Source organism: Magnolia sinica, chromosome 17 (assembly GCF_029962835.1).
Source record: "Magnolia sinica isolate HGM2019 chromosome 17, MsV1, whole genome shotgun sequence".
Taxonomy (NCBI): Eukaryota; Viridiplantae; Streptophyta; class Magnoliopsida; order Magnoliales; family Magnoliaceae; genus Magnolia; species Magnolia sinica.
This window is the reverse complement of record NC_080589.1, coordinates 18,608,335-18,680,423: the sequence shown is the minus strand read 5'-3', so window position 1 is coordinate 18,680,423 and position 72,089 is coordinate 18,608,335. Positions and strand designations below refer to the sequence as shown.

The 72,089-nt window shown below is 39.3% G+C and overlaps 2 protein-coding genes and 1 long non-coding RNA gene across 3 annotated transcripts in view; all 3 read left to right on the top strand.

Moving 5' to 3' along the window:
* Nucleotides 1-30,648: 30,648 nt before the first annotated feature.
* On the top strand, nucleotides 30,649-40,754 carry LOC131230754 (zinc finger protein CONSTANS-LIKE 13). The gene is made up of 4 exons (XM_058226713.1): nucleotides 30,649-31,373; nucleotides 33,799-34,011; nucleotides 39,648-39,928; nucleotides 40,320-40,754. The coding sequence occupies exons 1-4, from the start codon at nucleotides 30,759-30,761 to the stop codon at nucleotides 40,441-40,443; spliced, it is 1,233 nt and encodes a 410-aa protein (XP_058082696.1). The 5' UTR covers nucleotides 30,649-30,758; the 3' UTR covers nucleotides 40,444-40,754.
* LOC131230755 (uncharacterized) lies at nucleotides 38,685-39,234 on the top strand. The gene is made up of 2 exons (XR_009164091.1): nucleotides 38,685-38,918; nucleotides 39,028-39,234. It is a non-coding gene; the product is annotated as an uncharacterized LOC131230755 (long non-coding RNA).
* Nucleotides 40,755-68,027: 27,273 nt separating the features above from the next.
* The window catches only part of LOC131231582 (CASP-like protein 1D1), a 5,463-nt gene continuing 1,401 nt past the window's right edge, over nucleotides 68,028-72,089 (top strand). The window contains exons 1-2 of the mRNA XM_058227831.1: nucleotides 68,028-68,372; nucleotides 69,232-69,358. Of these exons, the coding sequence (XP_058083814.1) occupies nucleotides 68,122-68,372; nucleotides 69,232-69,358 (378 nt within the window). The 5' untranslated portion in view covers nucleotides 68,028-68,121. The remainder of the gene's footprint in view (nucleotides 68,373-69,231; nucleotides 69,359-72,089) is intronic.

Below are 72,089 nucleotides of genomic sequence, written 5' to 3'. Positions count from 1 at the left end.
TTCATAAAGGGTAGGCCCAAATGCTTCATCCCTTGTTGAACCTAAGCTTTAGTGTTATCATTTATGTGAAAAGCTGTAAGTTTTCAAAAATATTTTATCTTAACATCCTTTCACTCGCAGAATTTTAATTTTTAAACCATATATCCAAATTATCTAAAATTTAAAATTATGTTCATGACTTATCTCTAACATTCTAGAAAAAAATTGGAAGTAAAATTCTACAGTTGTGAAAGGGTACATATTATACGACCAGGTCACACGGAAAATCATCATTAGTCATGACATCAAATTTGACTAGGGATCTTTGTTCCATAAGGATGAGCACGAGAAATCAAAAAAGTTGGTTGTGGATGTTCAAATGGACATAGATGACACACACATATGCAGATACAGATACGCAAATAGAGGTATAGGAGCAAGTGAAGCAACCACCTGTGAGAAGGAATCCATCGTGGGATCGCATGTTATCAGCGAGATACAGGGATGACTCAAATATCGCGTTTGCCCTCATTACAGATGATGCAAATCCGTCTACTTTTCAAGAAGCTCTTGATGAGCCTGATACTGAAAAGTGAAAAGTAGCGATGGATGATGAGATGGACTCATTGTACAAACAAAATGTGAGAGTTAGTGAAGCTTCCAGTCAGCTGAAAAGCGATCGGGTGCAAGTGAATCTTCAAGAATAAACAGGATAGCTAGAAGGCAAGGTTGGTAGTAAAGGGATATACTCAGAGAGAATATGTAGACTTTACTGAGATGTTCACGCCAATTGTGAAGCAAGTATCTATCAGATTCGTGTTGGCGTTAGTTGCCCAATCAATCTCGAGCTGTAATAGATAGAAGTGAAGACTGCCTTCCTATATGGAGAATTGGAAGAGTAAATCTACATGAAGCAACCAGAACGTTATGAAATACAAGGGACAAAGAACAAGGTTTGTAGGTTAAATAGGTCGTTATACTACCTGAAACAATCGCCTATGCAGTAGTATAAAAAGTTTGATTCTTTCATAATGAGTCAGAGGTTTACCAAGAGTGAATATAATCATTGTGTCTATTATAAGACACTGAGTAATAGGAAATTCATTATCATGGTTTTGTACGTCAATGACATACTTATCGCCAATCGTAGCATGTCTGAGATCGACATACTGAAGACTCAGTTATCAGGGACATTCAAGATAAAAGATCTGGGAGCTGCAAGGAAGGTTCTCAGCATTGACATACAAAGAGATAGGAAGAGGAGCAGGCTATTGTTATATCAAGCGAAATTTCTTGAGAAGGTATTAATAAAGTATGAGATGGACAAGGCAAAACTATATTCAGAACAGTATCCTAAAACTGATGAAGAAAAGTAGGTTATGTCTCATGTGCCTTATTCGAGCACGGTTGGTAGCTTGATGTATCTCATGGTCTGTACTAGACCGGATATTTCATATGTGGTTGGTGTTATTAGCAGATATATGTCTAACCCTGGAAAGCAACACTAGGAGGCAGTGAAATTGTTACTTCGATACATTCGAGGTACACAGGACTACATATTATCTTTTAGAAAATCAGGGGACAAGTTAATAGGTTATGTAGATTTTGATTACGGGGGCAGTGTGGACAGTAGAAGGTCGACTTCTGATTACTCGTTTGTACTAGTGGGTGGAGCGATCAGTTGGATATCGAAGCTTCAGTCTGTGGTGGCTCTTTCCATAACTGAAGTTGAGTATATGACAGTGATTGAAGTGTTCCGGGAAGGTATTTAGTTGAGAGGTATGAGAAATCAGTTACCAATTAATTATGATAGCGAAAGCACAATCAATTTCGTTAAAAATTATGTTTATCACTCATGTACTAAACATATTGATGTGTGTCATCATTTTATCCAATAGGTACTTGAGAAATGAGGCGTGACTCTAGAGAAGATTCATACGAGCGTGAATTCGACTAACATGCTCACTGAGATAGTTCTCACAGAGAAGTTCAAGTTCTATGCAACTCTTTTAAGCTTAGCGAATGTATAAAAGGAAGACAGAGTGTGAACGGGAAGCGATGGTGAGAGTTATTATGCAAGGTAAAATTAGAGATGAGAAAAAAAAGTTATGGAGAATGATGATTGAAGACATGGTGGAGATTGTTGTTGATGTCTTAAATTTGTAAATCAACAGGTCTGTCGATGCCATCAGAAAAAATATGAAAATTCCATGTTTTATCACTGGATAGTTTTGGAATTTTCTCAATGTCATCGAAGGTGTTTAATGCCATCGACGATTTGTCCATGCCATCGAGCGTACGTGTAGAACCGCATAAGTATAAGATTTGTTTCCTATGTCAATTGTGATTCTCATAGAGGCTATATACATGGGTGTAATCAGGAATAGGGTGGTTTGTAACATCCCGAATTTTTATGACCAGAGTTTATACTCGTGCCCGAAAAAATCGGGTGTTAATAATTGAATGAATTAGATGCTTTAAAAATCGCACCATTTTTTCATTTATATCATATCCAGTTATATTCATAAAGGTAACCATTCACGAGAGTAAAATCAATCGTATTTATTATTCCATTAGATTAGAAGAATTCGACTAAGTGTCAAACATCCTCTCAATGGGAGTCTGCAGCAGAAACATGAATAAAACTAAATCATAGAGCTATCTTCTTATTCATTCAGTATAATCTTCCATAAAGAGATGGTCCTCTGAGTCTTCAGTCTGTACATCATTTGCATCATCTGTACGGTTGGAGAGAGTCAATGCCCTACTCATAGCGATAGTTATCCTTTAAGATTAACAATAATTCAAGATATTCATAAAGTAATGTAAAGGTTCTAATATGTCCCGTACTCCACCACTACGAGTGGTATCAGTATGCGCAACCAATATATATATGAATGCATGCCTGGCAAAGCATGTGCAGCTCATCGTACGTAGTGATCATCACAATGTGGAATATAATTCATAAAAAAACCCGACTTACCCCGCATCCCATAACTACGGAGATTCGCCGGCGTGTCCAAGTTAATGTGAATTTATGCGAACATCTCAAGGCGACACAACAACGCGATTAGGAGATTTACGTGACACAATATGTTCATGGAGTGACTATTTGCGACATTCAATCCTGAGAAGTGATTAACACATATAGCGATTTACTTACATCGATTGTGCACCAAGCCAACCAACCCACGGAATTACATGCCGACCAAAAGGGTCGCTACCCATAACGCATTGTGTCCACGATAAAATATATAAATCACTAGATGTGATACCTCTAACACGTCACTTGCGCCAAAGGGAAAATAAATTGAACCATTTAAGTTTAGAAATTCCACGACACATGCCCAAGCCGTAAAGGGAGGTAGTACAAGGCTAACATAATAAAAGAGAAGAGTAGCAATGGCTAACTCAATAAAAGAGGAGAGTATCAATGGCTAACTCAATAAAAAAAGAGAGTAGCAAGGGCTAACTCAACAGAAGAGGAGTGTAGCAAAGGCTAACTCAACAAAATTGACAAAGGCATGGGCAAGGCTTATATCCATCACCCCACATAAATTAATAAAGATCACACGTAATTAACATCATACCATAATTTTTAAATGATAAATAATTGTTGGTTCTAAATTAAACAATTCTAGGGAGAAAATCATAATAAAATGAAAGCATGTAAAAGGCAAGATAAATCATATCAACTTAAATTAATGTAAGCTTAAAGGAATCCCTCACATTGGCTTTAGATCTAAACCTTAGGTAAATATTCATATAGGAAATCTTCTACATGAAAAGTTTCTAAATAAATCACGACATCGCTTGAGTAAAAGGGAGACACCCTATATATGGAGAAGGAAGAGGGCTTCTCTCTCTCTCTCTCTCTCTCTCTCTCTCTCTCTCTCTCTCTCTCTCTCCTTAGACGTTTGGGAGGTGGACGTGTGAGTGAAGAGGGGACACACTCTTTTTATAAAGGAGTGGACATGTGAGAGTGGTAGGTTTCTCATCCCATTTGAATTAAGTTTCTTCGATTTGCCATTTTCTGACGATCTTTCTTTAAATCTAATTCATCTATTCTGTCAAGGTCATCGCATAGAGCCGGGGTATATGATTTTCTTGGTGATCTGAAATTTAGATTAACCTATCTTGAAAATTCTCCCTACGGGTGCCAAAACGAAATTGATTTCAATTAACGGTCTACACTTGATAATCAAGGCCCAATTTCGAGAAAAATGTGTAGTCAGGATAGGCAAACAGTTGAACAAAATTTAGTGGTTGATCGATGGTAGAAAAAGCTGTAAGTGCTATAGTTTATATCCCTGTTTGTTGTCAAATTTGTAGTGCCAAAATCACTATTATACTCTGTTATACATAACTTGCATAAGTGAAGCTCTCTCAAGGATCAACATACATGAACAAGCTAAGCTCACATCAAGCAAAGCTCTCAAGTACAAGACTCAAGATCTTGAATGCAAGAGCTGCTCACAAAACAAGACTCAAGCTGAAAAGAAAAAGAAAGTACAAGGCAAGACTCAAGCTGAACTCAAGACTCAAGTTGAAAGTCAAGCTGAACTCAAGACTCAAGCTGAAACTCAAGCCACTTTCATGATTGAGCTACTTCAAGGTTTAGTCTACATCAAGACTTCAAGGCTCATTCTTCATGGTCTCTTGTTTCAATGTCCATACTTCATGATTGAGGTTTGTTTGACCATAGGATGACCTTAGAAGTAGGTCATTTCGGATACATAAGCCGAATGTTATTTTACATGTGATTGGTCTGTTCTTCGACCAGTCTTAGGTCTGCTTCGACTAGTCCTAGACTTGCTTCGACCAGTCTAAGAAAATCCTCGACCAGTCGTAAGTTTGTTACAAATTCCGGATAAAATCATTAGCCTTCGACTAGTCACGGAATGCATTCGACCGATCGTAGGAGCAGTGTTTGCATCTTCGACGATCGTAGAATCTCGACTCGAAGTCGGCGAAGATATTCGGGACCTACGACGGTCGAAGGAAACCTACGACCGATCGTAGGTGACCTACGACGATCGTAGGTGAGCTTCGACCGATCGTAGAGCGGTCAAAGCAAATCCGGGATTTTTCAAATATCTGTTAGAGCTTCGACTAGTCGTAGAGCACTCTAGACCAGAGTCGAAGACAAGATCTTTTCACCTATAAATAGTGCACGAATCTCGAAGAAATCATCGATTTAATTATAGTATTCAAGCCAATCTTCGTCGAACTTCGAGAAATAATTTTGTGCTCCATTTAAGCTAAGTGTGCTTATTTAATATCTTCTTTCCTTAGCTTTATTTTAATTGATTTTGTTTCTGTTATTCCAATCTGATTTGAAAAGAGGAATTGTTATTCCCTTTCTTTGGAATCAAAATCAATTAAGGCAAGCCCTATTTGGTTTAATTTAAAATCAATTAGATCTAGAACCATTGTAATCGAGTACTGGACATTGAACTTGGACATTCAATCATCTACTTTGATTTGGTTCTACCGGGCTGCTAGAAGATATTCAGGTATTTTACATATTGTAAATTCCTTTCTATTATTTTGGTTTCTTTCAAGATTTGCCAGAAAAATCTTGTTATATTGGTTATCTGAGGAAAGCCAAGAAAACTCAGAAGTGGGGGTTTTTTAATTGTGTAAGCCCACATACAAAGACACAATTGTAAGGGTTTTGGGTGAACCTAGGAAAACCTATCTTTAGTGAACGCTAATATCCCCTGTGTGAGGATATTAGGAGTGGAGTAGCTTTTTGTGTGGCTGTTGGATAACAGTTGGTGAACACACAGGCGAACCACTATAAATCCTTTGAGTTGTGGTTGATTGATTTATTCTTTTAATTGTTTTTATTCTTTTTGTGGGATGTATGTATGGTGGTGAATGTTGTAATTATTTCAAGCTTTGTGAGAATGTTGTAATAGCTTAGAATTTACTTTCTGCTATTCCTTTATAAGCTTGTTTTTCAATTTCATTTTGAAAGTTGTTCCAGCAAGGTTGCCCTGCCATTTTTATGGTGTATGGCTGTCCCTAGAACAATACATCTTTAATTATAAGTTATTTCAATTCAGTTCATATTTGTTTTTGTATTCCTCTTCGATTTGAGACTTGATACAAAGACCTTTCTAGAAATAAGGTTGTCCTACCATAAACTCTGTTTTTGGTGTAAGGTTGTCCTTAGAATAACGTTTGTATCAACCTCTCAAGATCTGAATTTTGAGGTTGTTTTTCTTTCTTGCATTATTATTTAATTTGGCTATCATTTTCTTTATTATTCCGCTGTTATAAGTTTTTATTTGGCATTGTCCTATTCACCCCCTCTAGGACATATAGCTTGGCCTTTTCAAGTGGTATCGAGCCTAATAGCTCCTTTTAATTCTTGGATTTAATTCTGAGCTAACGATTTAAGCTATTAAGATGTCAAATTTTGATAGCCTTTCGTCACTAGGCCTCCACCCTTTGATGGCTCCAACTATGCTTATTGGAAAGCCGAATGAGGATCTTCCTCAAATCAATGGATGAAAATGTGTGGTAAGCCACGGTGGTGAATGGAATCCTCCTATCATGGAAGTTCTTGGGGTTGATGGTTCAAAGTCTATGAAAACCACACCATATTACCACTGGACAACCCTTCAGAAAAGTGAGAGTAGTGCAAAAGGTAAAGCACTAAATGCAATTACTTGCGCACTATCACCGGATGAGTTCAAAAGAATCATCTCTTGTGATCCTGCAAAGCAAGCTTGGGATATATTAGAAATGACACACGAGGGTACTACAATTGTCAAAAAATCTAAAGTCCAACTCCTCACAACCAGATTTGAAGAAATTCATATGGAGGAAAATGAGATGTTTATGGACTTTTACACTAGATTGAATGACATTGTAAACTCAATGTGGGGTCTTGGCGATAAAATCCCAGAAAGTAAAGTATGTGCAAAATATTACGCTCACTTCCTGAACGGTTCAATTCTAAAGTAACCGCAATCCAGGAACTTCGTGATACGGATAATATGAGGGTTGAAGAACTAGTTGGTTCTCTACAAACCTACGAGTTAAACTTTAAAGCTCCTAAAGGTAAATCTATCGCTCTAAAATCTTCTAAATGTAGTTCAGAAGAAAATTCTGATTCAGAAGATGACATGGCTCTTTTAGCTAAAAAATTTTATAAGATTTTCAAAAGCAAGAAAAGAGTTGATTTTCAAAAATCAAATGACAAAAAGAAGTTTAGACCCAAATCTCGAAAATCTTTGAAAGATAGTCAATGTTACAATTGTCTAGAATATGGGCACTTAGCAAATAGATGTCCTAAAAGGGACAAACCCAAGAAGAAGGGTATGTTGGCTACATGGGATGAATCATCTGATTCTGAAGGTTCTTCTGAATCAGAAGATTCTGAAACCGAGTCGGGCAATGAGGTCAAAGCTCTTATGACTCTAGCCAAATTCACATTTTCAGATAATGACTCTACAAGTGAAGAAAATCTGAATAGTGAATGTGAAAATGAAGATGATCTTCAAGACGCTTACAATGCCCTATATAAGGAAAGTTGTAAAATTGCTGTCAAACTTAAACTTCAAAAAGAAAAGTTTTCTAAACTCAAAAATTGTTTTGAATCGCTTGTCTTAGAAAAATCACAAATTTCAGATAGTTTTGAAAAATCAAAATGTGATTTGGAATTCAAAAACTCCCTAATTGTTGATTTAAAATCTGAAATTGAGAATCTTAAAACTGAAGTATCTTCTCTTCTAAGTTTAAAGGACACATGGAAATATGCCCAAGGTGATCCAAAGTTAGAAAAACTTTTATCCGGATCAAGAAAATGTGGTGATCGATCCGGGTTGGGCTATGATAAAAATCAACCTCCTAAACAAAAGTATACTCCTCCTATGTTTGTTAAAGGAGAGTCCTCAAACTCAAAAGGGAAAAGTACTTATCAAGATTTTTCTAAAAATTCAAAAACTTTTCAAAAACCTAGAAACAGCCATGTCAACTTTAATCCGAATCGAAATCCACTAGCTGAAAAGATAGTTGATTTACTCAAGGAGCTATTAAAATCTAACTCTATAGGTCATTCCTACAAGTATACACAAAAGAAGACCAACTATGTTCCTAAACCCAAAACAATTATGAAATGGGTTCCTAAAGTCACCTGCTTGGTTGCTCACACTGCTTTCAAAGCAACAAGTCATTCAAAGTGGTACCGAGGCGGTGGATGCTCCTGGCATATGACAGTGACAAAGCCTTATTCACCGTTTGTAAGATATGGTGATGGTTCGATCACATTTGGTGATGGAAGCAAGCTGCAAGATTTTAGGCCAAGGTGCGGTTCAACTTTTTAATCTTCCAGTGTTTAAAAATGTTTTATATGTTGAAGGCCTAAAGCACAACTTGCTTAGTATATCACAAATATGTGATAATAACCATAATGTTCGGTTTTCTAATCAAAGCTGTGAAATACTAAATAATAAGGGTTCTGTAATATTAACTGGACGTAGAACATCTGAAAATTACTATATTATTAACGAATCCAGCTCATCTAATCAAACATGTTACATGGTCCATACAGACGAGATTGATTTATGGCACAAACGTCTTGGACATGTACATTATCGAAATCTATATCGTTTGAGCAAACGAGAACTTGTAAGAGGTTTACCCAAACTTCAGAAATTAGATAAAATATGTGGTGAATGCCAGATAGGCAAACAAACAAAGAACTCACACAAAAAGGTGAATTCAAATACCACATCAAGACCACTCGAACTTCTCCACATGGACTTGATAGGACCTACCAGAACGGAAAGTCGTGGTGGTAAAAAGTACATCTTGGTAATAGTTGATGACTTTACCAGATTCACTTGGGTAGTCTTCTTAAGGGATAAATCTGAAACCCTTGAAGAAGTAAGAAAAGTTCTCAAAAGGATTCAAACTGAAAAATCTTCTCAAATCAGTAAAATTCGTAGTGATCATGGATCTGAATTTGAGAATAGCAATTTTGAGAAGTTCTGTACAGACCAAGGAATATTACATGAATTCTCTGCTCCCAAAACTCCACAACAAAATGGAATTGTAGAAAGGAAGAATAGGGTGCTTCAAGAAATGGCTAATGTCATGTTGAATAGCATGAAGCTCTCTAAAAATCTTTGGGTGAAGCAGTCAACACAGCTTGCTATATTATTAACCGAGTCTACACAAAAAAGATAATAATAAATCGGTTTACGAATTGTGGTTCAATAAAAAGCCTACTGTTAAATACTTTTGAGTTTTTGGCAGCAAGTGCTATATTTTACGTGATCGTGAAAATTTGGAAAGTTCGATACGAAGAGTGATGAAGGTATTTTTCTAGGATACTCTTTAAACAGTCGAGCTTATAGAGTTCTGAACAAAAGGATGGTGTGATTCAAGAATCCATTAATGTTGTCATTGATGATCATTTAAACACACCAACTTCTAATTCAGATAATGATGAAGTACTAATCATTGATAAACGATACTTCATCAAATCAAACGGATTCTGAGTTGAGGACTGTTAAAGATCATCCAACCACACAAATTCTTTGAAACCCTCTCACCGGTGTTCGCACCCGTAGACAACTTGAGGATATATGTAATTATGTATGTTTTACATCCCAAATTGAACCATCTAACGTAAAAGAAGCGCTTATGAAATCTGGATTGTTGCGATGCAAGATGAACTCAACCAATTCATAAGAAATGATGTTTGGTATCTCGTACCAAGACCTAAAAATAAACACATCATTGGAACAAAATGGATTTTCAAAAATAAGTCGATGAATGTGGAAATATAATGAGAAACAAGGCTAGACTGGTGGTACAAGGTTATACTCAAATTGAAGGAATTGATTTCGATGAAACCTTTGCACCAGTAGCACGTCTGAATCTATCGGACTATTTATATCCATTGCATGTTTTAAAAAGATAAAGATCTATCGATGGATGTGAAAAGTGCTTTTCTAAATGGCGATTTACATGAAGAAGTCTATGTTGAAGACCAATGGGATTTGAAGATTCCAAAAATATTGATCATGTATATCGGCTGAAAAAGGCACTTTATGGATTAAAACAAGCACCTAGGGCATGGTATGAGAAACTAAGGAAATTTCTTTTATGTCATAAATTTCAAATGGGATCTGTTGATAAAACTCTGTTTGTTAAAAAACATAATGATCATATCTTAATAGTACAGATTTATGTTGATGATATCATTTATGGATCAACTTGTACTGACTTGACTACTGAGTTTGCAGATTTGATGAAATCACAGTTTGAAATGAGCATGGTTGGGGAATTGACTTATTTCCTTGGATTGCAAGTAAAGCAACAATCTGAAGGAATATTCATTTCTCAATCTAAGTATGCCTTGAATCTAATTAAGAGATTTGGATTTGAGAATGGCAAGAATTTCGATACTCCTATGAGTACTACCCTGAAACTATCAAAAGACTCTAATGGTAAAAATGTTGACTCAAAACTTTATCGGAGTATGATTGGTAGTTTGTTATATCTAACTCTACTAGACCTGATATTTCTCTAAGTGTTGGTATTTGCGCAAGATATCAATCTGATCCAAAAGAATCTCACTTGATTGCTGTCAAGCGAATTATTAGATATGTCGCAAATACTGTAAATCTCGGTCTCTGGTATCCTCATGAAACCAATGTTCAATTAGCTGGGTACTCGGATGCTGACTGGGCTGGTAATCTAGATGATAGAAAATCAACCAGTGGTGGTTGTTTTTACATTGGAAATTGTCTAGTTTCCTGATTTAGTAAGAAACAAAATTCTATATCACTTTCAACAGCTGAAGCTGAGTATATCGCAGCTGGTAATGCATGTACACAGCTTGTTTGGATGCAACGAATGCTAAGTGATTATGGAATTAAACAGGATTCTATGTTATTACATTGTGATAATTCCAGTGCGATAAATATTTCAAAAATCCTATTCAGGATTCTCGTACTAAGCACATTGACATTAGATTTCATTATATAAGGGAATTAGTAGAAGAAAAGTTATATCTCTAGAATATATTCCTACTGAAGATCAACGAGTTGACATTTTCACAAAACCTCTTGATAAAAGCAGGTTCAAAAAGATGAAATTTGATCTTGGCATGTGCATTTTAAATTGATAATTTATGCCTTCTTGTATATTATTGTATATATTTGCTAGATTAAATTTCAATTTTTGTGTAAATTGCAAGATATTGAATTTTTGGGGTTTATACGACCAGTCGTGAGTATACACGACCAGTCGTACTACGACCGGTCGTAGATACCCACGACCAGTCGTGGAGCACGGGTTTCACTTGAAATTGGGAATTTTTCTCTTTCTTCCTCATTTCTTCTTTCTTCTCCTTGGAGCCGAACTTCGACTCGTCGAACCCGTCCTTCAAGTTCTTCAAGGTTAGTGTTCCAAATCCGTTTTTTTACATATTTGTGTCAAGATTGCTTCCTTTTCTCTCTTGAAGCTTTCTATCTTGAAAATCATTGAGATTTGGGGTTGAGATTTTGAAAAATCTGTTTTTAGCAAACCCTCTTCTCAATCCTTTGCAACTTCTTTATTCCTTTAAATCCTTGTTGCAAATGGCTTCTAGAGGTAAGAAAACTACTTCACGTGGTCCTTCTTCTTCCTCCAAATCTACCCCTATATCTAAACATCATCTTCTTGTTCCCAATGATGATCCATCATTTGTTAAGGACATTAGATCTCGTAAGGTTATCGTTGAACATCCTGTTGATGTCAATCATATTGCTCCATTTGACATCCTTCCTATGCTTGAAGCTGTAGGTTGGACTAACTTATTGCATTGGGGTGGGCCTGCATACCGGTCCATTGCCCAATCCATGTTTTCATGTATTAATGCATTTTCACAGGATAATTTAACTTTTCAAATTTCTACTAGAGAAGGGCCATTTGACGTTGATCGTCATTTAATTTCAGCCCTTATGGAAATTCCTGTGAATGATGAGGGTATTCCAATTCATAATTTAACTGATAAACCCTCAATGGCTGAAAAACGCATGCTCACTAGAGACTTGTGTAATATGGATGTTCAATGGACTCAAAAAGGGAATGCGCTCCCCGCAAGGTATTTGTTACCCAAATACAGAATTCTTCACAGAATCTTTGTGTCTAATCTGTATCCCCGATCGGGTAATAAATCTGATTTAACTTCATTTATGGTTCGTGTTATCCATGCTATCTCAAATGGTACTCAGATTTGTTTACCTTCCTTAATCTGTCATTTCATTATTTAGTTTCGACTCCATCCTGGTCATAGTGACATTCCATTTGCATACTTTATGACTGTATTGGCTACTCATATGTTAGTCGATATGCCTGTTGATGAAGCACCTATCCATCATCTGATCTTCAACAATACAAATATTAATAAGATGAAGTTGGATCTGCTTCCTGAACAAGGTGGTGGTGGTGGTGGTCCTGAAGAAGCTGGTGTTGATATTAATATGGATGATATTTTTGAGGAACTGGATTCTGACTCTGCTAATGATCCAGATTTTGTACCATCTGATGTTGATGCACGTCTGAGTGCATTAGAAGATAAAGTTGAGAATATTAATGTTAAGTTGGAGAACATGTCTGTTGCTCATGATTTGCAATTCAAATACATGCGCAAATACCTAAGGCGCTTGAACAAAGGCATGCACCAACTTGATCCTTCTATTCCTGCTCCATCTTCAAGTTCTAATTCTGACTAGTTTCTATGAGACTTTTGGGTTGTAATAACTTTATTTCTTTGCTCTTGTTTGATTGAGTTTGAGTTGGATTCTATGCTGGATGTTTGTTCTTAATGTAATATTTATGCTGGATATCTATGATGCTATCTTGAGTATCTCTATGACTCTTTTGCTATACTCTATTTCTTCCTCATATTTCCTCTCATGACTTCCTTTCTTTAGTTCTCCTTTGTCATATTGTGACAAAAAGGGGGAGAATGGTTTGTTCTTAATGTGATTGTGAGGGGAGTAGCAGTGGTTATGTTACCCAGGGGGAGTTAGGGGGAGTATATGTGATCTTGTTGGGGAGTATATGTGATCTTGTTGAATGTTGAAACTGGTTGAATGTTGAATGTTGAATATTGATTTGCATGTATTAACCAGTTGTTTTACTTTTGTTTGGTTATGTGTTTTGTCACTAATTTGACAAAGGGGGAGATTGTAAGTGCTATAGTTTATATCCCTGTTTGTTGTCAAATTTGTAGTGCCAAAATCACTATTATACTCTGTTATACATAACTTGCATAAGTGAAGCTCTCTCAAGGATCAACATACATGAACAAGCTAAGCTCACATCAAGCAAAGCTCTCAAGTACAAGACTCAAGATCTTGAATGCAAGAGCTGCTCACAAAACAAGACTCAAGCTGAAAAGAAAAAGAAAGTACAAGGCAAGACTCAAGCTGAACTCAAGACTCAAGTTGAAAGTCAAGCTGAACTCAAGACTCAAGCTGAAACTCAAGCCACTTTCATGATTGAGCTACTTCAAGGTTTAGTCTACATCAAGACTTCAAGGCTCATTCTTCATGGTCTCTTGTTTCAATGTCCATACTTCATGATTGAGGTTTGTTTGACCATAGGATGACCTTAGAAGTAGGTCATTTCGGATACATAAGCCGAATGTTATTTTACATGTGATTGGTCTGTTCTTCGACCAGTCTTAGGTCTCTTCGACTAGTCCTAGACTTGCTTCGACCCGTCTAAGAAATTCCTGGATCGATCGTAAGTTTGTTACAAATTCGGATAAAATCGTTAGCCTTCGACTAGTCACGGAATGCATTCGACCGATCGTAGGAGCAGTGTTTACGCATCTTCGACCGATCGTAGAATCTACGACTCGAAGTCCAGGAAGATATTCAGGACCTACGACCGGTCGAAGGAAACCTACGACCGTCGTAGGTGACCTACGACGAGTCGTAGGAGAGCTTCGACGAGTCGTAGAACGGTCAAAGCAAATCCCGCCGGATTTTTCAAATATCTTAGAGCTTCGACTAGTCGTAGAGCACTCTAGACCAGTCGAAGACAAGATCTTTTCACCTATAAATAGTGCACGAATCTCAGAAGAAATCATCGATTTAATTATAGTATTCAAGCCAATCTTCGTCGAACTTCTGAGAAATAATTTTGTGCTCCATTTAAGCTAAGTGTGCTTATTTAATATCTTCTTTCCTTAGCTTTATTTTAATTGATTTTGTTTCTATTAATCTGATTAGAAAAGAGGAATTGTTATTCCCTTTCTTTGGAATCAAAATCAATTAAGGCAAGCCCTGTTTGGTTTAATTTAAAATCAATTAGATCTAGAACCATTGTAATCGAGTACTGGACATTGAACTTGGACATTCAATCATCTACTTTGATTTGGTTCTACCGGGCTGCTACAACGAAGAAGATATTCAGGTATTTTACATATTGTAAATTCCTTTCTATTATTTTGGTTTCTTTCAAGATTTGCCGAAAAATCTTGTTATATTGGTTATCCGAGGAAAGCCAGGAAAACTCAGAAGTGGGGTTTTTAATTGTGTAAGCCCACATACAAAGACACAATTGTAAGGGTTTTGGGTGAACTGGGAAAACCTATTCGTTAGTAAACGCTAATATCCCCTGTGTGAGGATATTAGGAGTGGAGTAGCTTTTTGTGTGGTTGTTGGATAACAGTTGGTGAACACACAGGCGAACCACTATAAATCCTTTGAGTTGTGGTTGATTGATTTATTCTTTTAATTGTTTTTATTCTTTTTGTGGGATGTATGTATGGTGGTGAATGTTGTAATTATTTCAAGCTTTGTGAGAATGTTGTAATAGCTTAGAATTTACTTTCTGCTATTCCTTTATAAGCTTGTTTTTCAATTTCATTTTGAAAGTTGTTCCAGCAAGGTTGCCCTGCCATTTTTATGGTGTATGGCTGTCCCTAGAACAATACATCTTTAATTACAAGTTATTTCAATTCAGTTCATATTTGTTTTTGTATTCCTCTTCGATTTGAGACTTGATACAAAGACCTTTCTAGAAATAAGGTTGTCCTACCATAAACTCTGTTTTTGGTGTAAGGTTGTCCTTAGAATAACGTTTGTATCAACCTCTCAAGATCTGAATTTTGAGGTTGTTTTTCTTTCCTGCATTATTATTTAATTTGGCTATCATTTCTTTATTATTCCGCTGTTATAAGTTTTTATTTGGCATTGTCCTATTCACCCCCCCTCTAGGACATATAGCTTGGCCTTTTCAAAAGCCTAAATCTAAAATTTCACCTTTTGTACCAAAAAAAAAGAACTAGCTTCAACCTTCGACGGTGTAGGATGATAGATCGGGGCCTAAATTTTATATAACCTCATAGTCGTATGAGTTGGTAAGCCTTAACATGATAACTTCGCGCCTAAGGAAAAGTCTACAAAGTAGGGTCATCATATTTCACACTTGGTCCATATGATAGGCAATCCAACTCGTTCATATGAAGGAAAATATCCTACTATGACTACCCACGAGGTTTCTTTACTCGATAGATACTAAAATCAATGGTTAATAGGCTGATTTGTCAATTGGGTCACTTTTACAATAATCTAAGGGCCGAAATTTGACATGTATGGTTAATTTATGATACATAGGCATAATATAAAATTTCACATCAAATGGATCGTGAGAACCATGTGATCTAGAATTCAAGGGTTTAGGTTAATGGTACTTTCATAATTATTGCTGATACGAGAGTTTTGGAAAATCTAATGGTTCTACATGGTTATAGACACGTTTCTAAGTAATTCTTACAAAAGAACTTATATATAAATTATTATGAATAAGGAATTATTCACCAAACTAATTAGGGAAATGTATATATATCAACTAACATAATAGATTGTCAGATGACATGTTAAAAATAGAAAAACTTGATGGTTAGTACTCTGATCATGTATGTAAGTAGATGTACAGTCAGTTTTATAAACAGATGATTACAAGTAAGTTTTTGGAGTGATCAAGAGGTAGAACATGTATACTGTTAGGTTCAAGTGACTTGTTCACATGTGTAAGTTTCTCAAATTATATTTTTGATAGTGGGTTAAGCATATTCATAGGTGGTAAACAAGATGAACGGATCAGAATCTCAATTCAATATGTATACAAGCGGATGTAGAGATCAAATAGCTAGTTTACTATAGTCAGGTGTTCCAAACTCAGAGTAGACGGTTAGATATCTTTACCTAGCGGTGAATAGTTGACTGAACAGTCGGTTATGATGGACAAGTGAGAATACTTGGGTATATGATGATCCTATCTCAAAATCAACAGTCAGATGACTTGATCTATGAATGAAAATTATCCCAACGGTCAGATTCGCGTTGAAAAATAGATGTAAGGTTATGATAATTAGATTGGTATCGTACACATGTACATAATAAGTTAAATTTCATAGTAACACTCGAGAACTTTCAATACTCGGTATTGAAAAGTTCGGGGTGTTACATAGTTATCAGGGCTTTCTAATTCGTTCTAAAGGTTTTGGGGGCTTATAATAGAGATTCAAGGCTTGTTCAAATCGGATAATCTCTATCTCTTGTAATTTTCGCTTTCATAGTGCATATGTGTTACTTTGTGTTATGGTTTTTTTGCCGCAAGATTTTTTTCCATGTTAAATCCAATTTGTTAGAGTTTGTACTTGATTATGTGATTGAAATATTTTGCTTGATGCATCTCTGTGTGCTTCCATAGTTCCCCAACATGGACCCACCATGATATGTGTATGGCATTTAACTTGTCAAGAAGGGTTATTGGGTAGGGAAAGTTTAACACCCTGAAAATCGGGGGTCGTGCATACGCTTGACTCCCGAGTTCCCGGGGTCACTTATAATCGATTTTCCTTAATATGCATTTAATCGGGTTTAAATGCACAGCCTGGAGTTCCTGGAACATGAAGCACAAATGCACCTGTCGACTGAAATGAAAGAGAACTAGCATATATATATATATATATATATATATATATATATATACACACACACACACACATATACATGACCAAGAAAAGATAATAAAGGGTTGCACATGGTGCCACCCAACAAAATTACAAAAGAATAATATCTCCAGAGAGAATAGAGCTAAGCCCTCTGCGCAGCGATCCAACGCGCCATCTACAGGTCCGATGAGGGCCCGTTCATCAGCTGGAAGAAGAGAACCTGTCCTCCTCCTCAAGGCTCGCATCACCAGGCTCCACGAAGTCTGTATCACCTGCATCTATGAACAGGTCTGGTTGGTGTTTTAAAACACCGTCCCAGAGTGGGAGTGAGTGATCAACTCAGTGGGTGCTATTAACCTTAAGTTGCAGCAAGCCTCAATTATAATAAGAATTTAATAAAAAGTAATCAATCATAAACATCTATCTAGTCTTGTTAATGTGCATGGATGCAGGATGATTTGATGTATGCCCTCACCACAACGCTCCCTCATGCGACAACATCTAACGATCGCCAATGCCAACACTCCCTCAGTGCGACCTCGACTGCCGAGTCGCCAACCTAGCTAATGTCATGCAATAATGATGTTAGCCGGGTTCTTAGTTAAGTCCATTCATCCAGCAGATTTGAGAATCTAATACACCCCACGTATCAAATGCCCTAAACTAGTTGCGAGGCCAAGACCCCCCAATGTGTAAGGCCGAGACCCCGCGATCCTTGAACTCTTCGGGTTTTCCCCATCCCCGACTTCAAGCACATGGGGGGTGCTGAATGTGGTGTCGCTCGCGGTCACTACGGGGAGGCGTGTCACCCCAACGTAGCTGAAAGTTCGGACACCGTGTCCCATTCCACCATGTCCGGCTCACGAGACTGTAGATCAATATTTCATCCGGTATTGATGAGCTACAACGGTAGTAGGGTGTTCCAGTTTCCATACATATGTGAGCAAACAAGGTTAACAACAGGTGGGTCAGCCAGTGGACTACACCGCATGAGCCCAGGCAAGTATGTGGCGGAATGACATCGGGTACAAGCGACCCATGTAGCCTAACTACTGCCGCCCACACGTACTCGTCCAAACCCATGGGCTTAGCCTCAAGGTGGTCCTACCAACGGAACCACCTTCGCTCTTCTCATGTTCCTGACCAACCCAAGGGTAGGAATAGTGACTCATAGCATGCTAACTACCAATGTAACATCAAACATATTCAACACCATGTTCTCATATTGCTCAACATACAATTCAAATTTCTCTAGCAAGCAAACTATTAATAACATGAATAAGGTGTATGTGTGTGGTGTGGGTTGGTGAGGAAGTTAAGAACTTCCTACACCTCAAGGGATCAATTACACAAGAACAATGAATTAACACACTAAAAAGTAACACATATGAGAGAAAAGAAAATCAAACAAACACGAGCATGTAATCATCCATACACTAGATCATGAGAGGCAAGATTTAACATCAAGGAAAACTAAACATGTCATTCCATACAATCCAACAACATACCATTCCTAGATTCCTCTAGATTCTTCCATACAATATACCAAGCAAACAAAATCATTAAACTCCAACTATAGTTGGTGCTAGGCCACCTAAGGATAATAGTCCGCACCTATGGATCATTGAGATCTTGGAAAACGACCTAGAAACGCCAAACTCGATGTTGATCGGCCGGAATCCTAAGACAATGCACTTACATGTTAGGATTTCATACAAATCCTAGCTCAACACAAAATATTACAAAAAAGATAGGTGCTTACCTCCCCAATCGGATGAAAATCACTTGTATTTGTGGATGTGGGATTTCTTGAGCAAAGGGAAGGGGGGTTTCTAGATCTCACCTCCCTTGGGCCCACCTTTCTCTCCCTTCTTCCTTCTCTCCTTCTCTCTTTCTCCTCTTTTCTCCTCTTTTTCTCTTTCTTTTCTCTAGGGTAAATTCGTATGGGGAGAGGGGTGCCCCAAATGAGGCCTTTATATAGTCTCAGGTTTGGTGTAAATGGCCCTGAGGGAGGAGTTTTCACTATACTAGACCTATGGGAAGGTCTTTCTAAGCTCTAGGGCCCACTATAGGGTGTACAAGTCAATATACACCGTAAGATAGCTAGCCCTAATGATGATCTACGTATGGATATGATCGGCCCGCCATTTGGATGCGCCGATCGACAGATATGATAAGAAGTCTGTTCAACGGTCACCGATAGTCGATCAGGGCCGCGGCTATACAGATATGAGCAGGGAAATATCCTTACTCCATGGGTAAAGTTTGGTTGCAAACCGACGGTCCGAAATCCTCAACTTTGCATAAGAGTGGACGACTCAATTCACTTAAGTTTCAACTCCTTCCTTTAGGGTATTTGCACTTCTCATGCACTCCTCCTTCAGCTCAAGTTGACCGGTTTTGGACTGTACCCAGGTCCGATTCCCGCGATGGACATCAAGCCCAATGAGACGGACATTATTCTATAGTTTTAGAACTAGTGGTCCACCAACGAGCGGTCTAGAGCTTGTTTGGATAGTCAGGGCAGTTCTGGTGGCCTTTTGACCATGAAACTTATAAGATAGGTGCCCCATCGCCCGATGAAGGGCCATGCAAAATTTGAGAATGATCAGATATGGGGTTTGGTCGCACGGGTCTGATTCGCGATCAACGGTCACCGTGCCACGATCGGGACCCAGATTTTTATGGGCGGGTGTAGAAAAATACATTAGACCCTCATCGTAAATTATGAAGAAATCTGACGGCTGAAATGTCTTACATCTCAGTTTTATTTACCCGTGCTAGATTCCAATTTTGGCATTGGTGGGGGGCATCTGGCAAGTGCCAGATTCCACTTTTGGGTGTCCACTGGGTCCGTGGTCCGCGATGGTCCCCAAGCCCAGTGAGATCTATACTCCCTTTGAATTTTTATAATTTTCTGACCTTCCCGTGACACGGTATAGCCTGCACGAGCTATCGTTAAGTATAAATGGCTATCTGGCTTGGAGGCCCGCACCAGGTTCTATCAAGGCTCATCTGGTCTATTCAATTGGGCTAATCTTGGTCTAATTTATTTGTGATACCTCACTATGAGTGGCTTAAATGAACAGTCCTGTGGCAAATCTTATGTGGACGCCCCAGGACACTGTTCTGGTTGGGTGGGACGTTATACTACACCTGATGTTCAAGTGATTGGGCGGATTCATTGGCTTTCTACGGCTGATTAATCGGACTAGTGTGGTTCTTTACTGGTACACTCTTGTATAAACTATCATTGAGTGCTAATGATCATTAAGTGATGCTATAAGTTAATTAAATAAAAAAAATTCAAGAATTTTTGGAAATCCAAAACAGTGAAAATCGAGGATGTTACAGAAAGCTAGACACCCGAAAATTAGGTTCATTTGTCCATCACTTGAAATTGGAGGTTTTTAAGCAGTTGTCAATTATTTTCTATAATAAACCTATCGAATGATTTGATAATTGTATTTTTTAACATCCATAGCATGTAGGTCAATACATGGGTTGAATAGACTAACACAAATGGTGGGCCCCACGTAGAAATGAGTTAGTAAGTATGTGGCCCATCGCGTGAAATTGGAGGTTTTTGGGTAGTAATCAATTATTTTCTATGTTATAATTGATCAAATATTTTGATGGCTTAATTTTTGAACATCCATCATATATAAGTTAATGTTTGTGTATTCATATAAGCTTATGAGTGGGGGTGTGTGTGTGTGTGTGTGTGTGTGTGTGGGAAAAGGTACTATGCGCTCGACCTCACGATAAGCTCCCGTGAGGTCGAGCTGTGTGGGCCCCATCGTGATGCGTGTCGACCATCAACACCGTGCATTTGATGGGTCCCCTTTAAATTATGGGATATCCCAAAAATCAGCCGTATACGGAACTCAGGTGGGCCATACCATCTAAAATCATGTGAAGACACCGTTAAAACATATAAAAGCACTTGGTGGGGTCCACCTGAAATTTGCATGCATCTGAAACTTGGTCTGAACCCGCATCCAAGTGGGACACACATAATGGATGGGCTGGATTTGCAAACCACATCTCGGTGGGCCGCAAAAATTGTTACGAATGTTTTAAAGGTGCACGGCCCCTCTCCACTTCTATATGTGGTGTGGCCCACACAAGTCACGGATTGACTTGATTTTTGAGACCTAGGCCCACGATAGAATGGTGCATCTGACCGATGGGGTAGATGTTCGAAACGCATCACGGTGGGGCCCACACAGCTCAACCTCATGGGAAGGACTCGTGAGGTCGAGCGCATAGTACCTTCTCTCTCTCTCTCTCTCTCTCTCTCTCTCTCTCTCTATATATATATATATATATAGGGAAAAGTTACTATGTGCTCGATTGCATGTTACCTTCCATAAGGTCGAGTGCTGGCGGCACGTTATTCGTTTGATGGTAAAAATTGTAAACAAACGGGAAGATTTTATAGGGAAACTAGTGAAACAAAACCCGTGCAACCGGTTATTAAAATACCCATCCACTTCTCTCTTGCGTATTTTCTGCAAAAGCCTTGTGCCCACCATTGAAACCTTACTAAGGTCCACTATGATGTTTATCTGAGATCCAACTTGTTCATAAGTTAAGACATACATAAAAGAAGGGAAAACATAAATTCAGCTTGATCGAAAACTTTTGTGGCCCTTAGAAATTTTTAATGGTGGGTGTCACTCTATCCATTGTTTTCTGTGGTGGGTCCATTCGAGATTTAGATCTGACTCATTCTTTATCTCATGCCTTAAATTGATATCTCCAAGTGAATGGACAAAATGGATATAACATATGCATCATGGTGGGTTCCACAAAACTTGGTGACGTAACCTGTCCGTAGCTAATCTGTGTCTAGCTATTGTTGGAGTCCATTACGACTTTTAATAGGACGCGTACTGCGTCCTACCCCTGCCTGGACAGTAATCTGTCCAAGCAAGGCTCTATGGGGCCCACCGTGATGTAAGTGTTTTATCCACGCTGTTAAAATATTTTCTCAGATCGTTTTAAGGTATCATCCTAAAAATGAGATGGTCCACAGCTCTAGTGAACCACAACAAAGGAGGCTGCACTGATAATGACACTCACCGTTGAAACGTTTCTAAGTGCTAGCGTTATGTTTTTTTACCATCCAACCTATTTATAAGGTCATGTGGACGTGGATAAAGTGAAAACACAAACATCAGCTTGATCCGAAACTTCTCCAACTCGCAAGAAGTTTTAATGGTGGATGTTCAATCCCCACCTTGTGGTCCACTTAAGCCTTGGACCTGTCTCATTTTTGGGTTCATATATCAAAATGATATGAGAAAATCGTTGAATGGTGTGGCTACACTTACATCATGTTGCACCCCACAGAACCCTGCCTGGACAGATTACAATCCGGGCGGGGGTAGGATGCAATCCACGTTCCTTTTGGAAATATGGAAGTGGATGTACGCGAATTAGATGCTGACAGGTTGAGTAGCGAGTCGGCTACTGAAGTTACGTCACCAAGTTCTGTGGGCCTCACTATGATGTATGTGTTGTATCCACACCGTCCATCCATTTTGAGATATCATCTTAGGGCATGAGTCAAAGAATGAGGCAAATAAAAATTGGTAGTGGACCCACCACAGAAAATAGTGGGGAGAGTGATTCCCACCGTTGAAACTATCCCAAGGCCCACCATAATGTTTATTTGAAATCCAACCTGTTCAAAAGTTAAAAAAAGACATGAAATAAGATCTAACACAAATATTAGCTTGATCTAAAACTTTTGTGGCCTTTAGAAGTTTTCAATGGTGAGCGTCACTATCCCCACTGTTTTCTGTGCTAGGTCCACTGGAGCTTTGGATTTAACTCATTCTTTGCTTATTGCCCTAAAATAATCTCTCCAAATGGATGGAAGGTGTGGATATAAAACATACATCATGGTGGGACCCACGGAACTTGGTGACGTCACTTCAATAGCGAGTCTAGCTACTCAACATGTCAGTATCTAATCCGTGCCTAAACTAGATAGAAACAACATGAATTGAACTTCCATTGTTGAGAAATTCTTGGGGTGGTCAGGGTTGCACTGTGTTCGATAAGGGCCAACCGTAGTGTTTGTGAGAAATCTACCCCGTCCATCAGTTTTTGGAGATCATTTTATGACATAGGGCCAAAAATGAGCCGGATCCAAGACTCAAGTGGGCCGCACTAAAGGAAAAGGTGGGTAGGAAAATTCCTACCGTTGAAACCTCCCTGAGTTGAAAGTGATGTTTCAATTGCATCTATACCATTCATAGAAATATTCCTATTGAGATGAACTGAAAACACAAATATTATCCTGATTTAAAACTTCTATGGCCCCACAAATATTTCAACTGTGGACGTTCAATCCTCACATTTTCGGCCCATTTAAATCTTGGATCTGGCTCATTTTTAGCCTCTTGTCCTAAAATGATATGAAAAAAAAGATAAACAGGGAGAATTTCTATTAAAAAAAAAAAAAAAACCTACGGTAGGCCCCACCTAAGTGCATAGCGCAAGGCTTTGTACATAAAATAATCGTGAGAGAGATAGAAGTGAAGGGGTATTTTAATAACCGGTTGCACCGATTTTGTTTATCTAATATTCTTATAAAATCTTCCTAAAATTTTTACAATCTGCTGAATAACGTGCCGTCGGCACTCGACCTTATGAGTGCATAATACCTTTACCCATATATATATATATATATATATATATATATATATATATATATATATATATATATATATATATATATATAAGCCTGTGAGTAAGTACGTGAATAAGTAGGTGGACATGTGAATAACAAACGGGTGAGTAGCTTTTTCTACGCAAGTGGAAAAGCTTTTCACGGGCAAAGTTCTTGTGGAAGAAGCTTTCTTTGATTGCGAGTGACGGGCGACGTTTTACATATTACTACGTGGTCCCAGAGAATCAAACCCCCGCCTGGAACGTTCGGATCTTTCTCAGCGGACGTGGGCAATTCTTGTATTTTCCTTGTTGACCATCTATCTATAGGTCAGAAATATGTCAGGATTATTCCATCGATGAGACTTCTGACGCTTACTCCATCCGGAAACAACTAACCAACGGCCTGGATTACCGAAAAACGGCCCCACTTACCAACTGAAAACCCCGAGTATACTGTAGAATGATACGGACCACGTATACCATATACTATGATACTCAGGAAGCGAATGTATCTTGATACACAGGCAGTTTGAAATTTTACACTTGGCATATATTAACTCAAATCAAACCAGTTAAATCCTGTAACCCACTGTTACTAAGTCACATTTCCGAGATAAGAATGTTTAAACGATCCTAACCTTTGATTCGTGGACACTTGATTGATGGAATAGCACTATTAGATATTTTTCATTTTCAACGGCCAAATACCATCCATCACATTCTACTGGAATGGACGCGAATTGTCCGTGCCTCAGGCCACATGAAGGTACTGTGGTCGGAAGCTATGTGGGGCCCACATAGATTTCCGTGACAAATTCACTCCATTCATCCTTTTCGCAGCACCACAATAGGGTAGGAATTCAAAAATCAGTAAAAACAAAATTTTATTTGGGCCACACCACACGAAAAAGTGAGAACGGAACCGTTCACCGTTGAAACCTTCTCTGGAGCCGACCATGATGTTTGTATTCCATCCAAACCGTTCATACGGTTAATACCACTCAGATAAACTGTAAGCATAAATATCATCCTGATAAAAATAAAAAATAAAAAAATTGTGGCCCCACAAGTTTCCAATGGTGAGTGTTCAATCTTTGTTGTTTACTTGTGTGGACCATGTAAGTTTTGAATCTGCCTAATTTTTGGATTTCTAGACTAATCTGATACTGAGAAACTGATGGACGGAGTAGATTTCTAACCGTCATCTCTGTGGGCCCACGTAGTTTCTGAGACCACACGCACTTCCTTTGTCCGGGCATAGGCCATTAGTGTGCATGCATTTTTGGTCCAAATAGCCCGAACCGTGGCGTGATCATTGCAGGAATCCATTCTTTCCAAACTTAAGTTCAAGTGGTTTTGAAATCACTTTTTTAAAAAAAAAAAATTCAGATAATGAAAGATGCCCATGTACAATGGGCTCTCATATCGAAAGGAGAAAGGCATTTTTAAAAGGACATAGGCTCCACCAAAAATAAAGATTCAGCCCACCCATTGGTTAATTTGATTCATTCATTTTAATCACGTGGACATCACAGAAATATTTTTATAGTTTTTTGTTTGATGGTCTTTGAGGCTGACAATTACACTAACGTTGTGTATTAATTTTAAACTATTTTCTCTTGTATGGTCCATCTGTGATGTTTTTTGCCTTCAAACTTGGGCAATGATATGAAATTTAAACTCTTTACATATAGATGGGATAAATTTGCTTCATAGCATTTCAATAAATCTCACATAAGATCTGAATGAATTTAAAACATAGAGCCCTTACCGCGCAAGGGCTATTTGGTAGTTTCCTTCTTCCTACCTTCATTTCTTTTTTTCATGGATGGGAAGGAGGGTGTGAAAAAAAGGATTGTATTTTTTTGTTTTATTCCTTATTTTTTTCTCTTTCATTGGTTTCCTTTATGTTTTTTTTTTTTTTAATGAATAGTGTGTTAGGATTTATGTTGCGAAATCACACAAATATGATCTAGGGTAGCAATCCAATAACACTAAGCATACACAAGAGAACACAGATTTAACGTAGAAAACTCTTTCGAAAAAAACCACGACACAGAGCAACAAATCTTCACTATGAAAATAAAAATTACAAAGAGAAAAGACTTACCCGATTCGAACAACCTCGAATCTTATCCTTGTTACACTCTTTGATAACCCTATAACCATTTTAGAAACCCTTGGAATACCTTTAGGAAACCTTAGCATACTTTATAATGGCCCTAGGGATCTATTTATAGTTTAAGAAACCACACTTTTGCACCGACTTTAAAACTGTCCAGAAACTGCTTCAAATTTACGCAGTCAACAGACAAACTGCCCACCATCTGTGTAACCCTCGACTAGTCGAGCCAAGGCTTCCTATCCCTCGACTGGTCGAGCATTCTGGAATTTCCCAAATATATCATTGCTGGACTTCGAGTCGAACTATCTTTGACCAGTCGAAGGGACCTTCGACTAGTCAAGCAAGTCCCTCGACTGATCGAGCATCTCGGACATGAAGACTTAAGACATCTTCTAACAACAATCTCCACCATCTCTTCAATCTTCAAACATGTAGCTTCTTACCCTCTTCTCTTATCTCTGCATCGCATCATAGCTTCAATCAATACTTCTTATGCACACTCTGTCCTCCTTTTCGCCATCGCTAAGCCCAGAGAAGTTGCACAAAACTTGAACTTCTCTGCAGGAACGATCTAGAGAGAAGGGATTACCAAAACCTGCTCCTCTTCCAGTGTCTATGAATATCACTGCCGAGAACCTTCTTTGCAGCCCCCGATCCTTCACCCTGAATGTCCCACTTAATCCAGTCTTTAGTACATTGATTTTTGACATGTCATGATTGGCGATCTACATGTCATCAATATACAATTCATTACTCACTATGAAGGAGTCAAATTTTATACCATTGCCTAAGCAACAAGTCAAAACATGACCTCTTGCAAACTCTTTTTCTCAGACCCTTTAACTTTGAACTGCTCTGGTTGCTTCATGAAGATCTGCTCTTCCAATTTTCTGTATAGAATTGCAGACTTCACATCCATCCTTCCAGCTCGAGATCGCATTGGGCAACCAATGCCAATACGAATCTAATAAACACCTGCTATACCATCGACGTGAATACCTCTGAAAAGCTGATCCCTTCTCTCTGAGCATGACCCTTTGCTAGCAACCTCACTCTATATCTATATTGTATCTCCTTAAAGATCCACCTGCATCTAATCACTTTCCAGCCCACTGGAAACTCCAACAACTCCCATGAGACGATCTGGTACAACAAGTCCATCACATCGTTCATAATCACCTTCCACTTCTGAATAGTAGGCTCACCAAGAGTCACTTGAATAATAGATAGTTCCCTCTCATTTGTAACGAGAGCATATGTGATATTGGAGTCGTCCATGTACCTCGCCGATATCATACGATTATGCTATATGATTCTTCTCACAGGTGGCTGCTCCACCTACTCTGTATCTCTATCCGCACGTCTCAGTCTTCATGTCCTACATGCTCATGTGGTCATACCTAACATGCCACACATGTATAAAAGTGGAATCCGCAACAACTACTGTAACTTCACCTTTTTAAGTGCTCTCGATCAACCTGTACATCTTACTGACTCTTTGCGCTTTCATGATTACCTGTTCCCCCTTAGATACCTTAAGGGCACCATTAATACCTGTGTACTTGCAGCCCATTACCTCAAGTACACCAAGAGAAATCAAATTCTTCTTCATGTCAAGAACGTACATCACATCAGTCAGGGTACAATCTGTCCCATCAAACATCTTGATGTACACTGTACCAACAGCCACAACATTACAGGTAATGTCATAGCCCATAAACACCTTTCCACCATCGCACTCTTTATAGCTGACAAACCAACTCCAATGAGGAGTCATGTGAAAAAATGCCCATGTATCTAGAATCTTCTTGTCCTTACGATCATTGTAAAAGTGTCTGATCATAAACACAGACAAAACATCACCATCACATCCACTCGATCCATCTGACGTGGCAGCATTGGCCTCCTTGTACGAAGCCTTGGATTTTTCTCTCTTAGATTTGAGATTTGTACAATCCGTCTTCACGTGTCCTTCCATCCCACAGTTCCAACACTTTATTTTACCTTTGCCCTTACCCTTAGATTTGGATATAGAACTTGAAAATCTTGTACCTTGTTTAGAATTTTTGTCCCTCATAAACAGTGCTTCAAAAGATGTCCCCATGTCGCTATTTAACTTTCTCATGGCCTTCCCTTAAATGGTTGAGATAACAGTGTCGACACTTAGGGTTTTATTCATGGTGCACATTATGTCCTTGAATGACTTATATAATGCCATAAGAGAATTCAGCAACATACATGCTTATTCTTCATCTTTCATCACTTCCTTCATATCCAATAATTTGCAAACCAATTTATTAAAGTTGCTGATGTGAGCTTTCAGATCTCCACCCTCTGCCATCTTGAAGTTATACCACTGACACTTCAAGTGTAGGCGATTTTCAGAGGATTTTTTCGCATAGACATCCTCTAACTTCACCTACAACTTAGCTGCAGTTTTCTCCCTCATGACATTATAGAGAACCTCATCCACGAGACATAAACGGATCAAGGATAAGACTTCTTATCAAGAGTATTCCAATCATCATCAGTCATAGTAAACTTTCGCTCCTCAAAAGCACCATCTTCACCTTGCTTGATTAAGGAACTGATCATCTTGATCTTCCATAACTCAAAGTTATTTTTTCCTGAGTACTTCTTAATATAATACGTAGTACTTCCCATTATTGCTAATCCTGCAGATTCAGATCTGTGCCCTAACGATTGCTCTGATACCACTTGTTGGGATTTGTGCAGCAGAATCACACAAATATGGATCTAGGATAGCAATCCAATGACACCAGGTATATACAAGAGAACACAAAGATTTAACATGGAAAACCCTTTCGGAAAAAAGCTACGGCACAAAGCGACAGATCTTCATTATGAAAATAGAAATTACAAAGAGAAAGGACTTACCCGATTCAAACAACCTCGAATCTCACCCTTACTACACCCTTTGATAACCCTATAACCCTTTTAGAAACCCTTAGAAAACCTTTAGAAAACCTTAGCATACTTTAAAATAGCCCTAGGGACTCCTATTTATAGTTTAGTAAACCACACTTTTGCACCGACCTTAGAACCGTTCGGAAACCACCTCAAATTTACGCAGTTCGCATACAAACCGCGCATCGTCTGAGTAACCCTTGACTAGTCGAGCCAGGGCTTCGACTGGTTGAGCCTGTCCTTCGACTGGTCGAGCATCCCAGAATTTTCAAATACATTATTGCAGGACTTCGAGTCGAACTATCTTCGACTAGTCGAAGGGACCTTCGATTAGTTGAGCCAGTCTCTCGACTGGTCGAGCATCCTGGACATGAAGATTTAAGACATCTTTCAACAACACAGTGGAGGTTTGTGAAAGAGGAGGGTGTGGTGGTTTTCTTTATAGTTGCTTTTTATTCTTTTTTAAATGAATGGTAAGAGTTTGTGAAATGAAAGAAGGTGTGGATGAATGTTATAATAGATGAATTTTATAATTGATGAATACTATAACGAATGAATTTTGTAATTGAAAAATGTTGTGATGGATGAATGTGATGAATGTTGGATGAATGTTATAATGGATGAAAATTACAATTGATGGAAATTGTAATTGAATAATGTTGAGATGAAAGCATGTTGTAATGTATTGTCAATAGTAACAGAGGATCGTTGATATTTAATAGGGATCACCAATATTAATAAAGGACCATTGATATTCACTATAAACACTATGTATCATCAATATTAATAGAGAACCACTGCTATTTACTGTGGATCGCCGATGTTAACAGATGATTGTTGATATTCACTGTAGATCGCCGATATTAACAGACGATCACTGATATTCACTGTGGAGCATCGATAATATCAATAGTCTCATGTTAAGATTGGCGATCCATTGTGAATATCAACAGTCCTCTGTCAATATCGGTGATCCATAGTGAATATCAACGGTCCTCTGTTAATATCGACGATACACAGTGAATATCAGTGGTCTTCAGCGATGTACTTTGAATTCCTCCATGGCAACAATTCTCCATTCCTATATTCCCCAATTTCAACATTCTTCTATTTCCTCACTCCCCCATTCCCCATTTCAACATTCATTCATTCCCCCATTTCAACATTATTCCATCTTAACATCTATTATACCAATCGTTGCATTCATCCATTACACTCATGAAAATAATGATTAAATCATTCACTTTAGAGATTGTGGCCGAAAAACTTTTTTAAAAAAAATTTCTTTCTTTTTTTTTTTTTTTTTGCACTAATGAGTGGTCTGAACTTCGCCGGAGCTTGATCGAAGTTTTTTTGTCATTGCCCGAAGAGTGTGAACTTCAAGAAAAATAAATAATGAAGAAAATATGGCCAAATGGCTTAATATGGCAAGGGCCCCATGTTTTGCGGTTCGTTCATATCTTATGTGGGCCCCACTGGATTGTTGTGAAACACATCTATCCCGTCCACATGTAAGGAGTTTTAATTTCATATTATTCGCTAAATTTTAAGAGTAAAATTTATCATTGATGAACAAGATAGGAAAAAATAGTTTAAAATTAATACAACGTTAGTGTAATTGTATTTATGGGTCGTAGAGAACTTCAAATAGAAAATTGAAAAAAAAAAATCTTCCGTGAATTCACGGCTATCCAATTAAAATGAATAAATTAGATTGGCCAAAGAATTAGCCAAATTCTTATTTTTGATCGGGCCACATTCCTTTTTTTCAAAACATTTCCCCATTCGGAACAAGAACTCATTGTGTAACGGGTAAGGAGGCATTTTTATCCTTTTAAAAAATGAAAAAGTAATTTTTGGTTTAAGAAAACTCTATTTTGAAAAGGAACAGCTCCTACCATGACTACGTCACAACGCAAGGACACTTGGACCAAATACCCTACCGGCAGAATATCTAAATTTGTTCTGTAATTCACTACAACAGAAGTTCGTTGCAGTAGCAATATATAGAGCATATATAAACGACAGCAGAAAACCTTCCACAGCAAATTCCAAATGGCAACATCTCCCACATACCAACACTACCACTCGCGACAACAACGGCAGCAACCAGATAACGTAAAACAAGAAAACAATCACAGCCAACACCAACAGCAACAACCACAGCGAAGTCTCTGCGACTTTTGCAACCAATCCATAGCTCTGCTCTACTGTCGGGCCGATTCAGCAAAGCTCTGCTTCGCCTGCGACCGCCACGTCCACGCCACGAACCGGCTATTCTCGAAGCACCTCCGCTCCCATCTCTGCGATGTCTGCGATTCCCGGCCCGCCTCCATTCGTTGCTCTACTCACGACCTCTTCCTCTGCCACAACTGCGATTGGGACGCCCACGACGGCCGCCGATCGCCTGGGGCCCACCACGACCGCCGCCCGCTCGAGGGGTTCTCTGGGTGCCCGTCGGCTTTCGAGTTCTGTTCGGTTCTTGGGTTTGAAGATAAGTCTCTGTTGGAATCTGATGAGGGAAGGGATTTGGCGGCGACGGTTGATGGGTTCTTGGATTCTTGGGTGTGGGAGACGCCGCCGATTGTTAGCCTTGATGATTTGGTTGTTTCCACAACGAATGATTCTTGTCATAATTTCCAAGCTGTTGGGTTTCCGCCTCCGCCCAAGGTAAGGAAAATTTCCCCCTTTTTTTTGAGTTTTTTATTTTTGGATCTAATTGGAAAAATATTAATTGGGTTTGTATGATTTTTAATTTTGGTTCATGGATTATTGTTTGATTTCCTCATCTATGATTTTTTTATTTTTTTATTTTTTTAATTTTTTTTTGAGTTTGGAATTTGTTTTAGTTGGGTTTAATGTGTAAGAAAAGATAAGAATTGTGGCTGGTTTGAATTTATTATTATTATTATTTTTGAATGGTGTGGTTTAGTTTAATTATTAGGTTGTTTGATTTTATTTATTTTTTCTTTTATAGATTATCTTATGTTGTTTTCCTCTTTTATGGATTTTTTATAATTTTATTTGTTGTTTGTTGGCTAGGCATGTTTGGATTCATGGAAAGCATAGGAAAGGAAATAGTATTTAGTGGGAAACCTTATTTTTAGGAAATTGTGTGAAATGAAACATTGTTTTTTAACAAGCTTTTCTTAGAAATTTACAATCTACTTTTCAATTTGTTGTTTGGCAAAACAAACAAAAAAATCTTGGAAAAAAATTCTAGGTCGTCACTAGCATGTGCCGGATTAGGACATGTCATATGTGGGATGCATGAAGATGGATAGTGGCACATGTGGCATACGCAGCATATGTGGGCGCTTGAAGTTGAATTGTGGCACATGTAGTACATATGAGGTGTTTGAAGTTGTAGCAGTGTCACAAAACAGCACATTTGACACGTGAGCACAAGACACGCATTGGTACATTTGACATGTGGGCTCTTGAAGCTAGATGTCAGCATGTGTGCACATTCGCACCATTGGCACATGTGACATATTTGGAGCGATTGAAGATGAACAATGGCGCATGTGGCACATTGGTGCATTTGGGGTGCTTTGCACATGTGGGGTGAAGAGAAGAAGAATGGTGGTACATGTGGCACATTAGCACATGCGGGGCACTAGAGAAGGATGGCGTCACATGTGGCACATTAGCACATACATGTGGGGTGCAAGAGAAGATGGATGATGACACATGGCACATTGGCACATGTGGCATAATGGCACGTGTGGGGTATAACCAAAGATGAGCAATGGCATATTTGGCACATGTGGCATATGTGAGGTGATTGAAGATGGATGTTGGTACATTTGGGTTTAACTAGAAACTCATTTTGTTGTCATCTTGGGAAAATGCCTTTCGCAAGAGTGGAGGTGGGAAAATGAGTTTGCTTATTTTTCAAAAAGGATAGAAAGTGGGAAATTGTGTTTCCCACAAATTCTTAAAAGAAAGGCTTAATAAACAATGGAAAGTGAGTTTCATGGGAAAGAATGTTTTCTTTCCTTTCCTTCCCATGATTCCCAACAAGTCTTGAGAGAAATGTTCAGATAACAGACAGCTAAATAACTCTGTCAAGGTGCATATGGCCAACTTGATATATGTATATCCAAGCTTCCAAAAAGGTTGTCCCCACCTTGAAGGTCATTGGGTGCAAAAATCAATTAGAACCATTTATCGGGTGGGCCACACTGTAGAAAACCATTGAAAACAATGGACAGCTGATGAGTAATACTTCAACAGAGAGGCTTCTTTACCGAACTTTTCACCACCACCTAGGAGTAATGCACAATTCTTTTGATTCCAAGGCCCCACACTCCCAAAGAACCCAAAGAAAATCTCTCATCGAAGAGGATTCTTCATTTCCAAACCTCCACCGCCCCTAGATAGTAATGCCCAATTCATCTCTTTGATTCTTTCTGATACCTGGGCTCCCTCCCACCAAAGTTTTTTGAACTTCATCCCACCTCGTAAGTTTGAATTTGATGCCAATAGAGAATGGAATGATGGGTCTTTTTTTCTCTGTGCGCTTCAGCTTTCAAAAGATCCTTTTGTGTGCCATTTGTGATCACTGAAAAGTATGCTGATGAGGGGCAGCCCTTCATGTACCTTCTCCATTTTCCCAAAACCCGTTCTTTCCAATTTCAAAATCGAGACATTTGACATGATCATAAGTTTTTCCATGTCCATCTTTGACCTGATTTGTGAGTGCTTTGGCAATGATTTTGTAGAAACAGCCCTCCAAACTTATAGGTCTGACATTCAAAAATTTCCCAACCCCTTCCTTCTTAGAGCCCCCCGCTCTCTCTCTCCTGAAATTCTTCCAAAAATTTCCAAACCCCTTCCTGCTTAGGCATTAGCATGATATATGTTCCCTTACCTCCTCCCTTGCTAAGAATCTTTCTCAGATTTATTTTATTTTGGTCTACCTAGAAAAAAATATGAATTGTTTTATTTTCAAAATACATGATCTCAATATAAGCTGTAATTTGGTTATGAGCATTTTGCTTCTGTTTTCAAAAAGTTATTCATGTTTCTCATTGTTTATTCAACTTTTCTTTGTTTTTTCTTTGATTTTCTGGACATTTTGTCTTACCAGCACCGAAACGTAGCTTGTGGGAAACACAAGGATGAGATTCTTGGTCAGCTTCGTCATCTGGTTAAGTCGGAAACCAATTTGAATAATGATCATGGGGAGGTCGAACCGCTACAAGGATTTCAGTGCGTGGTCCCAGATCAGAATCTTCAGCAGCAGGATATGGGTACAGATGTCAAACATGATCCAGTGCCAATTGCTGTACCTAGTTCTGAGGTGTGACCTGCTTTTCCTTCTGCTCATTTTATTTTCTAGCTACTGTACCTTCAGCAATTTCTGTTTTGTTTGCTCTTGATCAGTTCTTTGATTTATCTTACGATCATTTAACTGATGGTATCTGTAGATAAGTAGCTCCATAAGACCAGATATGTGTGGCCACTCAATTTATGTGGTGTCCCAAATCATATACCAAAAAATCTTAAATTTCTTTAGAATGCTTAGATGAAAGGCCATGAAAAGTTTGATCTAGTTAATTTGAGCAGTGCTTTTCAAGTAGACTATCCATGATGTTAACATTCTATATGTTGGAAGTTGTTGCCCCTCGATGCGGTCTGGGTGAAGTTGCAATCAGTAGGGGAGCTGTTGGGGACATGCCTGGTGCAAGGAAGGGTGACAAGAGATGTCTGGCTATTTGGGGGCTTTCCCTCATTGAATTGTGGGTGGTCCAGCGGGAGTGCAACCATTGTTTAGTCTGTGATACGTTGTGCTCCCTGGATGCAATATTCTTTAATGTGAAGCACCTAGCAATTGATTATGCTTCCTCATTCACGGATCTCAGTGTGAATTCTGGGGTTTTGTGATGGGTTCTGGGGGTGCTTTCTATCTTTGTATCCAGAAAGACACCTTGTCATCCTTTTGGTTCATTTTAATAAAATTAGTGTTGCTCTTCCCAAAAAAAAAAAGGAATCATTTGGATTTAGAAAGAATTTTTTGTCAATAAGAGATCTGAAAGGAGTTTGAAGAGATATTGGGTTCCCATTTAGAGTTGTTAGTAGCTAAGAGTGAGGCAAAAACCCTCCTAACTATCAGCAGTACGTAGAATCTGTGCGGATGAGCAAGAATAGGGACCACAATCATAAGGCCTGGGTTATCAGGTTTGACCGAGTCACTTGGTGGTGCTAGTAGATAAACATGCATAATTTGCCGGGCTTGAGTCTGTTTTCTGATAGCAGGTAAGCAGTGAAGTCTGAGTGCCTGGGATCAGCATTACACGCTTGAGGCCATCATGACCAGGCAAAGGACCCACCTCAAAAGATCATGTGGCAAGGAGGACACAATGGGTGTTTTTGTCTTGTCTATTGTATTATGAAGATATAACGAGTGGGATCGTTTAGCCCTTTTTTGTATAGTTAAGCTTGAATTTTAAACATCTGAACTCAGCAATCAGCATTGAGCACTTGAGGCTATCACCACTAGGGAAAAGGAAGACTTCGAAGTATCATGTGGCAGTTATTAGAGGGTACAAAATGTGTGTCGTGCGTCCCCTTTTTCGATACGTAGCTCAAAGGTTTTCTGTCTTCGCTGCTGTATTATGAGAATTTTTTTTTTATCGATTTGCATTATGAAAGTACAGTGAGCAGAAATATGGAATAGTCTACTCATTTCTTTAACATGTTTTTTTTATATAAAATATGGCGATTATGTTTATTTTTTCAACTTAATGAGATATCAAGCTCTCGCAAATGCGTTTTGTCGTGGCTTTGAGTGGATGTCTATCTCTAAAATACTCATGTCCTCCCGTGAATCTTTATGTAATATCAATTCCACTGTGTCCATGTTTTATATCTACTCCATTTCAGTTGAGGATATTATTAACAAGAAAGGTCATGAGTAATTTCATGTTACGGACAGGTAAAATTCATGCAAGACATGATCTCATTTGATTTGGAGAACCTCTCTTTTTTTCTTTTTTCTTTTTTTCCTTTTTTCTTCTTCCTCTTCTTTTGCTTATACAAATTTTCAGCTTAGGGCCTGTTTGTTTTTCAAAGAAATGGGAAATACCTGGGAAATAGTAATTATTACAATTTCACTGCATCTGAAAATTCATGGGAATTTGTGCCTGTGAAATTGGTTCAAAAGATGTAATTTTAATTTTTGAGCTGCAAGGTAATGCGAATGATATATCCATTCCGTCAGTCTGTTTTATTACAATATTTTAGAGCATGAGACAAAAAATGAAGCGGATCCAACACTCAAGTGGCCCACGCCAAAAGAAACAGTGGCCCTACAAAGTTTTTAACAGTAAGTATTCGATTCCCTTTTTTGTATGACGTGATCCAATTGAGTATTGGATATGCCTCAATTTTTTACTCATGCTATGAATTCAACAGGAATAATGGATGAACGGTGTAGATAAGCGAAATGCATCACAGTGGGACCCACAGATATTTTGTAATATTCATGGTTTACGTGTCAAAAAATAAGTAGTCAAATCAGGTAAGTTGTAAATGTAGGGGGAAGTAATTATTTCTTTTTTACACTGCATTTACCATTTCACCGGAAAATCAAACAGGCCCTTAAAGATGAATTATAGGAAATGCGACCTATTTGCTTAGTATTCGTGAGTTTTCCAGTCCTGAAGGGGGGCCCATGATTTGGTAATCCGGACCATTGTTCTGTTGCCTCTGCCTCCCATGCCCCAATAACTCCCGTGCTGGAAGATGCTAGCCACCATTCTTTCGACTTCTTCAGTTGAATGTGTACCATGCTGAATTTGTCTTTTTGACTAGCTATTTGTAGACCAAAAATTGAAGGGTTATGATTATGCAATTGAGAGGAGATTTTCAGGCATGGTCCATTCATGGCAAGTCTCAACATGCCAATGGTCTGGATTGCAGAAAGCATTGGCCTCATTTATCAGAATTGGAAAGCCTCATGTAATGCAAAGTCTCAGGTTTTTTATCCTGTAATTCCTCTTTCCGTAAATTGTTTCATTCATATATGCTATGCACTCGTATATCTGTCTAAAATGACTGAACTAGTATCCTTCAAAAAGAAAAAAAAAAAGGAAGAAGAAGAAGAAGAATGAATGAATTAGTTGATGACTCAGGTAGTGATTGCTTGTGCTTGTATCAGCTTGTAGGCCATGAGGACCGTTGAAACTTTTATTATGAAGCCATCATTCTTCTCTCTTTATTTCTTTCCCACTAAAGTATCACAGGGTACATGACTCAAAGTTTCAGCACAATCTGCATATACGATCTACATCAAGGAGTTAGGAGAATTGTATTTTCCATCTGAGGAAATTATGACTTCCAAACATGTGGCATAGAGATCAACATGTATTGAAAGGAAAAGTTAAGGATTTGGCATCCACTTGATGATTGAGTTAATCAATCTTCTTTCTTTGTTGGAGCTGCGCCACTTAGAAATCACATATGCTAGAGATCAAGAAATATACTGTGAAATCACATATGCTAGATATCAACACGTATTGAAAGGAAAAGTTAAGGATTTGGCATCCACTTGATGATTGAGTTAATAGCTCTTTTTTTTGTTGTTGTTGGAGCTGCGTCACTTAGAATACGCCAACAGGTACAAGATTGGCAAGTAAGCCTTTAATTGCACAAGCAGGAGTGAGAAAGGAACGTATAGATATGATATTAAAATAGTATATGTTTTATATTTAATATAATATAGGAATCGGCTATATGCCCTAGACATCAACGGGCGTACAATGCCTTTCTGGAATGGCATGCTCTAGGTGCCATCTGTTTGCAAATATTGCTCTGTGGGTAATGTGCAATAGTTGTGCTAAGGTGGAGTGTGGGGCCTGACTGTCTTGGAATCAAGGTATTCTGTTACGGTAACGGTGGCTGTAATGGCCACCACCGTTACCTTTACGGTACGGGCTGTTATGGCATCCGTAACGGCTGTTCTGGTCTCTTTATTATTATTATTATTAAAAAAAATCCAAAAAAAACCACTATGGGCCCAGTAATGGACCGTTATGGAGCCATTACAGCCTTTACGAGGGGCATGGGCAATTATGGGACCTGTAATGGCCATTACAGGTCATTTTTTTTCTGTAACAGCCATTATGACCCTGTAACATGTAATGGTTGCCACTGTTACCTCTATGTAATGGCCTTTAATGGCCTCGTAATGGCCGTTACAGCACAACTTGACGTGAGTTGTATTGGTATCAATGGGTTCCCTACTATTTTGATCAGCCAACTACCTGAGAATGACCTTTTGTTTGTGGGTGCTTTGTGCTTATTGGTTTGCATGGTAGCTGCCCTTTTGTTTCCCTATTTTTCTCGGTCACACTTTGGGTTATGCAGGGGGTCAACGTTGGGCTGGGTTGTGATGGAATACTAGTGGTGTCAATGTGAGTCTCTACCATTGTCAGTTCCAAGATTTTGGGTAAGAGAGGAAGTCGATGTCTGGTGGACAGCCAATCATATAATTTTTTGCTAATGTGCTATTAAAAGCCGGCCCCAAATTGCTGGGAGAGGGAGTTGGAAAGACCCTAATAGTACTGGATTCAAAGTCAAAGGGGGAAAAAAAATAAAAATAAAAATAAAAAAAAGTCAAAGGGGAAGATAAGGTGATTTTGGGAAGATCCCTGGTTAGGCAAAAGAGCTTCTCAAGTGGGCCTTCTATAGATTCTATAGGTTGTCAACCACGATGGAGTCCCTAGTCTGAAGATTGCAATGAAGTTTTGGGAGTAAGATAGTTTGGATCACTTTCAAAAGAACCTTAAAGATGATTAAACAGAGATTAAGCTCTGCTGTTGGAGAACCACGATGAGGTCCTTATTTCTCATTGAGGGGAGGATGAATGTATATGGAAATGGACCTAGAAAGATTCATTTTCTGCTTGCTTTTTCTAAGGTTGAAGTCTTTGTTAGCGATGGGGGGAAAATCCTCACTCTGGACCATGCAGAAATGGTTCGCCATCTCTTCATCGGTTGCCACATGGTTTGGAAGGATGGTTTCTAAATCTCCTTGATATGATTGGAATTTCCAGGAAAATCTCAGTGCTGCCTCTTCAAGTTGGGGGAGAGGTCTCTTTAAAGAGGGGTGGGATTCCTTTTGAGAATGCTTCTGATGGCCCTTTTGATGGAAGTTTAGAAGGAGAAAACAACCAGAATTTAGTGATAAGGTCCCTTCGGTAAAAATGTAAGAGTACTGATCGAATCAAAAGCAATCTCATAAAACTGGGCTGATATTCTCTGCCCAGAATTTTGGGGGATTTTGACATTGCACTTGTTTTATGATTCTTCCTTAGTAACGAATGGTGAAGCATCTCATCCCATCTTTGTGCTGTGTTGGAGTTGGCCATTAGGAGGGTGGTGGGAGCTTAATTCCAATGGTTCCTCTCAAGGTAACCCTGCCCCCCATGATTTGGGCGGTGTATTACTTGATGATAAGGACAACATACCTTTCAATCGAAAAAGGAAAAAATAAGAAGAAGAAGAAGAAGAAGAAGAAGAAAGATGATAAGGACAACGTCACCACTTTTCCAAGGCCTCCATGAAGGTATGACACGATGTAATTTGACACTAGCCTCAAGGGAAGCGCTGATTACTTGAAAATGATTCTAGCCTCAAGAGTAGCTGTTGAAGGTGATTCCTTAAATGTCATAAATTGGGTAACTCTGAGATGTGGAAGCCGACATACATATTTGATGATATTTGCCTCATCACCTCGAGTCTAAACATTTTGGTTGTCACATTTGTGCAGAGTCATTGTTTTAGCTAATGGAGGGTCCTGGGCTACCTCTCCTCTCTTATCCTAGGAAATTCATTCCTTCTTCAAGTATAATTCTTCTTGTGAATAAAGTGTGTATAAAAAAAATGTTAAAAAAGAAAATATGCCGCACTATCATGATTTCATTTTCTTATGCAGGCAAGTACACTCCAATGGCAGGGATACGGCTCTGAGGAGATTGCTCGAGTGCCTTCTTATAAAGGCTTGTTAGAAAGCTCCATTGAGGAAACTTCATTGGTTCTTGAAGGAACTACCAGTGCCAAAGGCAATGGAAATCAAGCCAATGATAACAAGATAGCCCAACATCATCCCTTTATTACAGAAACTGCAATATTACTGCCCAAAAGCACACTCGAGGTGCCAGGCCAAGACAGAGACACCGTGATCTCACGGTACAAGGAGAAAAAGAAGACAAGGAGGTAAACGATAGTATATCTTAAACATAGGAACATATGGTGGCTAAGCGAATGAAAATGGTGTTTTTTTTAATTTATTTATCTGGCCAGCAACTGGTTGGTGGGGCCCACCATTCTGTGATTGGGACCATTCTCTGGTGGGATCTGTCATGAATGGATCAGGCCTCAAAATTCTCCCCCCATTAGGAAATCTTACTCATATGGCGTTTCTTTTACTTGTTGAACACCGAACATTTGCTAAACCATCCCTTCCCAGGCTACAAATCAGACCAGCTAAATCATCTGATGGGAGGCTTTTTTTTTTTTTTTTTTTGGGTAACGGCCCATCTTTACTGTGGCCTGCAAGATGGTTTGGATCATCCAAAGTGCTATGTTGACTTTTTAATGATGACAGATATGATAAGCACATCCGCTATGAATCGAGGAAGGCTAGAGCAGATAGCAGGACGAGGATAAAGGGCCGTTTTGCGAAGGTGAATCAAGATCAAAATGTCCGCTCCGTCCCTCGCCAGGTTTGAATACATTCATTCCTCAGCACGTTATATATATTGTTTGTATGATAATCACATGACTCTTATAAAAGAAAATTGGGATTTGATCCCATAAAAATATGATAGGCTGTGATTTAATCCAAGTTGTTTAGTCTATTAGCTTTAGATTGTTTTTTTTTTTTTTTCTTCTTATTTTCTTTTATTTTTATTTCCACGTATGGATGTCAATAGAGTCTCTTAGTTGTATGTGTTCATGTTTTTGAATATGTGATGATCAGATGTGAAATTGGAAAATTTCCCAAATATTTTATGGAAAGAACAATGATCTCATAGTTGTACGTGAATTTTCTTAAAATGCAGCCCCTTCTTTCCCCTCAGTGTCGCATGTGTGATGTTGGAGCCATGGCAGAGATGGGCCACACCATGAAGATCCCCCTTGATTGAAAAGGTGGGTCCCACTGTGAAGATAATCTGGTAAAAAAATCAGTCTAGTCCACTCATCAGGCAGGACACACCTGTGCAAAAACCAGCACATGAACGCATGATGGTCGGCCAATTTTCCTCAATCATTTCTAATTTTTGTTCAGGTGTGTCTGTCAGCAGATTGGACTGGATCATCTGCATGGTGGCGTCCACCTTTCACACACAACAGCCCAGTTGTACCATGCAATTGCCAGGTTGGTACAAGCGTGCAAATGCGTGTGGGAATAGCAAGCCTCACAAACCATTTTTCCGAAAGCCCACAAGCTCGTCGCATATGAACTGGCCACACCATTTGATTGGTTCAGATGTGGACCACACACAGGTGTTGGTCCTACCTCTCTATGTGAAGTTTGAACTAGGTGTGGAGGTGGCCTCGGTCGAGCCCGCGATTGGTCTGGATTTGTTGAGGCTAATGGCTAGTTTATCTGGGCTTGGACATGAGTTTAAAATGGGTCCGGCCTGGGCAGGTTCCATTGCCTACTTGAACCAATCAAATGCTTGTTGCTACCTTATGAACCGGGTGTGGGGCCCATCTGATCAGTAAATTGGACCTGATGAAATGTGTACCCAACCCCACTTGGTTGCTTGAGACCATCCAGATTGTGTGATCAATGTTAGATAGACTATAATTCAAAATGATGATTGATTCCATGGTCATTACCCATTTGATTACAGAACATTATGAGAGTGGACCGCTCTGATTTTGGGGCGTGAGCATGCTCGGTGCATGCATCATAATGAACGGCCCTGAGAGTGCCTGGTCTCAAGAACTTGCTTTTATTTGGCCTGAGCCTAGCCCTGGCCCATTGGATGGCCTGGCTTAATCTGAGGCCGGTTTGCTTTCGCTGTGGTCAAACCAAGCCTCGAGGGTTCCTTGGGCTTTATATGCTTGGGTTAAACTAGGGTTTTTTATGCTATTCCAGCCGGGCGTATTAGTGTCCTGTTTGTGTGCAACTTCTGTGAAAGGTGGCTTCATACACTCTGTTGGTCGACTCCCCGATAAACAATCCAATTGATTTTGGGTGGGTGGAATGGCCATTAGGTTGAGGTGCGTATGTGATTGCATTTTTGAGAAAGTACGTCTCTCGGATGTAGAAGGTTGTTGATGTACTATCTTTCCGGATGGATCTTCACAACGTGCACTAATTGCATAATCCCGACACCACAATACCACCACTACAAAACACGACCGTCGAGTTGAAACAGAGAAGTAGAAGGGTAAAAAAAAAAAAAAAACGTAAAAATAGCAATGATGAAGCTGAATTTTATTTTTTTTTGCTCTCCGTGACAAAACCCTACCGGTAGCCCCACTTTATAAAATGGGCTTTCAACCTGTTATGAAAACATATATTGAGAGAAACTGTCGTGATGTTTTAAATATATCATGACTTAAGAGACACGTTTCACATGATGGAAATAATTTAATCAAGTGAATTACATCTAACAATTACTATAAAAACAATTATTTTTTTTTAAAGAAGTAAATCCAGGTAAAATTAAGCCCATCCACGCCAATGAAGTCCTAATTCCCCCATAGAGGTTTGCATTGGTCTTGGTCATAATATAACACATTCATAAGAGTCTATTGAAAACAAAGGTTTATAAACTTATTTACAATACTATTCCATCTAATGTGGGACTAAAGGTTTCATTCAAGACCAAAAAAAAAAAAAAAAGTTTTTGCTTTTCAAATCTTTTTCTTTGTAAATTTTTGAAATACATATGGTAAGGGTAGCAACTCAAGTTGAGATAACCCCAAGCCGGACCAATTTACTTAACGGGCGCAAAATTCTTTACGAAACCTAACCCACCGTACATGACCCTCTTGACTTAACCTGACTAACTAAAAATTCATCAAGCCCCACTGGTTCTTACCAGACGCACTTGTTCATAAGGAGAGTCCATGGATAATGGTGAATACCAGGGATGTGGGCCTGCTTGTGGTTTAGACCGATATGTGGGGCTAGCATCCTAACATAAGTCAGCACAAAAGTGGAGAACAGCAACAGCCATGCATACATCATGGTGGGCCACAACTTTCTTTTTTTTGCATGGTCAACGCATGAATCCTTGTATGGGGGCGTAGATCAGATGCGACCATTACTCTAGGGCCGATCTTGATTTATGTGTGTTCTATATCCACTCCGTCCATCCGATTTTTCATATCATTTTAGGGCATAAGTCCAAAAATGAAACAGATCCAAATCTCACGTGGACTCTACCAGAGGAAACAGTGGTGATTATTAAAAACTTCTCGTGGGCCACAAAAGCTTTTGGATCAAGCTGACATTTGTTTTTCACTTCATCCAAGTTTGTGTGACCTTATCAACAGGTTGGATGGAAAATAAACATTTTGTGGGCCTAGAAAGTTTTTAATGATACATAGTTAATTCACCATTGTTTCCTTATATCATGATCCACCTGAGATTTGTATCTGCTTCATTTTTTGGACGCATTATCTAAATTAAAATGATTGGAAAAACAGATAGACGGCGTGGATATAGTATACACACCTCTAGGTGGGCCCATGGTAAGGGCCGCACATCTAAGGTGAGGCCGGGCCCGCACCTAATCGGTTCCCTCATAAATGAGCTTGCCTACGTGGCAGGCTGGCAGCCCTCTCCTCTGGTGACCTCATGAAAACTCTTTCATTGGCACCGTCTAACCATGAGACGCCAGTGGGGCCCTATTATGTTTTGTGTGACATCCACTCCATCTATCATGCGTCGTCGGACCCAAAAATCTGATATATATATATATATATATACACACACACACACACGGAAACGCTCACCTATGAACCAGTTCGTACCTATTACATACGAACTTTTTTGAGAACCCATCATAAGTGATGTGGATCCAAAATCTAAACCGTTCATGTGAAGTAGCACCTCGTGAAACCCCCCAGGACTAAGTTTTACTTTGATCTAGAACTTTGATGGGCCATGAAAAATTAAAACAGTTTTCTCCCTTGATTTGCATTTCTCTTTGCTATGGCCCCCCAGAATTTTAGATTAGGGTGAAAATTTCTCAAGTGAGGTTTCATGGGATTCCGCATCACATGGACCGTCCAGATTAGACACCCATGACACGTGTGCAGAGGTGCGCACGTGTGTAGGTGCATAGGGGAGCATGACTCTCTCTCTCTCTCTCTCTCTCTCTCTCTCTCTCTATATATATATATACATATATATATATATATATGGGAAAAGGTACTATGTGTGGGCCCCACCGTGATGCGTGTCGACCATCAACACCGTGCATTTGATGGGTGCCCTCTAAATTATGGGATATCCCAAAAATCAGCTGTATACGGAACTCAGGTGGGCCATACGATCTAAAATCATGTGAAGACATCGTTAAAACATATAAAAGTACTTGGTGGGGCCCACCTGAGTTTTGAATGCTGTTGAAACTTGGTCTGAACCCTCATCCAAGTGGGACACACATAATGGATGGGCTGGATTTGTAAACCACATCTCAGTGGGCCCAAAAAATGATTATGAATGATTTAATGGTGCACGGCCCCTCCCCACTTCTGTATGTGGTGTGGCCCACACAAGTCACGGATTGACTTGCTTTTTGAAACCTAGGCCCACGATGGAATGGTGCATCTGACTGATGGGGTAGATGTTCAAAAATCATCACGGTGGGGCTAACACAACTCGACCTCATGGGACAGACTCGTGAGGTCCCGTGAGGTCGAGCTGTGTGGGCCCCACCGTGATGCGTGTCGACCATCAACACCGTGCATTTGATGGGTCCCCTTTAAATTATGGGATATCCCAAAAATCATCCGTATACAGAACTCAAGTGGGCCATACCATCTAAAATCATGTGAAGACACCGTTAAAACGTATAAAAGCACTTGGTGGGGCCCACCTGAAATTTGCATGCGTCTGAAACTTGGTCTGAACCCTCATCCAAGTGGGACACACATAATGGATGGGTTGGATTTGCAAACCACATCTCGGTGGCCCAAAAAATGATTATGAATGTTTTAATGGTGCACGGCCCCTCTCCACTTCTGTATGTGGTGTAGCCTACACAAGTCACAGATTGACTTTATTTTTGAGGCCTAGGCCCACGATGGAATGGTGCATCTGACTGATGGGGTAGATGTTCGAAATGCATCACGGTGGGGCCCACACAGCTCGACCTCATGGGTGCACGGCCCCCTCTCCACTTTTGTATGTGGTGTGGCCCACACAAGTCATGGATTGACTTGATTTTTGAGACCTAGGCCCACGATGGAATGGTGCATCTGAATGATGGGGTAGATGTTTGAAACGCATCACGGTGGGGCCCAAACAACTCGACCTCATGGGACGGACTTGTGAGGTCGAGCGCATAGTACCTTTTCATATATATATATATATATATATATATATATATATATATATATATATATATATATATATATATATATATATATATAAGATTTGGAAGCCACACTAATCTTAGTATGTTTGAAAGGGATACAGATTTTCTGACAAAACCTTTCACTGAAAGTTCTAGCAGGATGCTAGGTGGGGCCACTGTGATGTTTGTGAGGAATCCACACCGTTCATACGTTTTGAGAGATCATTTTAGGCCATGTGACTAAAATGTAACTGGATCCAAAACTTAAGGCAGTCGCACGAGAGGGAAAACTGGAGAAAGAGTTTACTACTGTTGAAACCTTACTGAGATGTGCCTTGATGTTTATATGTCATCCAAACCGTTTATAAGGTCATTACAACTGGGATGAAGTGAAAAATAAAAATAAAAACTTATCCTGATATGATGCTTTGTGGCCATACGAATGTTTCAAATGGTGGTCACTGAATCTACAGTGTTTCCCCTCATACAGCCAACTTGCGTTTTGGATTCACCTAATTTCATCGGGTGTCCTAAAATGATCTCTTAGAACGGATGGACGGATTGGATTTCTCATAAACATCACTCTGGGCCCTTCCAATCAAATCTCACCACGTCACCGAGTTCGGCGACCTGGGAAGCGGATTGCGTACTGTGTATACTCTCTGGGGTCCACCGTTATTTATTTATTTTATCCACTCCGTTTATCCATATTAAAAGATAATATTAGTACCTTATCCCAAAATTAAATGTATTAAAATCTCAAGTGGACCACACCACAGGAAACAGTGTGATTGAACATCTACCATTGAAAAATTCTTGGAGGGCACAGAAGTTTTGGATGAAGTTGAAGTTTGTTTTTTCTCTTAATCCATGTCTTTGTGATCTCATGAACAGTTTGGATGACAAATAACATTACTGTGGGCCCTGGAAATGTTTCAACGGTGGAATATTTCCACTGTTTCCTGTCGCATGGTACATTTGAGCTTTCGATTTACTTCAAATGTGAGATCAACCCTTAAAATTAGCAGGAAAAATGGATGGGCGGTGTGGATAAACCACATAATTCACAGTGGACCCAACTGAGTTTACTCAGTACGATAAAAGCGTACTCAGTACGCAATTCGATTTGAACGACCTAAATCTCCGGTAGAGCTGGGCATGTCTGGCCCGATCCGGTGGATCCGACCTGATCCGACTAGATCCGAACCAATTCGATTTGAACCAGCGGCCTAGATCGATGCGGTTTGAGTAGGGTCAGTTTGATCCGACCATTCATCGAATCGAGTTAGATTCAATGCCAATCCGGACCGATCTGATATGTAATCCGATCCAATTGGATCCGGTCATATAGTATGAAGTTAAAATATATGGAGAAATAAAGGGCTGAGGTATAGTTTCTACTACTCATTTTTCTCATATGCAAACATCTCCTCTCTCATTGTCTTTTTACCACTCATCTACTCCCTCCAACAAAACAATGGCTAAGATGGCAGTACTGGCGCCTCCATCATCAGGAGAAATTAAAAATAAGAACCAAGCCCAGATGAACGTGTTGAAGGTAGTGGCTCTCCTTTTAATTGTGCTTTCAGCCGTTGGGATTGGAGATATCTCTACTGGGGTTGGGTTTTATGCAGACCCAGACCAAGAATTTCTCTTGAAAGTCTACACCATGGTGATTCTCACCACCTTTAAATTGGGGATCGGACTGCTTTTGATCTCTGTGGTACTTGTGCAGGTGCCTATATCGGTTGTTATAGCCAAGAAGCTAGTGTGGGTAGTTGTTGCATTGGTCTACATTTCAAAAAAGATATGATCCAGTCAGTACTTCTATTTTTTCCGATTGGTATGGTCTACTTGAGCTTTGGATATGCATAAATTTTGGGTTCAACCCCTAAAATGATCTGGAAAAATGAATGGACGGTGTGGATCAACCACATGCATTCACGTTATATCACACCAACTATATAGTCGTGTGTTGCTTAGATAACTTCAAATTAGTTTCTTGTATCACACGCAAGCTATCACAAAGAATGAGTCATATCTGGATTTGGAGTGGACCCCACTACAGAAAACAGTAGGAAGAGTGATTCTTACCGTTGAAACCTTCCTAAGGTCCACTATGATGTTTATCTAAGATTTAACATGTTCAAAAGTTAAGACAGACATGAAAGAAGGGAAAACACAAATTTCGGTTTGATTGAAAACTTTTGTGGGCCTTAGAAAATTTTAATGGTGGACGTCACTCTCTCCACTGTTTTCTGTGGTGGGGTCCATTTGAGCTTTGGATCTGACTCATTCTTTGACTGCTGCCCTAAATTGATATCTCCAAATGAATGGACGGTGTGGATACAACACATATATCATGGTGGGTCCCATAGAACTTGGTCACGTCACTTCAGTAGGGAGTCTAGCTACTCAACGTGTTAGTAACTAATTCGCATCCCACACGCAAGTTACACAGGTGACAGGCTGTTGTAGATATGTGTCGTGTGAAGACGAGCCGCCTCGAGCTCCGAGTTGTACTAACGGCTCAAATGAGATCAAAGTTACATGGGCCCCACCATAACGTTTATTTTCCATCTAATCTGTTAATAATGTTAAAAATATATGGATAAAGTGGAAAAAAAAATTTCATATTAATATGAAACTTTTGTGATTTGAAAAAGGGTTTCAATGGTAAACGATCAATCCCCCATGTTTTTTGCAGTGTGGTCCAACTAATCTTTAGATTTGTCTTATTTTTCAGCTCAAGCATTAAGACAAGCTCTCCAAATGGATGGACGGTTTGGATATAACACATACCTCATAGTTTGACGCAAAGAACTTGCTAACATCAATACACCGCCACCCGCCAATCCGCTTCCTGTTTGTATCACCCACTTCTCTCTTCTGATGCAAACGGTACCCAATCCGATCCGATTTAGTTTTCCTAACCGAGTCGGACTCGATTCGGGTCAGGCTAGCAATGCATCGGATCGAATCGAGTCAGATGACCTAGACTCGGTCCCGGATCAAATCGAGTTCGGGTCAAGCCATGTAGAATCCGGGCAGAGTCGAGTTGGACCCAACCCGATCCGACTCGGTCTGATGCCCGGCTCTAAGATTCTCTGGGGCGCAACTTGGGTGAGATCCCGGATCCGCCAAGGTTGGTGGGACACTTGACGTTGGGGCTCACATTGATGTATGTGTCTTAAATCAATACCGTCCAACCATTTTGAAATATCATTTTAAGGCATGATACCAAAAATAAAGATGACTCAAATATTAACTGGACCACACCACTGGAAATGGTCATGATTGAATCCCCACCACTAAAAACTTCACGGGTACTACCGGAATGTTTATTTTTCATCCAACCTGTTGATAAGGTCACAAAGACCTGGATGAAGAGATCACACAAAATATCAGCTTGATCAAAAACTTTTGTAGCACACGAGAAGTTTTTAATGGTCGCTTACCACAGTCTCTTGTATTATAGTCTACCTGATATTTGGATCTGCTTCATGTTTGGGATCATGCCCTATAATGAATTTTTGAAAACGGATGGACGGCATGGATGCAGTCACACACATCACTGGTGGATGCGAGGTCTGTCAGGGGTCCTCCCACCTCGGTGGATGCGGGGTCTCAGCAAATCCGCTTCTAATATGCGGTGTGTAGGGGATTTTACCTCCCGGAGCCCTCAACTCCCAAGTCGGCTAGAAGACGGGATGAAATAGGATTGCGTACTGAGTTACTCGGTACGCTTTTATCGTACTGAGTAAACTTAGTTGGGCCTACTACGAATGTATGTGGGTTATCCACGCCATTCATCCGTTTTTTCATATCATTTTAGTAGTCGAGTTTAAAATAGAAGTATTCCCAAAGCTCAAGTGGACCACACTAAAGGAAACAATGCGAATAATGACTTCCACCGTTGAAACCTTGATAGGGCTCACAATGATGTTTATTTGTCATACAACCTGTTTATAAGATTACAAAGACATGGATGAATGGAAAACACAAACATCAGCTTGATCCAAAACTTCTGTAGGCCCCAAGAAATTTTCAATGGTAGAATTTCAATTCACACTATTTCCCGTGGTGAGGTCCACTTAAGATTTGGACATATTTCATTTTTGGGATCAAGCCATAAAATTACCTGTTAAAATGGATGGACAGAGTGGTAAAATATTTAAATCACAGTGTACCCACAGAGTTTACTCGGCACGCTTAGCGGGAGTTGGTATTGAAGGATGCAGATTAGGCACCACCCCGCCTCTAACTACGAACGGACATGGGCTCTGAAGGATCACCGTGATTTATAGATTTTATCCACACCGTCTATTAATTTTTCCATATAATTTTAGGGCACAAGCCCAAAAGTAAGGCAGATTTAAGGCTCAGTTGAACCACACCACAAGAAGCAGTGGTGATAATGACACCCACGGATGAAACCTTCCTGGCCCCCACCATGATGGTTAATTGCCATTAAACCTGTTAATAAGGTCACATGGACCTGGATGAAGGGAAAACGCAGATATCCAAAACTTCTGTGCCTCAAAAAGTTTTCAAACGTAGGTGTTTACTTCCCACTGTGTAGTCTCCTTGAGCTTTGGATCTTCCTCATTTTTTAGCTTCTACCCTCAAATGATATGACAAGATGGATGAACGGTGTGGATAAAATGTAGGGTTGATGTGGATACACGTGGCATGCATTATCTCAAATTAAATGTAGTAAATTAAGGAGCTGCGCGTTGCTGATTACAACTAAAATTTATATTGGCTTGTGACTCGAACACGTGCATGAAGATGAACGTTGAACATTGAAAATCAATTTTTAATGTCTCATATTCAAATCCAAAAATTAGAGGCCAAGATTCACCGATGAAGTATCATTTTACGATAATAGCTTCTGCGTATAATAATGAAAATATGAATGGTCGAGGAGAAAGTAATAAGGAGACGGACCAGATCGGATACAACACCTTTTAGGCAGGGTGGTAAGAATCCCAACTGCTATAGGATCCAACATATTGTAAAATCCACTCAGATGAGTCCGATTAAAACTCATTATGCCACACAAATGTAAAAAAATATATAAAATCTCTCAACAAATCACTAAGTTCACATGGTGTGGCCCACTTGAATTTTTACCAGGAATATGTTTGTATCTTCTGTTCATCCTAGTGAGCTACCTCTTATTAAGGTAATAAGGGGTTTGATGAAATATACACGCCTTGGTAGCTACACAAACTTATTATCCGCATCCCATCTTCATTGTTCCATGTGGTGTGGCTCATTGATCTGTGGTCAAGATCATTTTTACCCATCGGCCTAAGATCAAGGATAGAACCTGATGGGTGGATCAGATTTTATATTTACAATATGGTAGGGTCCACGGACTTGGGTCTTTCACGCAATGTACAACACGAGTGTAGGGAATGGCCGTCAGACGAGACCGAGCTCAAGTCGTGAGAATGTGAACACTGGATCAGCTGGTTGCCTTTCCTAGCACGTGTCGCTCTTAATATTCTTTCATTGCCTACGCGAAGTCACGGGAGCCTTCTTTTTCTGAAAGTCATCTCCAAAAACGTGTCAGTCTTATCTCCTGTGGAAAATTCGTGTATTCTGGACGAGCGGGGCTGAAAGAGGACTTCTTCTTCTTCTTCTTTTTTTTAAAAATAAAAAATAAAAAATAAAAATCCTTTTTAATGACTTTGTTTTACTTCTGTTGCAACTCAGGATGCCATCTTGTTTGGCTCCTCAGGGGCTGACATGTTGAGATGGTCAGATTATTGGAGCCATCCACGCCCTGGATCCTATGCTATATGGACCAATGGAAGAGATTTAGATTGAATGGGTGATTCAACCCAGCCTTGTGTTCTTATGATTGAAAGGAAATTTTTCAATGGCACGTATGTATAATTTTTGGGTTTAATAAATTTGGGTTCTAAGACATGGATCCCAGTTATAAAAAGTAAAAATATAATTAAAAAAACTTATGGCGAGGAAAAGTTATGGTTGTTAAGATGATATGTTGCTACATATTCAATCAAACAATGCCACATGTATAAACAAGGGTCTGGATCAGTTGTTCATGCGTGGGTAAGATGCGCGCATGACACCCTGATCCATAGCTCAAGTGGTAGACTGAGTGAAAGATACCTCGCTTCAACTCTGAGGCTAACAGTGAAGTGTGAACTGACAGTGGGGTGTACTAACAAGCTAACAAGGAAAAACAAAAACAAAAAAAGCACACGCCAGAGTTTACTGGATTCAAAGATTTAATTGAATTGCTAGTGTCCCTCGCGTCGAGATGAATAGATTGGAGACTGAACCATGATCCAATTATCCTATGAACCACTAGTTTATGTTCCATTTAGGCAATTTGTGAAATGGTAGGGGTTAGTCCTTTCGAAAGAGTTTTTTTTCCTTATAACAATAGACGTAAATCTATGGATTGCTACTTACCAGAAAGCAAAAAAAAAAAAAAAAAAACACGCCTCCTAATTGCTACTTCTTAGTTGGGCCCACTTATCAATAATCAAAAGGTCCTTGTCTGTTTGCCGGTGGGGTATTCATCATCATAGCTTAACTTTAGCTAGGTTTGTTACAACTTAGATCTTGTTAGTTTGCAAGATAGGATTAGCTAGGTTTGTTACAACTTAGATCTTGTTAGTCTGCAAGATAGGCAATCAAATCTCCCCATATCTTTATGACCTTTTTATTTTCCACCCTGTTATTTTCCCCTTCTAAGTAAATGGCCTGGGCTGAGGCCCATTACATCCTGTCAATGAGATTGGAAAATGTGATCATTGATCTAGACCGTCCACTAGAATGAATGACTGTTGGATGGCCTAATACGTGAAAACCAGAATAAATTGACCATCCAATTTGGGACATCTAGGCTCACATTTCGAACGGTTCGGATGCTAGGTTAACATTCTTCACCAATGTCGGTAAAGGTTACTAGACCTAACCCATTAAAATTCCATCTAGGTTGGATCAAGTCAAACTTAGTAGACCCATTAATTTAATGGGTTGGGTGTAATTTAAGTTTTCACATGAATAATGTTATAGACTATTCAATTAATAATAACTATCAATTTTTATGGTAAAAAATAAATTGGCCAACAGTCCAAATCAACTTGTACAATTAGCTAAGATAGTTCAATTAGTGTGATTGAATGGCATATTCTTCATCGACAAGGGTGCGTGATTTGCACCGCCCAAATCGACAAAAGTAATAGATGGGTAACTGTCTTTCAATGCATATTTAATTACATTTCTTGCTCCGAGTTAGGTTTGATCTAACCCCCTACCAACGAGCGGTCTAGAGTTTGTTTGGAGAATCGGGGCATTTCTGGAATGAATTAGATATTGAAATTTTCGTAGGCACTGATTAAGGTTTGGATTAACTATGTTCATATTGTGGCTTATTTATAACTAGTGAAAGTGGAGATTTGGTCATGATTACTCCAAGCCGTTGGTTTTAGGTTAAAAGAGTAAAGAGGTTCATTTGGTCTATTAGCCAAGATCTGGGCCTTGTCTGACTCGGCTTTGGTTAGATCTTTAATTTAGTTATGATTTTCTTGATTAGTTAGCGATAGGTCAGTTAGATTTGAGCCATATGTGAGTAAATCACGGGGCTAAACTTGGTATTCAAGTGATTGAGCAGATTCGTTGGTTTCCTATGGTTGATTAATCAGACTTGTGCGGTTCTTTACTGGTTCCACTCATGCGTAAACTAACATTGAGTGCTAATGGTCAGTAAGTGACAATATAAGTTAATTACAAAAAGAAATTTTAAGAATTTTTTAGAAATCCAAAATAGTGAAAATCCAGGATGTTACAAAAATCAAAAGAATCAGAGGCGTGAGACCAATTGAAACACTGTTATCTTCTTATAAGTGTTCGAGCACTAAGTGACCACCTAATTAACACTCAATAACCCGAGTTTCGTAACACCTGTCCTAATTCGCATGATCACACCGAATGGAGTTAACTCCTAATCTGGAGTTCTCAGCTAACATACGCACTTATCCAACTTATCCGGTTATTCTAAAAACTCAGTTTTTCACAAAAATCATTTTGAATCATTTAAAGTAGTGTGTGTGTGTGTGTGCGTGCGCGTGTGTGTGTATCAGTTGTAAAAAAATCTCTCAAAACTTAATACTATCGGTGGATAAATCTTTAAATGAGTATTTATAATTTTAGAAACTTGGTTTAACAATCACGGGATCTTTCCACGCAGATGTATAATTTGGAATGAATCAAGCTACTTTCCTAACGTAACCAAGTCTGGATAATCAATGACCTTTTGTCATCGTATACTAAAATAGGGACACTCAATCTCATCCTCCTTTACATAAGAAGAGGGTAGATAAGGACACAAAGAGTCATTTACGAGGATGGGTACTTACACGATACAATGATTAGATGAAATCAAAGCAATCAATAGGTAAAAGGTCTAGCATAATGATACAATACATGCCGTAAAGTAGACAATAATAGGCATATGTTGGGTCTACAATATGCCGATTGTTTCACATGAGGTATGACTCATCTCATATCCTCACAACCTGGCTTTAATTCATGCCATAACATTATTCGCATGAAGAGAAATGGAGTGATTATATTATTCGACTTAATTAGTCTCATCTTCAATCTTTTAAGACTGAAGGCAGATACGACTCACTCATATCATCATCCTCTATTATTCACAATAAATGGAGGTTCACACTTCAGCGTATGAACATAACCCTAAATGTACCTCTCTTGTACATTCAGGGTTGGTCAACCCATGTGAGTGGGTGATCGGCCTGCTGACAAAAGTAGAAATCCTACATGATCTCAAGGAAAATATTGATGATCTCCATACCTAGTCTATATCAATGCTCAATACTGAATAAATGAATGTTTTATTTATTAACGAAAGATTGAAGGTACATGTACAAGCATATTACCAAAGTTCTCTGTAATCTCATTTATCTGATGTAAATCTATAATAGATCTCTAGATATAGGTTTTGTCATGGGATTAGCCATCATATCCTTAATAGGAATGTGGCTAAGGGCAACCTTCTTATCTCTCACTTGATCAAGGACATAATGATACTTGATCTCAATGTGCTTTGATTCTGGTAGTTTTGGAGTCCTTCGCTGAGTCAATGGCAGAAGTGTTGTCTATCATCAACAATATAAGCTCATGAACGCTCGATACAATACCTAGACCTAGTAGGAATCTGCGAACTCATACATACTTCTGAACTGTAACACAACATGCAATGTACTCGGCGTCCATATATGAAAGGGATATGGATGTTTGTTTCTTACTTGACCATAAGATAGCTCCCCTCCGAGAAAGAAGACATATCCTGAGGTAGACTTTTCTCATCAATGTCCTTACCCCAAGTGGCATCTGAATAACCTTTGAGCTCGAGATTTATGCATTCATAATATAACATCAAGTCTTTGGTTCCTTTTAGATATTGGAATATCCTTTTGATGGCTTTCCAATGAGATCGTCTTAGGTTACTCTGGTAACAGCTAACTATGCCAGTTGCATAACTAATATCCAGTCTGGTGCAAAGTACAATGTACATTAAGCTACCGACTACACTTGTATAAGGTACTAAGGACGATATATCTAATTTCTTTGCTTCAGGCTAAGGAAGACGATTTCATGTCAACTTGGTAGCTTTATCCATATAAGTTTCAACAATTTTTAAATTTTTCATCCTGAACTGCTAAGATTTTCTGTATGTAAGTGTCTTAAGACGAACCTAAGAATCTCCTAGGGTGATCCCTGATTATGTTTACCCCCGAGAATAGAGTTGGCTTCACCAAGATCTTTCATATCAATGTTCGAGAAAAGCCAATCTTTAGTCAACATCAACAATTGCATGTCATTGCCAATTACCAGGATATCGTCTACATATAAAGATAATATCATAAAAAATCTTCCGGGTTATTTCATGCATATATAATGATCTTCTTCACTCATTGTAAACCCGAAGGTGGTGATGGTTATATAGAACCTTATATACCACTGTCTTTAAAATTGTTTTAGCTCATAAATAGATTTCAATAGCTTACATACTTTCTTTAAATGATTTTTATCTACATAACTCATGGGTTATTGCATGTATATCTCTTCATCCAAGTCATCATTTAATGACGCGGTCTTTACATTCATTTGATATAACTCTAAATCTAAGCTTGCAACAATGGATATGATTATTTGGATTGAGAAGAATTTTGCAATATATGAAAAAGTCTCATCATAATCAATGCTTTCTTTCTGTGTAAAACTTTTACCAACCAATCATAATTTATACTTGTGCATTATACCATCTTCATTTCTTTTAATCTTAAGTACCCACTTGTTACCTATCGCTTTATGATTAGAAGGCAGATCTACAAGTTTCTGGACTTTATTATTCTCCATGAAGGTGATCTCTTCATCCATGAAAGTTACCAATCAGTCAATGTAACACCCCATACTTTGCAGTACTCGGGTGTTACCGTATAACCTAACTTAGTATGAACGCTAAACCTAACTTACTTAAACAGTCGCCCTAAAGCTATCCATCTTAACCATTTGATTTTAACTATGACAACAAGGTCTTTAAGAGTTTAGTTCAATCTGCGTTGGATCCCTGGTGACCTTTTAACCATCTGATTTTAAACTATGATTACTCATTGCACAATCGTAATATTTGAATTCGATCTGTCTATTTAACCACCTCAACATGATTAAATTGACCCTATACTTAAATAAATAAATAAATAAATAAAGATCGTACTTTAGAATCTCGATCATGATGGTATTTCATCATAAAAAATACACCCAATTAGTACAATTAAATCACTAGGTTTACAGCATCGTGTTGGACGACCTATCCATTGAAAATATAAATCAGATTATTTGGTCTTGTAATCAATCCCTAGATTACACCTAAACACTCTTCAAGATCCCATGTTTATTGATAACTAGACATGAATCGATCCAACGGTTGGATCGGTTGAATGGTCAGGATGTCGAATGTTAATAATTAGACTTCCATGTGGTGTGTGCCACTTGACACTTCAGGTTAGTTAAGGGTTAGATATGTGACTCATGAGGGTTGATCTGCCATGAGTACAACTCTATTTAGAAGTAGGCACTACAAGTTTAAGTTGAGATAATAACAACGATAATAATTTATACTACAAAACATGTTGTAATAAAGGAATTGATTGGGAAAGCTAATAAAATAAACGTTCCAACCATTTGGACAAAGTCCTAAGACCTTTTTGGCCGTTGGACTATAGATTGTAATTAATCCAACCAGTGGATTGATAAATATTAATAGAATAACTCGAAATCAGGTTGTATGGCCCGCCAAAACCCATCTAGGATCAGATGGTCCTCATTAGGCCATTGAAAATCAAATGGTCGAAGTGGATTTCCTACAAGCATGATCGTGGGGCCCATTTTAATCACGCGTGTGCACTAAAGGGTGTGCACTGGCGTTGCACCAAGCAGCAAGCCCGGTCAAAGCAGCGTTGACCCGTGCTTTCCCTAAACAGAGGCAACTCTCTCTCCCGTTTATTTTCATTTGAAACGGACACCGTCCGTGTGTTGATCAGTGGCCCACCATCAAGAACCATTTGGGTGATCAGAACCGTCCATCGTGTATACGACTAAAGTTTAACCAAAACCCTAGTTGTTTCACATGGAGATGTGCACGTGCGTGGCCACAAATCTAGTCGCACATGGACTATAGAAAACCACATTTTCGGAAATGGAAACTGCCAGGATGGCAATTCGTGTGCGGAGAAACCCTCCAATCCCAGCCCTCTATTCGGGCACATCTCGACCATCCATTATTGTCGCATGGATCGTGTTTTTCTGAGAAAACTAGCAATCGAAACCACTTCTCTTTAGTTGCTTTTAGAAACCAGACTCTGGGGTGGGATCCTAGCCTTCCGTCGAGCATCCAAAGGTTCTGGGAGATTTAGGGTTTCGAAAGAAGAAAGCCTATATAGCAAAAGGATTGGCTCTCCATTCCTTGCAACCACCCGAGAGAGAGACAGCTGCAAGCCTCCACCTTCGAACCCACCACCCTAATCCCCTCCAAGCTTTGAGAAAGCTTGTCTGGGAGCTTTCTAAGACCCATACGAACCACCTGTTGAAGGCAGTTGAAGGAAGAATTGGTGCTTTCAGATACGCCATTAATGGTAGCCGTCATCTCCTCCACTAAGCCAAGTCAGGCTGAATTAGGTCCAGATGTCGTGGACTGTTTGGCAGCGGGATAGAGAAGAAGAAGGTGAGTGAGAGAGTAAAAAGAAGAAGGAAGATAAAGAAGAAGGAGAAAGTCAGAGAGAGAGAGAGAGAGAGAATGAGAGTGTAACGCCTCGTCTTTTCAGGACCCGAGTATATGACTCGTTCCCCGAAACCCGAGTGTTAACCTTAAAGGATGGTTAAATTCGAGTATATTTTTTTTTCATTCATTCAGAGTAAGCAAATGAGCGTAGAATGGACAAGTAAGCATAAAAGAAAAATTGCAATTACATTTAAAATATACAAGAGGTTGCCCATAATGACTTATACAAACCAATGTCTCGATTTAACAAATACAAGAATTCACATAATTTAATACATGAAAAATAACAGAAGAATGTAAACATAAGCCGCAAGACCGCACAACTCCTCTTAGCAATACAGTCGTGCATCCATGGCACCTGTGCACTGTTCCTCATCAAGTCTGAACATATACATCATATGGGCCACCTGTGCTACCTGTACAATTATATAATTGATGGATGAGTAGCCAACTCAGTGTGAATTCCCTTCAAGATTACACACTACCGCATTAGGTAAGCATAGTTATAAAACAAGCATATAAAACAATACATGATGGAGGTCTTGTTAGATGCATGGATGCGTGAATACAGTCATCGCTCCGAGGATGCACATCCGTGCGGAAGTTGGGCTCGTCACCCATGCAATCATCGACATAGGAAAAACATCTAGTCAGACAGAGGCTAGTCGTCAGTGAAACATACTAAATGCGGCGTAACAACTACCTTACGTACATCACGTACGATAGCAATAGATGTTGGTCTGTACCATGTATGCATGATTAGCCAATCCGTTATTAGTCTAATTACAATCAGCCAATTTAAATAAACTCAAAGGTCACTATGGGGACTTGTCACCAGCGTAGGCCGACAGCTCGGGCATGGGGCCCATACTACCATCTCCGGCTTATGAGACTACCATCTTAGGATGTTTAATGGAAACTCGTCGACTAATGACCAATCATATTACAATATATAGGGCTTACCATCGCATGGTTGCACAGTATAAAACATTAAACCCATATAGAGAAAATACCAAAACAAGCCACATAGGGCGATATCAAAACAAGCCGCATAGGGCAATTATCAAAATAGGCCACATATGGCGAGTATCAAAACCATGTGATAAAATACTATCCTTGAAAACCATTGGACACCATAACCTTGAATGGTAGACCCACATCAACGGTCAATTTAAACCTCCATTCAATAACCACTAAGCCAAAGGTCCATTACAATCACAACCAGTCGGATTACATCCCAAGTATGAATAAATATGCAAGATAAACATTAACCTTTATAGCCCTACATAAGGACTTAATGCACATACATTCCCGTGTCGGAAGAATACATTTCCACCTGTGTCAATAGCTCTCATAAGAGACTTCAGTTGGTTTTCTATCGGTTAACCAACAACCACAAACGGTCCTAATCTACGGTCCTACATACACTCCTGTTGGAGGTTCCTAATGGAGATTAATACGTATACACCCGTGTCTGGCGAATTTGGCCATACACAAGAGCCTAGGTCCTACACGAGAATATATTTGAGTTTAGGTCACAAACTCTTACACTCTATCCTACACAAGGAAAGAGAGTATGAACTCTAAATTGACAACCTTACTTGTCGGATTGAGCCCCTTTTATAACGCCTTCTTGAGATACTTGATCGATGTTCTCCCGTGCTTCAATCAGCTTCTCTTGTGCTCCTCCAATCTTTGAAGCCGGTCTTCTTCCACTTCTGTGTATCAGGTGCCTTGCACTTGATGCTTCAACGAGGCTACCAAGGTAATGAGAGTAGTTTGGTTGAATTTCCTACAACTTAAGGCTTAGTTGGTTTCCAAATGGAGATTCACCTAAATAGACATTATATAGGTTTGAAAGACAAATGGTTTGCTTATTGGATTGATGTCTATCATCTTAAAAATGCAATGAAACAATATCATCTTCATAAGGAGCTTAGAATATCCATGAGAGTGATTAAACACATGCAAGATGACTTGAATCCCTTTGGGTAAGAGCTTATAAGTGTTAGGAAATATTGAGAAATATTGGGGTTTCTAACTTACTAAAAAATCATCACCTTACTTAAGAACTGAATGTCCATTATATATATATATATATATAAAGTTTTCAACTGCTAGTTAATAACTTTGTCGATCGTTTGGTGGGCTCATATGAGAATTTGTAGAATTTATTAGATGCCTGCTTCGAAAATGACATAGTTTTACTCTATCTGTTAAACATAATTTTTTTAAAAAAATAAAAAATAAAAAATTCACTAGATTCTATATACATAATGTTAAACACAACTGATGATTCTAATTCACATTGATTACATAGTAATTGTTGAAATTGAGTAGATTGTCTATCACGGCGCGTGCAGAAGGTTGGCGAAGCTTAGAATTATAACCAAGTCCTAGAGGGGATGGGGTGAATATGACTACTTTAAAAATACTTTGCTTAATTAATACAATTTACCAATTAAACTTAATAAGTCAAATTAACACTAAGGTTTTCAAGCAAAAGTGGATCTAATCACATAGACTACAAAAGATATGTTAATTAAGTAACTAGTCTATAAGAGATAGTGAGTTTGTGTTTTACAAGTTAAGTGCCTAGCATACAACTTAATTCAAGCATTCATATGATTTAATTAATCAAATACATAAGCATGAATAAAATTGTGCTCAAATAATAATCATAAACACAAGCATATATAGTAATTCAGTTTTCTAACTCCACTCCCAACGGACGTACTCTCCTCTGGTGTATCGGTATTCACTATCTTAAGAGTTTTTAATAAATTCATTCATAACCTTTATAACCCTACATAAAGACCTAATGCACATACATTCTCGTGTCGGAGGAATGCGTTTCCACCTGTGTCAATGGTTCCCATAAGAGACTTCAGTTGGTTTTCTATCGGCTAACCAACAACCACATGTGGTCCTAATTTAAGGTCCTACATACACTCCTGTTGGAGTTCCTAATGGAGATTAATACGTATACACCCGTGTCTGGCGAATTCGGCCCTACACAAGAGCTTAGGTCCTACCCAAGAATACATTTGAGTTTAGGTCACAAACTCTTACACTCAATCCTACACAAGGAAAGAGAGTATGAACTCTAAATTGACAACCTTACTTGTCGGATTGAGCCCCTTTTATAACGCCTTCTTGAGATACTTGATCGATATTCTCCCGTGCTTCAATTAGCTTCTCTTGTACTCCCCCAATCTTTGAAGCCGATCTTCTTCCACTTCTGTGTATCTGGTACCTTACACTCAATGCTTCAACGAAACTACCAAGGTAATGAGAGTAGTTTGGTTGAATCTCCTAAAACTTAAGGCTTAGTTGGTTTCTAAATGGAGATTCACCTAGATAAACATTATATAGGTTTAAAAGACAAATGGTTTGCTTATTAGATTGATGTCTATCATCTTAAAAATGCAATGAAACAATATCATCTTCATAAAGAGTTTAAAATATTCATGAGAGTGATTAAACACATGCAAGATGACTTGGATCCCTTTGGGTAAGAGCTTATAGGTGTTGATAAATATTGAGAAATATAGGACCTGTTTGGCCGGGCAAATTGGATGGGATTGGAAGGGATTGGAAGATAGATCCCGGGATTGGCCAGGCCTGCCAAACAGACACGGGATCCTGATCCCAGGATATAGCAATCCCATGGATCTTAAGACAATCCACTGACATCACCATCATTACCTTTAAATCCCATCCAATCCACCCTAATCCCTTCAAAATTACCTGGGACGTGTTTGGTTCGAGGGATTGAAAGGGATTGGTAGGTTTAATCCCGGGATTGGCCAGGCGTGCCAAACAGACCCAATATAGCAATCTCATAGATCTTGCACCAATTCACTGATGCAGCTATCATTACCTTGAATCCATGCAATCCACTCTAATACCATCCAATCCCATCCAATCTGCCCGGCCAAACAGGTCCTTAGAGTTTCTAACTTACTAAAAAATCATCACCTTACCTAAGAACTAAATGTCCATTATATATATATATATATATATATATATATATATATATATATATATATATATATATATATGGGAAAAGGTACTATGCGCTCGACCTCACAATAAGCTCCTGTGAGGTCGAGCTGTGTGAGCCCCACCGTGATGCGTGTCGACCATCAACACCATGCATTTGATGGGTCCCCTCTAAATTATGGGATATCCCAAAAATCAGCCATATACGGAACTCAGGTGGGCCATACCATCTAAAATCATGTGAAGACATCGTTAAAACATATAAAAGCACTGGGTGGGGCCCACCTGAGTTTTGAATGCTGCTGAAACTTGGTCTGAACCCTCATCCAAGTGGGACACACATAATGGATGGGATGGATTTGCAAACCACATCTCGGTGGGCCCAAAAAATGATTATGAATGTTTTAATGGTGCAAAGCCCCTCCCCACTTCTGTATGTGGTGTGACCCACACAAGTCACGGATTGACTTGATTTTTGAGACCTAGGCCCATGATGGAATGTTGCATCTGACTGATGGGGTAGATGTTCGAAACGCATCACGGTGGGGCCCACACAGCTCGACCTCATGGGACGGACTCACCTTCCCCCCCCCCCCCCCCCCCCTCTCTCTCTCTCTCTCTCTCTCTCTATATATATATATATATATATATATATATATATATATATATATATATATATAAAGTTTTCGACTGCTGGTGGGGTAGATGTTCGAAACTTTGTCTATAGGATTGAAAGGTAATAAGATAAGATCGGAGGTCCGCATCATTACAAATTAATCACCCATGGCAATCACATTTATCTGGTGGTCCATCCTTCTGCCTTATAACCACGACACGGACCTGAACCCAATATACTGACAGCCTATACATGAACTTAGTTACTAAACCAATTGTCTATTTTTTGGGACATCTAAGTCAATGGAAGCAGATTGCGTCCAGCGCCATCGGTCCAGGCAGGGCTCTGTGAAGCCCACCGTGATGTATGGGTTTTATCCACGCGGTTCATTAATTTTCCAAGCCCAAAAATAGGCAGATGCAAGGCTCAAGTGGACCACAAGGTGGGGATTGACGCCTACCGTTAAAAACTTCTTATGTGCCACAGAAGTTGAATGTTTTACTTTCATCCATGTCTATATATCCGCATGAACAGGTTAAATGGTAGATAAACATCACAGTGAGCAGTATGAAAGTTTCAACGGTGGGCATCATTATCACCACTACTTCCTACGGTGTGGTCCACTTTAGCCTTGCATCTACTTCATTTTTGGGATCATAAGCTAAAATGATCTAGAAATATGGATGAACAGAGTGGATAAAACCCATACATCACGGTGGACCCCACGTAGCCCCTGCCTAGACCCATTTCCGTTCCGGCGGAATAGGACGCAATCCGCTTTCCTAGACAACATGAAGGTGGCCAAGATGAGCACTTAATAGGCCTGGTGGAATTTGATCTTATCCAAGAGGCGGATACTTATTTGACGGTTCTGATGGTGGACACGTCATCACCTCACCGTGACCTTCGTGAGCGGTTCTGATCACCACGTAGACACGTAGCTAGTAGCTAGTCTTAAAAACGTACGTGGGAAATCACCCAGCTTCTTTAACTAAATTACAGGAGTACCACCCAGCCGCTTATATTGACCATATCCCCCCCCCCCCCCCTCCCAAAGAGCGCTTTCCAAGTGTCAATAGAGTGGAATCATGTGGACCAGAATCCTCTACAATACCTGTTTTACGGTTCGAGCCACAATGTTGTATTTTAGAAATCCACACCGTCCATCAGGTAAATACCTCAATTCTATGATATAGAGACAAAAATAATCTAGATCCACCGGTGAATGGAACATGCCACGTGGAACCGTAGGTATGGGACACCAACCATAGGTTTGTTTGCGAGGCCACCATGGAGTTTATATTTCATCAAAACCGTTCATTATATTTTAATCATCAGGATGATGTGAAATGACAAAAAATTCCTGATTTAAAAATTCAGTGGGCCACATCACGGTGAAACTTAAAAATTTTATTCGCAATTTTACTTTTTTATCGGTGGTATGGCCCACGTGAATTTTATACTGGAACGATATTTTGGAAATATGTTAACATAAGGGTTCTCACCTGATAGACGGAGTGGATGTATCACATAGAGTATGGTGGACCCAACATAGCATGGGTATTGTACGCCCTGCGCGAGACAGGTGCTGTAGACGATTCCTGTCTGCCCACTGTCCCACGATTGAACATTCCTCAAAAAATGTCCCCGATTGGGAGATCTCAGCAGCCGACATTAAAGTCTTTTCAGTTGAATGTTGACAGATTTCGGTCCTTAAGGGCGTGTTTGGGCGGTGGGATTAGAAGGGATTAGGTGGGATGGGATTCAAAAAACATAATTAATACCCATGGCAGGGATTGTCCCCTGTTGCCATCGGATAAGATTAATGCCATGCTTTGTTGGTAATACGGTGGTACAGTGAATGAATATACCCACCATAATTTGAAATTACCGATAATAACACAAATGTGTTATATCTAAACCGTTCATTTGTTTTGTAACCTCATTTTATGGCATGGGCTTAAAAATGAGGTAGATCCAAAACTTATGTGGCCCCAAAGAAGTTTTCAACGGTAAGTATTCAATCTCCGTTGCTTTCTATGGTGGGGTCCACTTGAGCTTTAGATTTACCTGATTTTTTGGCCCATGCTCTAAAATAATCTCAAAAAATGGGTGGACGGTGTGGATATAGCCCACACATTATGGTGGGACCTAAACAACTTGCTAAAATTCAGTGAAATTAGAAAGTGACCCAATGCAATTCCACCTAATCTAATTCCAAGCTTTTCCATCCTTCCCGAACATGGAGTGGAATTGGCACAAGACCCGATGAATCTCATCTCGCCTAATCCCTTCTAATCCCACTGCCCAAGCACGCCCTAACTGTCTATCCGTGGGCCATGATCAAAGGATTATTAAGATTGTCCCAATGGACATATCATTTACGAATCATCGATGGTCTTGCAGGAAAAATCAATGGTCTAGATTACTGAATGATGCGCCTCACTTGTTAGAGTTGAAAACACACGCTACTACATAGTTGTACATGGGAACGGATTGGCTACTCCCCCTGACACCAGCCAATAGCTAGTGGTCGGTGCTCTGTGGGTCTCACCATGATGTATGTGTTTCATCCATGCCGTCCATCTATTTTTAAAGATAACTTTACAATATGAGACCAAAAATGAGATATATACCATTCTCAAGTGGACCACATTACAGGAAACAGTGTTGAGTGAGCGTCGACCATTAAAAACATTTTGGTGGCCATAGAAGTTTTGGATCAAGCTGATTTTAATTTTTTCCCTTCATCTGGTCCTGTATGACCTAATCAACAGAATTGATGTCAAATAAACAGTACAGTGGACCTTATGAGGATTTTAATGATGGATATCCAATCACTATTGTTTTCATGTCGTGTGGACCACCTGAGATTTATATACCCCTAAATTTTGGAATAAATCCCTAAAATGATCTTTAAATATGGATGAACGGAATGGATGAAACACATACATCATAGGGCCCACAAAGCACCGACCACCAGCCGCGGGGCTGGTGGCAGGAGAGTAGTCAATCCGTTTCCGTTGTACAGGAGCATATGCGCACTTCTCAGTGTAACCCCGGCGCGGCTTCAGTGGATCCCCGCATCGGAAACGGATTGTCTACTCGCCCTGACACCAGCCGATGGCCGGTGGTTGGTGCTCCGTGGCCCCACCGTGGTGTGTGTGTTTCATCCATGCCTTCCATCTATTTAATTTTATAGATCATTTTACAGTGTGAAACCAAAAATGAGGTATATCCCAATCTCAAGTGGACCACATTACAAGAAACAGTATTGAATGAGCGTAGACCATTAAAAACATTTTGGGGGCCATAAAAGTTTTGGATCAAGCTGATTTTTGTTTGTTACCTTCATCTGAGCCTGTATGACCTCATCAATAGATTGGATATCAAATAAACAGTACAGTGGGCGTCAGGAGGATTGTAATGGTGGATATCCAATCACTATTGTTTTCATGTGGTGTGGTGCACCTGAGATTTATATCATCTCATTTTTGACAGCAAGCCATAAAATGATCTGTAAAAATGGATGAATGGGATGGATGAAACAAATACATCATGGTGGAGCCCACAGAGTACCGACCACCAGCTTGGATCCCTGCCTGTAGGGTGCACCGTATTGTACGCGCCTTACATCCACTGCCGTCCATCCGTTTTGACAGCTTATATTATGTCGTGATCCAAAAATAAATCAAGAAGATAAAATTTTAGATGGACCACGACACAAGAAACAGTGGTGATTGAATACCCACCATTAAAATTTTCTTGGGGGCAACAGAATGTTTATTTTCCATCCAAACTGTTGATAAGGTTAAAAAGACATGGTTGAAGGAACCATTCAAATACCATCTTGATCCAAAACTGTTGTGCCCCACAAGAAGAATTTAATGGTCAATCACCACCTTTTCTTGTGGTGTAGTCAGCCTTATGTTTTTATCTGCTTCATTTTTTTGGATTATGCCCTAAAATGAGCCGTAAAAACAGACGGACGGCGTGGATGTAAGACGCATACATGATGGTGGTCCCCACAATAACGGTTCCAACGAGGGCCCGGATTAGGTGTTCCCCGTCTAACAGCACAGTGGGTGTTACCCTTACCGTAGGGCCCACATTAATGATACGTTGTATATCCACTCCGTCTATCATTCTTTCCAGACAATTTTAGGACAATCTCTCGAAAAAAAAGTATATAAAAATCTCAGGTGGACCACACCAAAAGAAATAGTATGATTGAAGGCTCACCATTTAAAAATTCCCAAGGCCTACTTTAAGAAGATAAATAATGTTTATTTTAAATCCAACCCATTGATAAGGTCAAAAATAACTTTATAAAGTGAAAATAAAAATATTAGATTGATCCAAAACATTTTTGGCCCACAAAAAGTTTTTAATGGTTATTCACCACCTTTTCCAGTGGTGTGGTCCATCAGAGATTTGGAGCTATTTAAAATTTTGAAAACGTATTTAAATGATCTGAAAAAACGGATGGGCGGTGTGGATATGAAATAAAAAACTATCAAGGCGGGCCCACACGGTAAGGGTAACACCCACTAAGCAGTTGCCGGAGTAACAGCTAATCGAAGCCGCGCCCCGTGTAAGCGTTGCAAGATGCAGGGATTACGGAGTCCTGACTGCATCATAACGTCAGCAGCGTGCTGTCACGCCAGGTTGTCGATCTAGGGCCTAAAGTACTGGAATGCCGACCGTTGATTCGAAATAAAACAAGACTGATCACGCTTGAATAAAATATATTTCAGATCAGACGATCTGAACCTCTGATTCGAGGCCGATAAATAAACGGTTGCGTAGAAAAGACAACAACGGTTGGAAACAGCAAGCAATGATGCGATGAGCAGAATAACTTAAACCCGAAACAATCACAGGAATACCCCATCATATGGTGATTCATACATATTGACGGTCCGGATGACGAATACGTAGACCCCACCAGTACAAACTAGATGGCCCATTGAACTTGGACGGCTGACCATTTTATTTTCCAACGGCAATTTCGAAGAGGCCTCCAAAGGCAAACGGATTGGCTACTCCCCTGCCATGATGTATGTGTTTCATCCATTTTTACTGATCATTTTAGGGCTTGATACCAAAAATAAGAGGGATATAAATCTCAGGTGGACCACACCACAGGAAAACAACAGTGATTAGATATCCACTATTAAAATCCTCCCAAGGCCCACTGTACTGTTTATTTGACATCCAATATGTTGATTAGGTCATACAGACGTAGAAGAAGGAAAAAAAAAAAAAAAACAGAGATCAACTTGATACAAAACTTTTATGGCCCCAAAATGTTTTTAATGATTGACGTTCATTCAACACTGTTCCTTGTAATGTGGTCCATTTTAGATTGATATATATCTTACTTTTGGTCTCATACCATAAAATGATCTATAAAAATAGATGGACGGCATGGATAAAACACATACATCATGGTGGGCCCCACAGAGAACCGACCAGCAGCCATTGGCTGGTGGCGGGGGAGTAGCCAATCCGCTTCCCAAAGCCAAAGGATGGTTAGGATTGCCAGATAAACCCCAATTTTATTTACGACTTGCACGGTCATGACCGACATGCATGTGTGCTATGTGAACGTTAGGTAAAAGCATTTAAAAAACAGTTGCACGTATTACCGTACACGTCTTTCCAATACAAATGGCGCGTAGTCAACAGAAATTTAAAAATCAGGTCAGTGGGAACCTTCACACAGCCAACATCTAAATTTCAACGGCGTGAAGTAAGCGTGTCCACATCTCCAAGCAATCTGGCGCCGTCCCAACTCGGCAATCTATATATATATCGGCCCACTCCTCTCTCTCTTTCCCATCCATACATCGAAAACACAGAAACTACTTCCATTTCTATTGTCATGGCATCCACCGATAAGCCGTCCACTCATGATTCGGCCAAGACGGTCCCCGAATCACAGCCGTCCGTTCATCATCCATCTATCAATCTGTTCATGATTGATCTTTCACTGAGGCTCCTATTGTTCGCATCAACGGTTACGGCTATCGTGGTGATGGTCACCAGCAAGCAGACCGAGATGGTCATCGTCTCACCGCTCATACGTGTTCCGGTGGCGCGGGCTGCCAAGTTCAATCACTCGCCAGCGTTCATGTAAGCCGTGGCCCACCTTGATCGAGTTTTGATGAATGATCCAGTGTTTGACGAGAACCGTCGATCCCATCCGTCCAATTTTATTAGGATGATCATGGGCCATCTCTTCACCACACGATGGGATGCTGTTGTACTTCAAACATGTTCCTGGGACTCGTTATATATGCTAGTCAAACACTGGATCACAGCCGTTCTTTTTCTCTCTATACAAGGAATGATAAACACATACACTCTGGTGGCCTTCATTGCACGTGCCAGTCATGTGTGTGTTATATCTGTATTGTGGAATTGACAGATTGTCATTTATAATGATCAGAACTATAATGGGGCCTACTGAATTGCTCAATATCTGAATAATCCAACGGGCAAATCTAAATCAATGATCATGTGTGGCCCACCTAATAAGAGTCTTACTGTGTGTAGTGATCTTAACCATGCATGAAGTGGGCCTCGCCATAAAGATCACCGGGGTGTAAGTGACCATTCCTCTCTTCATCTGGTAGAGGAATGATCGTTTACAGCACTAGCTTGATAAGCTTAATTACCATGTTGCACTTCTTCAATCCAAGCCATGCAGAAGGTGGCACCCAGCAAAAGATCAAGCCAATCCACTCACAAGGTGGACCCACACCCGTACATACTGTCAGACCATTGGAAATGCATCAGTTTGGTGTGGCCCACCTTTGTGATTAGCTTGTTAATTACATCTATTTTTACCTCATTTCTTCAACAAGCCTAGTAATTTTGATTTCTACTAAAGAAAATATCAGTATTATTATTACGATTATTATTACTACTACTACTACGGTCCCTTTTATCTTCTTCACAACCGTCTAATTTTGTTTAATGGCGTGTGCAGATACTTCGTGGCTGCACTTAGCATCGCTTGTTTGTATAGTATACTCACCCTCATGGCGTCTTTTGCTTCCGTCTCGAAGCGGTCTCCTTCAAATAAGTTGTTGTTTCTACTGGCAATTAAGGACGCGGTAAGTTATAGCATGAAATCATATATTCTCTGATTTTGATGAAAACTTTAGGCTGTGTTTGGATCACATATGAGAAGCAGTTTGCAATTTTTGAGATTTTTATTCTTAGTAGAATTTCCAAAAATTCGGGAAATATGATGCTACCATTGATGTGAAATAGCTCACTCTTTCCCAAAAATTCAGAAATCCATTTTTGTTAACCCAGTCCGTGTCCAGCTGAGTGGACTTTGTGAGTCTTAAATTGACTCAACTCAATAACGATGTAGATCGGGCGGCTGTGGACTTATTTCTAGCCTGAATGGATCAAAAAAGTCAAACAAAAGTGAACGTAATCCATAGTATTTGTGCCCAATCTTATGTGGAGCATGATGTAATTGGCCCCAAGTGTGTCTAGATCAAAGAAAATTCTGGATTGAGAAAGATTGCCGTTCAAAGTGCATACCATAAATCCATCATTACTTCTGATAAAAAATGAAGCTACGGGACACATGACTTGTAAATTTTGACAAAAATTTCGTTCTAGGGCTAATCGGCACGCTTATACTCTATTTTTTTTAATTCTTTTTTTTTTTGTTAAAAAAATAAAAAAAGGACTCATTCTTATTGAAGTCTTCCATTTTTAAAAAAACTTACTATTTGTAATCAGTTTTAAGTGAAATGTACCTTTTTATTCTTAGACTTTTAGTATTTAGTATATTCTTAGAATTTACTTCTTATCAATAAAAAGTTCTAATATAATTGCGTATGGTGATTTCAATAAAATATTTTTGATTTTTCATAACTCTTGTGAATTCAAGGTCTTATTTACTTGAAGAAGATGATGATGTTTTTATTTATCCACCCTTTGCTCCATTAAATAGTAAATGAAAAAAGAGCTTTGCTAAGTATTTATGTGTGCAATATAGCTCATGTACATGCCACACATGTGCCACTTAGTAGAAAGGTCCGAGATTCAATTTCTTTCATTGAGTTAATCTAACCTTCCACATGTTTTCCAAAAATAAATTCAGTCTACTCAACAGGTGAGCCCCAATATCCAAAACAGGTGAATAACAGGTTAAAGGACTTCACAGCACATTTTGTTTCGCACATTGTGGCCCACATCGACCTGTTTTTAGGCTAATTTTTAGATTATGGCATCAATATTATAGCGGCTCCTTCTAATGGATGGATTGGATTTCAGACCTATGCATCATTTTGGCACATTTGTAGCATCTACATGAGCTTTATTACACACGTGTTTACTCTTAGCAAAGCTCTCCAGAAAAAATTATAGACATTTAAAATAGTTTAAGCGTGCAGAGCACATGTTCAATTCAACGAGTCCTGCTGAGTTAGGACCTAGTCAATGCTAGAAGCGTGTTTCCATGTGAGTCAGCTTAAAATCTTACTGAGTCGAGTCAGCGTGTTTCTAGAAGGATGGATTTAAGAATTTCTCGATTCCTAATGAAAATACACGATGATGGCCCCAAGAGAAGCCTAAAGATTGATGGCTAGGATCTTTAATCTGGAAGAATTTCAAGGCAATCTCTCCATTGTGGGGTCCATTATATCACTGGTTTAGATCACTGATCCATGGACTTGATTTTATGGAATTGGCACATGAGATCAGTTAAGTCGTCATCAGTGGAACTCTCAATTGGCATTTTTAAATCACAATCTCACCGGTAATCAACCGGTGGGCCACCACCATCGTTCAACCAAATCAGGATATGATAATTAGATAGTCTCCGCACCACGTCACCCATCATTTAATTGGTTTATGGACCCTACATACGCTGATTTCTTATTATTTTAATGGGAAGATAATTTAGTCAGTCAGACACGTTTGACGGCTGTGATTGCGTTTACCGCATGGCCCACCAGCAATTAACACAAAAGCTGAGGTCAATGGTCGAATGCTTATCAAGAGGCACCTTTTTTCCTGTGATTTGATTTGTATCTCTAGCACAAAGTCAAACCGGTGTTATAAAATCTATTTTTCCAAGTAGGTGACCCCTGGGAAGCACGCAGATGAATATTAAAAAGAATCCTGATCCTCTACCTGCCCCAAGAAAAATCCTGTTTTCTTGAATCATGATTGGTCCATGTCAATAATGATGTTGGCACTGCTGCTGCATTAAATGCAGCGATATAGTAGCTGAATTAGATTTTAATAAGTAAAATTTTTCTGTTTGAGGTAAGCAGATGATAAGATTGTGACATTAAAAATGCCTGGGGGCACGTTTGGACACACCCTTAAAATGGTTGTTTGTGAATGATTTCAGATCAAAGGAAGGGTTTTTGGGGCCCATTTCACCTAAAATCCATGATTTTGGAACCACCTAACAAAATGGTGCTAAAAAGGTTAGTCATGAATCCAAAACAACCCCTTAGCAGTAAAAAGCCTATTTGCGGAAGTTGCATCCAAACCGACCCTAACAAGGTCAATCCTTTATTAAATGGGCCAAGAGATCTTCTCCTACTTGATCTCTGACCCATTACCAAACCCACTTAAAAGTCATCAGGCACAAGCACAGCCTAACCTGGCTCATTTAGTTACAGTCAAGTTGGGGTCGACCAAACCCATAGTATGGCCTGACTCAATGTTTAAAAAAGAAATTATGGAGAAAAAGGAATTAATAAGTAATACATATAATTATACATGTATACATCATATCTACGTGTCTATACTTATTTTCTACTACTTTGTTTTGAATTTTGAGCCGGTCAGGTCAAGTCATCTAGCCCA

Bases quoted from the DNA above. Each gene is read 5' to 3' on its own strand.
- LOC131230754 (XM_058226713.1), top strand. From the start codon at position 30,759: ATGGCAACATCTCCCACATACCAACACTACCACTCGCGACAACAACGG. The intron at 31,374-33,798 runs GTAAGGAAAATT...TTGTCTTACCAG, and splicing joins GGTTTCCGCCTCCGCCCAAG to CACCGAAACGTAGCTTGTGG. The intron at 39,929-40,319 runs GTAAACGATAGT...TAATGATGACAG, and splicing joins GAGAAAAAGAAGACAAGGAG to ATATGATAAGCACATCCGCT.